Here is a 72,089-nt window from a genome sequence, read left to right on the forward strand (position 1 = left end):
CATGATATATCTTTTTTAATTCGATTTTTAATGTATTATTGTCCAAGAGGTTACAATAGTATGAACATTTATGGTGGTTTTTGTTTTGTTTTTTAAATTAATATATTTATTTAAACACCTTGATTACAACATGATTGTAGTGTGTTTCAGTCATGAAAAGTCATGAAAAGAACACCCCCTTCACTAGTGCAACATTCCCATCACCAATGTCCCAAATCTTCCTCTTCCCCACCCAACCCTTTCTTGTACTCTATAACAGGCTTTCTACTTCCTTCATTCATTCACATTGTTAGGATAGCTCTCAATGTAGTTATTTGTCTAACTGCACTCATCACTCTTCGCTGTAGTAGTGATCTGGAAATTCCAGCACTGCTCTGTTTTGTCTCTAAAAAATTTTACATTTTTCTTAAAACCTATAGATGAGTGAGACTAATCTGCGTCTAATTCTCTCTCTCTCTGACTTATTTTACTCAAAACATATATATTTATACACACATACACTCACACACACACAGACACACACAGACACACACAGACACACACACACACACACACACACACATATATATATATATATATATATTTATATATATATAAAGACAGTTAACAGGTAGAGGAAAGAATGTTCACCATTACTGATTACCAGGGCCATGCAAATCAAAATAGCAATGAGATATCAAGCCACTCCAGTGAAAAGGTATATGTCAAAGTTTAGAAACAATAAGTGTAAATGGGGTTATGATGAAAAGGAACTTTCATTCACTTTTGGTAGAGGTGTCACTTCATTCAGTCCCTGGGAAGAGTGGTTGGAGTTTTCTGTAAAATTTTAGATTAGACTTTCCAGATGGCTAAGCAGTTCCATTTCTGAATAGATTCCAAGTACATCCATGTATAGAAAAATTTCATGATTTCATCTCTCCTGAGGGCTTCATAATATTCCATTGTATATATGTACTACCGTTTCTTTAGCCATTCATCTGTTGAAGGGCATCTTGGTTGTTTCTGGCTATTGAAAATAGTCAGAATATGGCTATTGTATATAATGCTGCAATGAATCTAGGTGTAAGGAAGGTATTTTGTATTGTATTTTTGTGTTCCTAGGATATATCCCTAGGAGTGGTATAGCTGAATCGTATGGAAACTCAATTTCCAGTTTTTGGAGGAGTCTCCATATCGCTTTCCATAAAATAGACGGCATTCCCACCTGCAGTGGATAAGAGTCTTTCTCGCCACATCCTCACCAGCACTGCTTGTTCTCATTCTTTGTGATGTGTGCCAATATCTGTGGTGTGAGATGGTACCTCATTGTTGTTTTGATTTGCATCTCCCTGATGATTAGTGATGTGGAGCATTTTTTCATGTGTCTTTTGGTCATTTGTATTTTTTTTTTTGGTCAAATTGTTCATTTCTTCTCCCCATTTTTTGATGGGATTAGATGTTTTTTTCTTGTAAAGTTCTGTCAGTGCCCTGTATATTTTGGATATTAGGCCCTTAACTGACGGGTATTGGGTGAACAGTTTCTCCCACTCAGTGGGTGGCTCTTGTATCCTGGGCACTGTTTCCTTTGAGGTGCACAAGCTTCTAAGATTAATATATTCCCATCTGTTAATCTCTGATTTCACTTGCTTGGAGAGTGCTGTTTTCTCCTTGAAGATGCCTTTAGTCTCAATGCCATGGAGTATTTTATCTACACATTGTTCTATATATCTAATGATATCTGATCTGATATCAAGGTCTTTAATCCATTTGAATTTTACCTTCATACATGATGTTAGCTGGGGGTCTAAATTCACTTGTTTTTTGCAAGTGGCTAGCCAGTTCTGTCAACACCACTTGTTGATGAGGCTGTCCTTGTTTCATTTAGGATTTCTTGCTCCTTTATCAAAAATTAGGTGCTTATATGTCTGGGGAACATTATCTGAGTACTCAAGTCTATTCCACTGATCTGAGGGTCTGTCCTTATTACAAAGCCATACTGTTTTAATAAGTATTGCTTTGAAATACAGTTTAAAGTTGGGGAAAGTAATGCTTCTCATATTCCTTTTCCCAAAAAATTTCTTTAGCTATTCTAGGGTGTATATTGTTCCAAATAAATTTCAAAAGTGTTTGATCCACTTCTTTGAAGAATGTCATGGGTATCTTTAGAGGAATCACAGTAAATCTGTATAATTCTTTGGCAAGTATTGCCGTTTTAATGAACAGGGTATGTATTTCCATTTCCGCGTGTCCTCTCTTATTTCTTGGAGCAGGGTTTTATAATTTTCTTTACATAGATCCTTCACTTCTTTGGTCAAGTTGATTCCAAGGTATTTGAGTTTTTGTGGCACTAATGTGAATGGGGTTGTTTTCTTAATGTCCATTTATTCCCTATCATTATTGGTGTATAAAAAGGCTGATGATTTCTGTGTGTTAATTTTGTAGCCTGCCACATTGCTATATGAACCTATTGTTTCTAGAAGCTTTTTGGTAGAGTCTTTAGGGTTTTCTAGGTAGAGTATTATGTCATCTGCAAACAGTGAGAGCTTGACTTCTTCCTTTCCTATCTGGATGCCCTTGATAAAAAGAAACAATTATTTAAAGTTAAAGTTATAGCAAGAGTCCTCTGATATTTAGTGGCCTAATTAAATGAATCACACAGCTTGTAAACAAACAAAACAAAAAAAGTGAAAATAAAATTAGCCAAATGTCTGTTGTCTACAAATAGACATAAATATTTATATATTTCATCTCATGTTCTTGGTGAAAATTTATCCTACTTATAATATTCTATATAAAAATCATTATGTATAAAACCAATTCTTGTAGCTTTGTGATGTTTTAAGTATAAGTTATTTTAAAATTTACAGCACAGAAAATATTTTACTAAAAATATAAAATCTTGGCTCTATTCTTTGGTATTCTGCCTATATGAATTTAGCTTTGAGGAAGGAAGAAAATTAAGCCCTAAGGTCAACACAAACCAATGCTCAATGAGTGTCTAAAAGCTTTGCTTGGATGAGCCCCAATGTATTCAGCTGTGCAATAGAATATTAACCTGTACTAGCTGAACCTCTGAATTTGATAATTTGAAAACAAATTAGACTGAATTGAAGGGATCACTGTAGGAAGAATCCTTCGATTTGGACAAAAATATTTTGTGGGTTTTTTTCATTTATTTTTATTATTATCACCAAAGTTAGATCAAAGAGCATGTTTAATTAATATATACACTCATATACGAGAATCTATATAAAATATGTTCCATTTGGTCAGATGTTTTCACTTTAAATTACAAAGTAGAAATAACTGCAATATTTGTCATGCTTCTTGGCATAATTATGTATGTAAATTATGAACACATTGCACCAAATTTATATATACATATGTACTGCATCTGATCAAAAATAAAATAAACAGAAGACTAAAGAAACTACATTGCTTTCATATGAGTTCATACATACACAAAATTTTCAAAACCCTTTTAAATATTTCTATCTGTTTTCCTCATTTAAGCATGGCTAAAATAAAAACATCAGTTTATTTTGCTTACTATTAATGTGCATAGCCCATGCAGGTGTTCATTTTTTTGATTATATGTTATAAATACTTTTTCTTTGTCAGTAAAAAGAAATATGTCACCAGGATAAATAGCTAAGTTTTATTGCATGGCTGACCTATACTTTATTTAAAATCTAATGCTATACATTTAGATTCATTAGATAAAATGTGGATTTCTAAAACAAGATAAAAAATTCCCTCAAAAATTATTAGGCAGATTATTTAAGTAACATATAACAAAATTTTGTTCAATATTAGACAGATAGTGGTTAACCACATTTTTAAAGCTAGCAAAATATTTATAGCTTATTATAAAGCATGATATAATTTGAATTATAACCTTATATACTTTCACATTGAACTAACTGCATATGAAATTGTATATTTGTACTGTTTCTGTACCAATGTATATATAATTACAGAAGTAATTATACATGTGTCATACTTAAAAAATTCAAAGGCTGGAGTCAAACTGGAAAGCCAACAGAGTGGGTCAAAGCACATGTCTTAAATGTAGGGCGTACAGGTGTAAATTGATAGCTCATGATCTTCCAAGCAATTCTAAGAGCAAATGTTTTCAACTCCATACTCTGGGGCCACTTAAAGGGATGCTTGTTATTGGAGCTTAAACTCACACCAATACAAAATGTCTGTCACTGATTTACATATAAACATATATATATTTTAAATTTAAAAAATTACCAAAAAGAAGGAAAATTAGATCCTGAGTAAAAGAAATGGGTAAAAATATGGTCGATTGATCTGGTTGTTACACAGAGAAACATAATACTTTTGATATTTTGTGTTTAGGGACCACACCTAGAGGTGTTCAGAGCCTATTTCTGGCTCTGTGTTCAGTAATAATACCAGGGACAGAAATGAGTCAGCCAATATTTGGCTTTATTCAGTTTTCATAAATGAAGATATCATCCAGTAATTTTCCTCTTCTGACTTAATACTATTTTTACAGACTATTTTTTAAACACAAAATTTCCCTTCTAGATTAGCATTTTGTTTTATATAATGACTTTTGTTATACGATCCTCTACTGTTGGGTATACTTGGATTGTTTCCATTTATTGCCTTTCATTATTTTTATTTTTTTGGGGGGTGGGGATAAACTAGGGGCACTTAGCAGTTACTCATGGCTATGTACTCAGGAATCACTCCTGGCAGGCTAAGGGAACTCTATGGGATGCCTGGAATCAATCCCGGGTTGGCTACATGCAAGGCAAATGTCCTACCCTCTGTGCTATCACTCCAGCCCCAGTCTTGGCATTTTATATAGTGCTTCAGTGAACATAGATATTTTTCTCTTCTTTAGCTTGGTCCCTAGGAATGCAATGCTGGATTTCATATATTTCACTTTGAATATATATGTCATATATGACGTATGAACATATATTATTTATATATTACATTAAAGTACATAATATATAAAGTGTACACAAATATAATATATATAATGTATAACTTATATATAAATATAAATATATAAATATAACTTATATAATGTATATAAATATATATAAATATAACTTATATATAATGTATAAATACATATACATATTTTATATCATTACTGATATTTTTTTGGTTTGGGGGGTTACACCCGGCAGTGCTTAGAGGTTACTCCTGGCTCTGCCGAACCAGGGATCAAACCTAGTCAGACTCATGCAAGGTAAATGCCTTCCCCACTGTGCTATTTCTCCAGCCTCATATATCATTGCTACTATTTTTAATTTTTTGGCCAAAGTGTAAATAGTTTTCTATGTATGTTACGCATTGTTCTCACATGTTAATAAGAACTTCAAAACACAGTTAAATTTATATGTAAAATAATGTATTAGTTTATATCAATAAATATTAGTTAATATATTATATTTGACTCAATAATCCAATATGAGCTCTATTTTTAATAATAATGATAACTTAGAAATGAAAAACTAAGACCAATTCAATCAATGCAGTGAGCATTTTCTAACTCCTTACAACTTTGCATCCCAGCTCAAGTAAAAGTCATTTCACACTACAGCAAGAATTATTAGATGTCCACAGACATTGTACAATCTCCATGGATTTAAATAATGAAAAACACCTAATGTGAGGCTCAAACTGCTTGATTTATGTGACTGTTGATGTGTACTTAGTGTTTGAGACAATATTTTTATTACTATCTAAAACCAGCACTATATTAAACCCACAAATTAGCTGTTGTTCTTTTAAAATCTAGTTATCTTTATATGGAGCAATAGTCCATCAAGCTATGGGCAAAATATTACCTTTGAAATAGAAACTGAAATGTGGTAAATGATAGAAGGCAGAACTAAGTAGTGTTTGCTGCAGGAGATATCTGGGATTATTGGGATGATTTGTGGATCCCATACATGTATGTGCTGAAAACTTATTTGTAGGTAGGAAAGTACCATAACTTTCTCTCTGTTCCCCAGAGTCCCTACATGAGGTACCTTTTTTTCCAGCTCCCCATATGTCTTCTAACCCTTTCTCAAATAACATTTCTACTGAATTTGGGCACCTTAGCTCTGCTTCTCTGTTTTCTCTCTTTCCCTCTAGAGGACAGGAACCTGGCTTGCTATGACATTTTGACAATAAAATTCTTTTTTTTTGTTTTGTTTTGTTTTGTTTTGGGCCACACCCGTTTGATGCTCAGGGGTTACTCCTGGCTATGCACTCAGAAATCGCCCCTGGCTTGGGGGGACCACATGGGACGCCGGGGGATGGAACCGTGGTCTGGTCCGTTCCTTGGCTCTAATGCCACCTCACCAGCCCCGACAATAAAATTCTTAAAGCTCATGAGCTTAATTTTAGTGAATAATTGGGTTTTAATTCAAGTATTTTAATATAGGGAAGAAGTTTCATAAGACATAATGGATGAGGAAGAGGTTTCAGGCTTATATAGTTATGAATTGAAGTTGAAGCCAATAGCCAAATAATTTACCCAGAAATGCATGTAGAAGTCCTGGTGATCACAAGTGCTTCAAGTTCCAAACGTTGGCTTGTCTATCCTCTTGGAAAATAGCAAGAGGGAGGTTGCTGAACATTGTTGAAGTCCTTTACCGAACCCCAAAATAAAATGCAGAATGGATGACTTTTTAGAAAGCCATCTATTGGAATCAAAACAGCATTAGTTTTACTTGTATTCTGTTACAAGAGAAAACTTTATAAAGAAATTATTTTACTTACTCCTAAGAAACAAAGTTTAGTAGAGAATTTTAAAAGATATGGACTCTATCATACTTCTTTTACTTATTTTTATCATGAATCGTACAGTTTAATAAAAGGAAAGTATAAAAAGTATTCTATCAGTATGTTATTGAAGCCTTACATTTTTTAATCTTTTGATCATCTGCCACAATATTAAGCCACAAATGAACTAAAGTTTATTGAAAGGGCTTTTAAAAATTCGTCTTTTATAAAATATGCCCTATGAATCCAATTAACATGTAATTTATTAGCTCCATCTACATCACAGTAAATAGCATGATTGTGTTTCTTTTTAGGCTACATATTATGCTATTGAGTACATATTTTACCTCCTGATCTCTTTATATATTGTTGGGCACTTGAAGTGTTCCATGGTTTGACTATTGGACTAAGAACTGCAATAAAACTGTTTGAATATATCCTTTCAAAAGAATATTTTTGTATTTTGGAGATAAATGCCAAGAAGTAGCATCACAGGGTATATGAGAGTTCTTTTTCTATTTTTTAAAGATATTTATATTGTTTTCTATGATGACATTTCCACCTACAGTATATGTAGCTTCCTTTCTCATTCCAACTCTGCCAACACTGTCTTTTTTCACTTTTTTTGCTATAAATCATTCTCATTGAAATGCCATGAGTGTAGGGGTAACCTGGCAGTTTTCTACATGGGTTAAAACAAAGAATTAAGTACCAAGTTAAGTCCCATGTGGAGTGGCTCAATGCTCCCTGAGTACTTTTGGGTTACTCTTTCAAAAAGAAAAGGGAAACAGACAAAAGGACAAAACTCCAAACATAGAGAGAAAAAACCTCTAGACAACCTCATGCTTGTCTTTCCCTCATTATCTAAATACAAATCTATATCTTTAAAGAAAGTATCTAAATTACAAATGTGGAAAATCCAACAGAGCTTGTATTCTTGTTTTTGTGTGTGTAGAAATAAACTCCTTTAAAATTCTACCATTGTAGGACAAAACCATTTCACTACATATAATCTTACTACTATAGTTAACGTTTATGGGAGTCAAAATATCTGCCAACCACTGCTCTAAGTGCTTTAAACACATTTTTTACAGTAAGCAGTCACAACCCATACAAGGGCAATAATATGCCTTCTTGTTAGATGAGAAAACAGACATGAATATTAAGAGAATTATAAAGCAGAGATTCTAGAAAGTACTAAATGAAGGAATGACCCAGAAAACCAAAGAGTCACATAAATCAATTCACTTAATATAAAATAGATTCTCCTGAATTTTATAATTCTGCATTTTTAATATAACTACTTTGCTAACACATATTAATTTGATAAAAACTAATACATTTTTAACTTTTTATAATTTTAAAAAGATATTTTCTCATATAATATAAATACATTGTAGAGAGTAAATACATTTGCACAAAAACAAATTTCTATCTATGTATAAGAATAACTGTGTACTTCCCTATGACAATAAAATATATCAGGTTTACTAACTCATCTCATAATTTTAAACTACCACTAAGTAAAATTTTCTATGAGAAAGAAGACTAGCTAAATAAAGCAAGCCAATTATTTATATAATTTATTATTATAATAAATCATGAATGTAAAATTAGTCTAATATAAAGCAGAATATGCAAATTGAATAGATGAAAATTAGACGATTGACTTCTAAATGATACAGCATTATTCTGATTTCATATTATTTTTGAAATTGAATTTATTATGTAATGCAGAATAATATCTCTGCAATGTTGCAATCTTTATTTTTAACACAAGATCTGTGATTAGCATCTGATTTTATTTAGACAGCTATATGTGGTCCCAAGGATCAAAACCCGGTTGGCCACTTGTGATATAAGTTCCTTACCACCTACAATATATGTCTGGTTCTGACAGTTCAGTATTTTACCACATTATTGTATAGGTTATATATCAAGTTACATAATTTAATCTTTTTTAAAAAATTTGTTTGAGACCAATGTAAATTACAAGTCTTTTTCAGTTGTATTTCAGGCACATAGTGACAGTGAATTAGGGCCATCCCCACCGTCATAGTTGACATCCCTCCTCCAGGATGTTCCCATACCCTTCATACGTAGCCCCTTTGACAACTATTGTAACTGGTCCATTGTGTGTACGTTGTTATAATTTGGGTATGATTTTAATATTGTTGTCTTTGGTTTGGGTAATTAGATATGACCATTTTTTAATTTCCACTCAATGTTCCTAAGATCATTGGCCCCTGGGTCCTATCCATTTTTTTTCTTTTTTGCAATTTGTAGGAAGACATAGAAATATTCAGCTTAGCGAGATGATTCATGTTCTATGGTTCTGTAAAAATTGTGGGAGCCCCTATCTGGAATTCATAAATAAAATTAAAATAAGAGAAAAAGGAAAAAAAAAGAGGAGTAAATGTAGCAATTTTTTTCATAATTGTAGTAAACAGGAAAATTAGGGAAGAAAATTCCCTTGGCCTAAGAGTTACAAGTGTCTCTACCCTTGGAGCATGCTGTCCTAAGAGCAACTACATGCTCTCTAGAACATACTTCAAAGTACTTGATTAACAGAATAGACTAAGAAAATAGAAATATGGCAAGATAGTGACTTTATCTAAATAATGACTTTAAGCTAAACTTTCCTCTTTATTTATTGAGCAAAGATTAAGAAATTTGATTTAAATATTCCTCTTTTACCTCTATACTTTTTAATAAAATTGTAATCAAGGAGAATGAGGGATTAAAAGATTTTAAGTAATTTTTTAATCATAGGATATAATCAAATCCCAAGGTCTTTCTTCATGGTCCCAGGAAAAGTTCTGTTTAGTCGCAGTTATCAAAGTCTTCTGTAATTAGAGATCTTGGATTTTTGCACAGTTCCTAGAAAAGTGCAACTTCTGATTTCATCTCATTGCTCGGTTGTAAGGAAGGGCAACCTGCCTAACATCAAGTTATTGTTGTTTCCTTGTCATTAAGGTGTCATATGAAGCTACCTTGGAGCAATTTGGTGCCAGAGTGTTATTAGGGCTTCCCCAGGACAAAATCTTATCTTATGTATACTGCTGTTACTAGATTAGTAGTTCGGTTGAATATGTTTAATTTAATATAGATATAAGTATCTTGATTTTGATGTAAATTTCACTTCTTTGGTTTTTAATCTTTCAATAAATGTAACTTTTATTTTTAAACTTTAGATATAATCAAAATTTTTGATTTTTGTTTGTTATAATATTCCTTATCATTTCAATATTTACATTAAAATGCTGAATCTATTTTAAAATAATCTTGGGGGACTTACTTGAAATCTAATGTTCCACCAAATATATAATCAAAAGTGCAAATTTGTTAAACGGTTCAGTTGATTAGAATACTACTCTTTTCATATTTAAGTTCTCATATGCATAGGATTAATTTCTTATTCTCATCTTGTTGCGACAATGTGGCTGTCTTTTCCTGTTATAAAATATACCAAATAGACTAAGATCATCTTGGTGTTAGGTGATCAATGTCCCTTTCTTCAATATTTAGGGTAAGAGAAGTCTGTAATATAGATATGATCTAAATCAAGAAATGGACCATGGAAAATATTGGAGACAATTATTGGCCTCCATATACATAAATAATAATTTCTAATTTATAAATTTCTAAGCTATTCTTTTTTTTTTTTTTTTTTTTTGGTTTTTGTGCCACATCCAATGGCGCCCAGGGGTTACTTCTGCACTCAGAAATTGCCCTGACTTGGGGGACCATATGGGATGCTGGGGATAAAATCCGTGACTGTTCTGGGTCACCTACATGCAAGGCAAATAAGCTACCACTGTGTTACCGCTCTGGCCCCTCAGATATTCTTATGTTGATTTTCATTTTACAATAAAGTAGTAATGATATTCTCAAATATATAAAGCAAGTTATACTAGAATTTCCCATTCTTCCTATGAAATGATATGTCAGAATATATATTAATTTTTTCTGATAAAATTAAAAATCATTTGAAAAATTTATATTTTAGAGTATATGGACTCTATACATAATTCAAATATACTGAAAGTATGCCATAAAAAGTAAGCCATGTTCAGGAAGATATATGCCCTTCAAACAACATACTTCAAAGAACTTGATTAACAGAATAGACTAAGAAAATAGAAGTATGGCAAGATAATGACTTTAAGCTAAACTTTCCTCTTTATCCATTGAGCAAAGATTAAGAAATTTGATTTAAATATTTCTCTTTTACCTCTATACTTTTTAATAAAGTTGTAATCAAGGAGAATGAGGGATTAAAAGATTTCAAGTAATTTTTTAATCATAGGATATATTCAAATTTATATTCAAAGAAGAACATCATTTACTATCTACTCTGATAGGCCATAATAAAGAGGAGAGGATAATGAAATTTAAGTAGCACAGCATAATGAAAATGAAGTTAATTGACAGCAGGTAATATGTATGTGTATAATATGCAGTGACTTATAATGCATCATCACCACTCAGAAATCCTTAGCTTTTATGCATATTTCTGATATATATATACATATATATTTGTATTTCTCAGTGGGATTAAATGAAAGGGTAGATACATGGCACAGATATTTGGAAATAAAACTTAAGTGTAAGGAAATAAAAAATGAATGATGTTGGCCACTCACATTGGACATTCTTATTCATACCTGCAATTAGTTCCTTATTTGATCCTTATAACTGTTACTTTGTGCAATAGGTCATAGCACATCTTATTTTGTAAACCAAGAAACTGAATCAGAGACAAGTTTAGGGACCTGTGTATGATGAGTTCTTACATATCTGGTGAAATGTAATGGAAAATAAAAACCTGCATAGCCTAAATGTTAAAAGGTATAAGAAGAATACCCACTTATCAACAAGTGGTGTTGGCAAACTGGTTATCCACTTGCAGAAAAGCGAACTCAGACCCCCAACTAGCACCATGTATGAAGGTAAAATCCGAATGGATTATAGACCTTGATATCAGACCTGAAATCATAAGGTATATAGAACAACACGTAGTAAAACACTCCATTACATTGAGACTAAAGGCAACTTCAAGGAGGAAGCTGCACTTTCCAAACAAGTGAAAGCAGAGATCAACAGATGGGACTATATTAAGCTGAGAAGCTTCTGCAGCTCAAAGGAAATAGTGCCCAGGATACAAGAGCCACCCACTGAGTGGGAGAAACTATTCACCCAATACCCATCAGATAAGGGACTAATATCCAAAATATGCAAAGCACTGATATAACTTTACAAGGAAAAATCATCTAAGCCTATCAAAAAATGGGGAGAAAAAAATGAACAGACAATTTATCAAATACAAATGACCAAAAGCCACATGAAAAAATGGCTCCACATCACTAATCAGGGAGATGCAAATCAAAACAACAATGAGATACCATCTCACACCACAGAGATTGGCACACATCACAAAGGATGAGAACAAGTGCTGGCAGGAATGTGGAGAGAAAGGAACTCTCATTCACTGCTGGTGGGAATGCCTTCTAATCCAACCTTTATGGAAAGTGAGATGGAGATTCCTCCAAAAGCTGTAAATTGAGCTCCCATATGATCCAGCTATACCACTCTTAGGGATATACCCTAGGAACACAAAAATACAATACAAAAATCCCTTCCTCACACCTATATTCATTGCAGCACTCTTTACAATAACCAGACTCTGGAAACAAACAAGATGCCCTTCAACAGATGAATGTCTAAAGAAACTGGTACATAAACACAATGGAATATTATGCAGTCGCCAGAACAGATGAATTCATAAAATTTTCCTATACATGAATATATATGGAATCTATTATGATGAGTGAAATAAGTCAGAGAGAGAGAGAAAGATGCAGAATGAAATTTTTCTGTACATGATGGGCATGGAATCTATTATGCTAGTGAAATAAGCCAGAGGGAGAGAGATAGACACAGAATAGTCTCACTCATATATAGGTTTTAAAAAGATTAAAAGACATTTTTGCAATAATTTGCAGAGACAAAAGATAGGAATGCTGGAAGGTCCAGCTCACGGCATGAAGCTCACCACAAAGAATGATGAGTGCAGTTAGAGAAATAACTACTTTGCAAACCATCATAACCAAAATGAATGAGGAAAATAGAATGCCTGTCTAGAGTACAGATGGGGATGGAGTGGGGAGGAGGGAGATTTGGGACATTGGTAATGGGAATGTTGCACTGGTGAAGGGGGGTGTTTTTTACATGTCTAAAACCCAACTACAATCATATTTGTAATAAAGGTGTTTAAATAAAGATATTAATAAGAAAAAATAGAATAATAGCCAAAGACAATAGAAATAGTGTGGGCACAGTGAGTCAGAAGAGTGAAGGGATCACTATGATAATTGTTGGAAATGATGACTTTGTACAAGAATTGGGAATGAAAGGAAGTAGAGTGAGATTCATATAACCCTTCAACAACAACATTATAGCAAACAAAATGGTATAATTAAAAATATTCATTTAATATTTTATTAAAAATAAAAACATTTAAATTTATTAAATTAAAAAATTAAAATAAAATTGATTTAAAATAAAGTGCCTAAAAGGGAAAAATAAAAATAAAGAATGAGAGAGAAGAAAAGTGTTTCCTATAGAGGCAGACTAGGAAGTAGGATTGGTGGACAAGAAGGTAACTGGGGAAATTGGTGGCAAGAAAGGAGCATTGGTGAAGGAATGGTCATTGGAATATTGCATGATCAAAATTAAACTATCAACAAATTTTTTTTTTAATTTTTTTATTTATTTTGGTTTTGGGGCCACACCCGGCAGTGCTCAGGGTTTACTCCTGGCTATCTGCTCAGAAATAGCTCCTGGCAGGCACCGGGGACCATATGGGACACTGGGATTGAACCAACCACCTTAGGTCCTGGATTGGCTGCTTGCAAGGCAAACACCACTGTGCTATCTCTTCAGCTCCTATCAACAACTTTTTAATTCTGTATCTTAAAGTGATTAAAAAATAATTTAAGGAGGCCGGCTCTTCCCAGGTATGGGGTTAGGGAACACCCCAGATCGCAGGCATTTTCCCTAGCTTGGGGGGTGCTGGGAGGCTTGGCAGGCCTCCAGCCGTTACCCTATTTCTCCCTGGACTCTAGGTTCGGCCTGAGTGCCACCTCGGGTGGCCTGCTGTGGGTTCCAGATGGACTTTATTAGGGGGCTCCAGGCTTCCCCCTTCCCTACTCTAGGGAGGAGGAGCAGAGGGAGGGTCCAGGCAGATAGTTGGCTTCCGGTGCCTTGATCCTGGAGGCCAGCTCTTCCCAGGTATGGGGTTAGGAGACACCCCAGACCTCAGGCATTTTCCCTAGCTTGGGGGGTGCTGGGAGGCTTGGCAGGCCCCCAGCCGTTCCCCTATTTTCCCCCCTACTCCAGGTGTTCCCTGGTTGCCAGCCCAGGTGGACTCTATCATGGTCCTCAGGTTTTCCCCCTTTCTCTCCCGACATTAAGTGGGGGACACATGGGGTGGATGGCGGGCCGATGCAGCACTGGTGTATGTCGGGACATTACGCTGTGACATTGACTGGTATATTTTTTCTCATTGTTCTCCATTTCAAAACTGCACCATATATATTTAAAATAAAATGGGAGGATGGACTTTTAGTTTGGAAAGAGACCATTTTAAGTGGGGATACCATATATTTTCAAAATAAAAACGAGAGGATGGACTCTCAGACTGGGAAGAAGCCAATACTCTTTACCTACTTGTTTACTCTCAACGACCTCTTGGCCTCTTCTTTTATTGTGTAACTGTGGTTGCTTCCATACTAGGTTTCTGATTAGTTCCTATAAACAGTGACAATTGTGTCCACTGTCTTAAGCTAGATTGTTTATTTTCCCCACTTTTTATCTTTTCTCCTCTTTGTGAACTGTTCAATAAAGTATTTTGGGGAAAGAGTCCCTCTCCATCTTTCCTTCCCTTTGTTATTTGTTAAATAAGGAAGTTTGTAGAAGTGTCCCTCCATTTAACGTTTATATAAGAACTAAGTCAATTGGATTGTTGGACTTGTTCTAGCATCCCCATAGGCACCAATCTTGCCATGTAATACTGTTCTTCCTTTGCATAGGCATATTAAAATGGAAAATTATATACAAACACGTTCTTATCTTATAGAGATGGAACACACAAATTTTCTTAAATGGTGACAATTGTGTCCACTGTCTTAAGTTAGATTGTTTATTTTCCCCACTTTTTATCTTTTATATCTCTTTGTGAACTGTTCAATAAGGAATGTTGGTGAAAGAGTCCCTCAGTTTAATAATGCTTATGTTTGAACCAGGTCACAGGGATTGTTGGACTTGTTCTTGAGGCCCCCTTATGCGCTGATAACGCCAGGTGGCATTATTCCTTGTTTGCATGGGCACATTAAAATGGACAACACTATACATACAAATAAGTTCTTATCTAATAGAGATAGGAACACACGAATCTAATGGTGCAATGGAACCTTAAACCCTGAACATTGACATGATGACCTGGCACAGGCCTCAGATGTTTGGTCATTTTCCAGTCACCCCCGAAACAAGGAAGCATCTATGAAACGTCCAAAGTTGTCTATGACATCACCTGGAAGCAATTCTCTACCAGGGAAGACCCTACTGCTGCTCTAACATCAATTTACTCAAAAGAGTCTTCCCTTAACATTGAGAAGATTTAAACAACAACAATGACCTGCGTACTAGATAGGGCTTTCTGCATTGCCCTTTAATTCTGAGTTGAAATTAGACGCCGCTCCACACCATCCTGACTTCAATGTAAGATATACAGATTCCAAGACCTTCAATACAGAAATAGGATACCAATAGAGACTGTGAAAAATATAACTGTATGGGCACTACAGACATTGACCAGGATTGGACAAACTAGTTTACCTGAGCCTAGAAATGGTCTTATGACAGAAAACTTCAGGGATAAGGTCTCCTTGTACTTAGGCCAAAAATTTTTCCTTTCCATGACCCCCATACTTTGGTGAGCCCATGCAAATAATAATCGCCACTCTAACATTGTTTATACAGTGCTCCTTTGACTCTAAACCTTTAAGAAACCACTAGTAAAAATATGTGGAACTGCAAAAAAAAATTGTTTACATTAGTGTTAACATATATGCTTTTAATTACACTAGCATTCTGGGGGATAAAGGAGGGAGAAAAGGATATATGCTTGGAAACAGGGATGAAGGGAGGACAACATTGCTGGTGATGGATATTCCTGATTCAATGTTAATATGTACCTAATATACTACTGTGAAAGATAGGTAAGTCATTATGATCAAAAAATTGTGTTTTATTCAGAAATGTTCTTTGACTTACATATATTATTATATTATATTAATTATATGTTATGTTATGTTACTATGTTATGTCAGTTTACTTCAATATGTTAATCAATTTTGTCTCTTGAATAAATTCTTATAATAAAAAAAGAAAAAATAATAATTTAAAATGATTTAGTAAACACTCTATTTCTCTACATCCTCAAAAATGCCAATTCTGGGGGAGGATTTAAGCCATCATATAGTTATTTTTTATTATTTTATGTTAGATTTAATGAAATGACAGAGAGAACTGACAATTTTTACAAAATTTTTTATTATCTAAAATCATGAGATGGGCAATTTCTCATTTGATTGGTCTTTGGACTCTCTGTTTGGGTGGGGTTGGCCATACCTAGCAGTTCTCATGGGTTACTCCTGGTTCTGAACTCAGAAATCGCTCCTGAACAGGCTCAGGGATCATATGAGATGCTGGAAGAGATCAAACTTGGGTCTGTCCTGTGTTGGCCCCGTGCAAGACAAATGCCCTGCCACTGTGCTATGCCTCTGGCCCAAGATTTGCCTATCAACTCTTGATTGGATGTACAATCAGAAGAAGAGATATTCCAGGTATTTTCAGCATGCAACTCTAATTATATGGTTATTTTTATTGAGTCTCCCTTAATTTGAGAAGGGTCAGCAGCATTTTAAATATAGATGTGGGTGATATTTACATCAAAAAGAAAATTTACATTAATCTAATTATAATTATACTATTGACACTTCAAATCTGAAAAAATATTGATTCTGAGTATTTAGTAATTGGTAGTCCTTAGAACTTAGAATCTAAGAGAATCAAAAAGAGATCATAGATTTTAGAGCCATCAATATTTTCTATCTCTTTACAGTCTTTAGATTTATTTATTGAGTACTTGTGTAATAAAAAGCAGTAACAACATTGTATATGTGTAAGTTGTACATGTATATTGTGTGTATGTATTAAAAATATAGCATTTCAGTTGAAGGTAAGTAGTTTTTTAGAAAGAGACTCAGTAAAGGGAAAGTTTAGTTTCAATATTGACTATGTCAGTAAATAGAGTTTTATAGGTGAAAAGAGTTTAGTACATTGATAGGAAATATAAATATTTTTAAGACTAGAGATCTTGGAGAATTTTTAAGGTATTCAATATGATGTAGAATATGGCATTAAAATATTTACTATGTAATATTAACACATTGCTTTTATTTAGTACCTATGCAACTACCTTTTTTCTGTGCGTGTTGAGAAATTATTTATTTTTTAATTTTAAAATTTTTTATATTTTAAATAAAATGCTATCTAGTCCAACCTTTATGGAACACAACTACCATTTATGAAGCAGCAGGTCTAAGCTTGTACAGAAAGTCAGATTAGGCTAGAAATAGTTGTGCTAAAGTTAAGTGCTAATGAAAGATTGCACATTGGTAACTTCTATTGGATTTTCTTTTTTATTGGTTTAACAAAGAGGTTTCTTATGGTTATATCTTTTCTCAAATGGTTGAGTAAAATTATTTTGTTGTTTGTTTTATTGTTTGGGGGCCACATCAGCAGAGCTCAGCAGTTACTCCTGGATTTTTCCTCAGAAATCACTCCTACCAGGCTGGTGAGACCATATGGAATGCCGGGAATCAAACCTGGGTGGGCCACATGCAAGGCAACTCCCTACTCCCTGCTGTCTCTCTGGTTTCTTTGTTTTTCTTTTGTTTTTAAGAATGATAATAGAAACACATGACATGTTTACCTATCCTTTAAACTCTAGAATACATTCTGCACTAAAGCAGTTGAAAATAAAATTTAAAGAATGTATTATTTTAATGAGTCATACAAAAAAGGAACATGAAGTCATTCAATCACGGTGAACCCAAATACACATTTATCAAAATTGTCTTGCATTTACTCTGCTTTGATGTCTTTTTCTTTTGGGATTATCAAATTAATGAAAATATAGGGCAAGTATAAAAAAGATCCTAATGGTCTTTATGTTTCTAAAACCAGGACAGAATTACAAATCCTTAGGGTACCTGATGGCCTCAGTGGGTCTTATTGTACTGTTGTGGAAGAAACGATTAACTTACAGGGTATGATAATTTGTGTGTCTAATGTAGTTACATTAATTCAGCACCAAAATGAAAATCCTCTTGGGATTCATGTAATAGTTCTAATTAATCCCACCATGCTTTGGTAGATAATTTATGCCACAGTAATAGAGTCCAACAAGATTCCAATTATACAAACACAAAATAGTCCTTTTGTTTTTCTATTATTGATATAATATAGTTTCTTACAGGTGAGAAATGTTTAGAATGAATTGATTTTAAATTAATATAACGGATGGAACCAAAAAGTATCTTTGGGGAAAACTAAGAGGGAAAAAAATAGGAAGTATGCAGTGAAACTGACAAAGCTGCTCTATTCACATTCAGAAGTAGTTAAAAATATATCAATGAAAGATTTTGTAGTTTTCCCCTTTGACGAAGTGACAAATCACCATTAAAAGTGTTTTTTCTTTGTTATTGTTTGTTATTGCTGTCTGTATGGGGGCAGTTCGAAACTTGGCAGGGAATTTTTCAGAGGGGGTTGCAGATCCCTGCAGCCCATGGAGGAGTCCTTGGAGATGTTCTGATCATTTCCCTGAGCAACTGGTCTAGTTCCTGCCACTGAGTGGTGCAGGGAGCCTGTTTCAACGGCTTCTTCTTAAACACTTGCTCAAACAAATGCAATGCGCCTGCTGCTTGCTGCTTTGTCTGCACTGTGGACCAGCTTCAGGTACTCAGCCACGTTCTGTAGCTTATTTCTGAGTTGAATATTTTTACAAAATAAAAAATTATTATTTACTATTGAATTAATTTTATTATAATTTACAAATTATAATAAATTACACATTTATTAATTTTATTGTGATTTGTTTAAATTAGATAATAGTGTAAAATTATTGTTTATTTATTTTTATGGTTTTTTATTTTTTTTGAGTCTAATTTCTTTTTTTAATAATTTTTATTGTTATCAAAATGAATAACATCTTTCACATTAATATTTAAGGTACAATTAAGTAACAATGAACCAGGGTCATTCCCACGACCAGGGTTGTCCTCTCTCCATCCCTTTTCCCAGCATGTGTCTCATATCTCCCTCCTATGCCCCCCGGAATGCTAGGAGTGTTGGTGTAATTGTTCTGTAGATAGCTTGTGTATTGTTGTAGATAGGGTATCAATTCTGTTATTGTTGACTTTGGGTTTGATGTTTAAGTCTGATCATGTTTTATTTCTACTCAAGGTTCATATGGCTGTTTTTTTCCTGGTACCATTCATTTTTATTTTCCCCTTCAATTCATGAGGCAAAACAAGATGATTCAAAAAGCACACAGCAACAAGCAAACAAATGAATGAACAAAAGTAACCAAATAATAACCACAAGAGTGAAAAAGAAAGAAAAAAGGGGAAAAAAGAGAAAAGAAAAAATTAATAAAAAGAAAAAAACGGAAAGGAGTGCTGGTATGGCAAGATTTGTGCTTGCTTTTTTTTTTTTTTTTTTTTGCATAGGCACAGTATAAGTATTGGGAAAATTAGAGAATGAATTCCCTTGGTCTAAGAAAATCAGGTTTTCTTTGTCCTTGAAGCATACTGCCATGGGAACAACTACTGTTTCCGTACATGCTCATTGTCACACCCAAGGTCTTTTTATGATGCCAGGAAACTTTCCATTTAGTTGTGGATGATAGCATCAGACCTCTGTAGCTAGAGATCTTGGTATTTTCACAGAAGTTCTGTTCCATCATTTTTGCTGAGTAATAATTCTGTCACAGGAGGTCAACTCAATTTCTTTTTTATTATTTCCTTTATTTAAACACCATTGAATACAAAGTTGTTATTGCTTGAGTTTGAGTCTTCCAATATATATCACCCTTCACAAGTTGCAAATTTCCCACCACCAATGTCTTAATTTCCCTCCACTCTCCCCACTGCCAGCCTAGGGCAGGCGTTTTACTTACTCTCTCTCTCTCTCTCTCTCTCTCTCTCTCTCTCTCTCTCTCTCTCTCTCTCTCTCTCTGTCTCTCTCTCTGTCTCTCTCTCTGTCTCTCTCTCTGTCTCTCTCTCTCCCTCTCTCTCCTCTCTCTCTCTCTCCCTCTCTCTCCTCTCTCTCTCTCTCTCTCCCTCTCTCTCCTCTCTCTCTCCCCCCCTCTGCCTTTTTAGTCACTGTGGTTTGCACTATTGTTAATGAAGGGGTACTGCTTTATCATCATTCAACACCCACTTTCTGTCCAGAGTAGTGATCACTTCCAATTGTCACTTCTCATTGTCATAGGTCTGCTCAGTTTTTCAGTACTCAGTGACCTTCTGCTTCAGGCTGTTTGTGCTGATTCAGACTGTGGAAGTCCAGAATGCCATTGGAAGTGGTCAAAGTTCAGGTTTGTGTGGAAACTCCCTAGGCAATGTTCAGGGGAAGTCTAAGGAAATTCATGTTAGTTGTTCTGTAAAGAGACAATTTTTTGGGAGTTGGGTTGAGGTTTGTTATCCCACAGTTCTCAGAACTGAAAGGGGTATCCCATACTCCCTATCCAGGGAGGACAGGAAAAGCTGATTCGTTAACAATTCTTTGCAACAAGTAATTCACACAGATATGGAGGATTTAGCAGGAAGAAAACTCACACTGCAAGCTGTTCACCAGCAAGCCAGTTGCTCCAACACAAGGAACCACAAGCCTAGATGATAGCACAAGCTAAGCTCTCCTGCCTTCCATGTATTGAAATCCAATTCAAGCCCCTCCCCAAAGGGAGGGGGAAAACATGATGAAAGGCAATGGGCAAACAAGATCAACAGAAAATAATTGAGACACAAATGAGAAATATTTGACACAAATGGGAGCTATTTCAAAGGCTTTATTTTACTTCAATGTTTTAGGTTTGTGTGGGAACCCCATGAGCGAATGTTCAGGGGCAGTCTAAGAATATTCGTGTCAGGTGTTCCACCTAGTTCTTGCAGTGGTGGTGAGTGCCCAGACTCAAGTAGGTCCTGTCCATGGTGACCACCAGGAATTTTGGTGTCTTGGATAACAGTAACCAAATAACCCATAACCAAGCCCTAGAGGAAAATGTGGGAGGGAATAATGATTGGAATAAAGGTGACATTTGAACACTAGTCGAGTAGACTATTGATGAAGATAGGGTGGGAGACTTTGTACATTAAAGCCAGGTACTTGGCATTCATGGGGCTCATCCAAACCATAATAAATATTTTTAATAAAAATAAAATAGGAAAAGGATAGTTTACACATTTCAAAAAAGGAAAAACATGTATTTCTCACCTTTGCATTTCTCAAATTGTGTCCCACAGGGAAAAAATGATCACATATCAAGAGTTGAAGAGAAATAATAACAAGTTTGCAGGAGTGAGGGAGACATGTTGTTTTCACCTGAATTCTGACTCAAATAGATTCCAACTTGAGCACTGGTATTAACTTCTATTCACTCTCTACACACTAGGATACAGGATCAGATGATATTTGTGTTTTGGTGAACTTTTTAAATCCAAGGAACATCTTTAAGGTTTATTTGATTCTGAGTTAATGGAGACTCATTAGAACTCTTTAAAGAAAACTGCTAGAAACGAAAAATAAATCTCATCCACAGATAACCCATGTGATTTGAAGATATAATTTAAGATATGTTCTTGAGAGTTACTGTTTGAAATTTTCTTTATCGATAATGCAATTTGCCACTAATGTTATGACTTTCAGATATGTCTGTTAATTTTCAAAATGATTTTATTCATTGAAAAATCTCTTTGGGGACCGGAGAGATAGCAGCGTGGTAGAGTGTTTGCCTTGCAAGCAAACAACCAACTAAAGTTGGTTGGAGTCTGGATATCCCAGATGGTCCTCTGAGACTGGCCGTAGCGATCTCTGAGCACAGAGCTAGTAGTACCCCCTGAGTATCACCGGGTGTGGCCCAACCCAACCCCCTCCCCCAAAAACTCAAAATAAAAATCTTAATTATTATTTCTAAAATTATAAAATACAGACTAAGTATTATGGTATACAATAATAGGACTTTTTTATGAGTGAGAATTTGATTTAATAATGCATGTACTCCTACATACCTGTTATTCAGAATCTGAAGTAAGCTAAGGTGATTCAAGAGTCAACCCACTTTCACATTAAAGATACCTCACCCTTATCCATTCATATTCTAACATTCATGTGTCACAATGCTTTGACAGGTCTCATCTCTACCTAGAAAGATGACTTCAGAGTCCCTTGACATAATATCATCTAGACTTACATAAACAATCACTTTTCACAAAAGAAAAAGAAAAGAAAAATTGAGTTTATTGAAGACTTTTTCTAATTATGCTTGATTTAGCATGTGAGCTGTGGGTGAGATTAGCTGTCTGATTTTTGAATACCTGGGAAAACTACAAGGCTAAAGACCTTTCATGCTTTGGGAAAATACCTGGCAGTTAACAATAGATTCTTACTGATCCGGAATTGCATATATGTAATTTATTATAGAGCAAAGAATCTACATCGTTGTGTTTAATTTATATAATTATTTTATAAATAATTTGATATTATAAAATGTATATAATTATGTTCTATTTTATAGAATTGGTTTTTAAAATAGAATTAATGTTTACATCATTAACTTTTTTTATTGTATATAATTAATTTTGGGGGTTTCCACAGGTGATCTTCAAGAGATCTAGAGTGGAGGGAGCCCCCATTGATTCTCAGCTTACAGGTCAGAGGTTCAATTCTAGGGTGCTGAAGATGGTCCATTGGATTACTGATGCTTGGTGTGTTTGGGCCGGAATTTAATGCTATGGATCTTCTGGGTTTGCAATAGTGATGCTCAGGGATCAAGTGGTGCTGGACTGGTTATGTGCAAAGCCCTGCACATATCTCAAGCCCTGCAGCAAATGGGGCATGTTTGCGTGTCCACCACAACCATGTGTTCATCTTCAACAAGTCTAGCACTCAGGCCTTCAGGTGACCAAGCCCAAGGAGAGCAAAAATGACCCGTGCTCCAGTGGCACATCAGGCAAGTTCAACATAACTGTGGAAGAGCACTTGGAGGTCCAGGAGACCATGGTTCAGTTGATTGATGATGAGGCTTTAAGGTGCTGTTTAAAAGAGAGTAAGGCTACACCTTGCAGATCCTACAAGAGAGATGCAGGTCAGAGTACCTGGAAGATCCATTGCACTATCTGTTGAGTCTATATAAGCATGTGATGACCCACCTGAGGCAGCAGCTGATTGAGAGGAAGAACATCCAGGAAGGAATCCTTGGAAACCTGTCATCAGAATTGCATCTGTAAACTGGAGTTGCCAGTTCTCAGAAGGCCACAGTGAAGGGTGTGTGTGTGTGTGTGTGTGTGTGTGTGTGTGTGTGTGTGTGTGTGTGTGTGTGTGTGTGTACACGATCCAGTTCTCTAGGGCCCATTCACATCTTCAAGTCCCTTCACAGATTTTCTGTTAGCAACACACTGAAGGTACCAGATTGCTGAAGAAATGGTTTGTGCCAAGTGATTTCCACCAGAGGAACTGGGTTTGCAAGTTGTAAATAATTCATCCATCTCTTCATCCAGTTCCTGCACTTGGTTAATGTGAGTATGTTTCAAAGGGTTCCCTCACAACACCCCACATTCCTTTCACTAACTTAATCAGACCAGATTTCTTGCTCCTCTCACACAGACCTCAAGGCAGACTTCTGTTTCTTGAGCACTTGGCATAATACATGATTCAGGAAGGAAGATTCTCAATTCTCTAAATCTTTCTCCCCCTTGAGAGCAGTTAGAGCATTTTCCGTGAGGTCCAGAAGCTGATTGGAATGAACATGGCTCTGACACATGCTGGCCACTAAAACACTAGTGGTCTGTGAAAGGAGCAAGTACCCCTGTGGAACACATCTCACTAGTCCCAGGTGATTAAGGGTCCTTCTGGCAGCTCAGGGTCCTCAGTGGGCACTTTTGTCAGACTCTAACCTAAAAATATCTTGTAACACCTGTTAATCTGTGAGGACACTAAAGGGGTGGTTCATCCTAAAATGGTGTTCAAGACCTACTTTAGTGCTTGCATATCTGCTTTCCAATTTCTCCTCAAAGCTTGGACTGGGGTCCCTTCAGCAGTTCAGGCTGTATTTCAGCAGCTCCTTTAGGTGCCTATATCCGGATTCCCTTTCTTTCCAGGCCTGCCAGGGTGGTCCAGTATCCTAAGTGAATGGAAACCAATGATGCTCAAGGCAGGCTGTGTTTCTTTCTTTCCTCAAGAAGATGAATCCGGTTCTTCATTCTGAGCCCTTGTGTCCTGGGTAGGAAAGAAGGTGGGCACCTGAAGTAACCACAGGAATGCCCATGAACTTTCTACAGTGTCTGAACAACAGGACATCTATCTCCTCAGATCTCACTGAAACTAGGCTCTAGGGTAATAAAGAGGTCACCCCCTTTCACACTATGGAAGAAGCAAAAACTTATCAGCTGGTAACTTCACAAATGAGCATCTGTAGTGTATTTAGGGAAAGTGCCCTTTGCTGTCTTCAGCCCAGAGGAGATTGTTCTTGAGTATTTTTTCTCTGTGCAAAGAAGGAAAATAGGGAAGATGCTGATCGTAGCCATGTAATCCATTTTTCCAGCCTGGCTTTACTTTGTGTAGGTGGGAAGGCACTTCTAGGACTCATTTTCTTCTAGAATACATCAGAAGAACCTGGATGGTTCTGGTCATAGTGTAAATAAACTTGCACGTGTAAGTAAATCAACTGGCTACGGTGGATCAGCAGCTGCTCTTGAAAATCTACTGAACCCATAGTATTGGGAAACCATCAGTGGTGTATCAGGTTCATGTTCTGTGTGTCTAAGATCTACTCCCTGTGCATGACTCAATGCTGTCTTTCTTTTTTTTTTCTTCCGGTTTACAATTGTTTTTAAAACATTTCCCAAACAAACTCAACTCTTACCAACAATTTTGGGACAAAGCTTTATTAATCAATATTTTTTCATAATTAAAATAAATAAGTAAAAATAAAAGTGAATACATTACACATGAAAAACAACTCCACCAAATACTACAATATTTTTCCTTTGTTTGTTTTACTATATTCTACATATGAAGAACTCCAAATAACCAATTGATGGTTTTTCTCAATGTTGGTGCCCTAATACAAATATGCTTTTGATATAATTAGATAACTTTGGAATTCCATATTTTAAAATATCCTATATTATTGCAAATTTTCATATTTTACTGTAAATTTTCATTTAAATATTATTTTGAATGGGATACATTTTAATATTTATCATCAATATAATATGTACATTATGAAAATAATTATTTGATAATCAATATTTCCATGTTGATTTACTAATTTTCAAAGAGTTCATATATATGTACTTGTTATAAAAGCTAATGTCCTACTGCTTAATTTTTAGTATTTGTCATTTTTTTTAATTTTTATTTTGATCATATTGGCTTGCATATCTTTCACAGTAGTTTTTTAGGTACATATTAACATTGAATCAGGGGAATACCCATCATGAAATTTGTCCTCCTCCCATCCCCATTCCCTTCTTTCAACCCATATCCCCCACCATCACCCCCCGGGCTGCTAGAGTAGGTGGTCCCCTATTTGTCTAGCTTACTATTAGTGATCATATATCTGTTTGGTCCTGGTACCCTCCCTTGTTTCCCCCTCTATTTGAGAGGTGGAGCTAGATAATTCGAGTTATGTGGTTTTGTTTGAAGGAAAGAAAAGCAATAGAATGGAGTCATTTAATGTAAATGTATTTCCTTTATCAAGTATGCATACACAGAAATTACATTTTGGCATATAGAAATAGTAAAATATCACATTAAAATATTGAAATGGAAGAACAAGTGTTACATAGATAATGTGGTACATTGATCATTAATGTATTCTATTTAGTTAGGGTACAATAATCATTCCACAATATTTTTTTATTTAGTCATGGTAAATTACTAACTTATTCATTACTTACCACTACTTTTGAGATTCCCTAATCTTACAAATCCAAAACAAAAGAATATATATAATCAAGAGAATATATATATATGTACATATATAATATATATATATCAAAACAAGAGAATATATATCTACTCTCAAATCCAAAACAAGAGATCACATTATTGAGGGATTTTTTTATACCTATCTCCATAGTTAGGTAAACCAAATAAAGCTTACACAAGAAAATTGGAGACTACAAGCAATGTTCAGAAAGTTTAATCTAAAGATAGCTAACACATGTTTTTTCCTTATTTAAATGCAAAATTTTATCTTGCTGAAACATTCACTTTCCATTTCAGTGGCTGTTGCTGTGCACAGATAGCTGTGCCCCACCCTCCAACTGTAAATAATGTACTACTTTCACTATAAGAGAAAAAATATTCTTGAATTGTTGTAACCAGACTATTTTGGGAAGGACCAATATCATCCTCTTCCATGTTACAGCTTCACTACATGCCAATTTCTGTTGGGCTTTTGACTGCATTGGATGATTCTACTTTGGGTCTTGTATCACAAATAGGTTTTCAAGTCAAGAATTTTAGTTATCTACATTGTCTATTTCAAATTTTTCCCCTATCTGTTCTCAATTTAAGCTATTTATCATCATCTTTCTTTAAGTTCTGTCAATGCCTTGGTTAGTGTTTTCATAAAATTGCATGCTTCAAAGAGCACAGATAGCATTTTTCTGGAGATACATTTATTTCATTTTTTTTCTTTATTTAAGCACCATGATTACATACATGATTGTGATTGGGTTTCAGTGATAAAAAGAACACCCCCTTCACCAATACAACCTTCCCACCACCAATGCCCCTCTCTCCCTCCTTCCCCACCCCTGCCTGTACTTGAGACAGGCATTCTACTTCTCTCACTCATTAACATTGTCATGATAGTATAGTCATATCTCTAAATAAGCTCACCACTCTATGTACATACATACAGATAGCATTTTTATTTAGTATATGATTTTCTTTGTGACACATCACTAAGGTGTAATAATTTTACTTGTCCTCCCAATTGTGCTATCAATCTAGCCTATTATATTCTATTTTTAAAGTTAATTTTTCTTGATAGTGATGAGGGAAGAGCATTTGCTTGTGTGCCGCAGACCTGTATTAGATCCCAGGCAATTGATATAATCCCCCCAAGTACCACAAGGCATAACTTCTGAGCACTATCAGTTATGTCCCCTAAATAAACCAAAACAAAAATTTAAACGAAGTGCTATTAATTTTAGTTAAATAGGGAATTTATGGCATAATATCTGCACTTATAATAAAAGTAATATGATTTCAGAAAATAAACTATTCCCAGAAAAGCAAATAGGATTTTATTAGGTGAAGATGATAAAGAATAAAGAGGAGAACACAACTACTGTGAGATGGAATTCAAAGTTTATGCACGACATGAGATTTTGAGTGCTGTATTTCACCTTCCTGAATTTTTGTTTTGCCAAATAAAGTAGTACTGACCTAGTTTCCAGAGCCATATGTTTGAGGTTTGATTTCTTAGTCCTATTCTCAATTGAGTGATCTATGTATGTTTATTTGGATTGTTCAGAAATCAAGCATTGGAGATTAGAGAGATATTACACTGGGTAGGACACTTCACTTACTTTGCAAGCAGCCAACCCAAGTTAGATTCCTAACTCCCATATGATCTTCTGAATTTCACCAAAATCAATCCTGAGTGCAGTAAAGATAAAATAACAAGCCCTGATCTCTATAGGCTGACCCCTAAACTAAACAAAAGCTTGTAAATTACTTTTAAATGTTCAATATCATTAATTTTGACATGACATTTTATAAATTTGCAAAATTAGCTGTTTTATTATTAATTCAATTTTGTTTATTAATAATTCAACTTTGCCGATATGAAAAATATTCCATATGGGACTATTGAGAGAAAAGGTAAGGCAAACGACCTGTAAGTAGATGGCTTTGGTTCAGGTTCTTGCACTTAATGTGGTCCTCACAAGGGAGTACTTTTCAGTACACAGCCACCAGTAAGCCTTGAGCATAGGTAGGTATTATCCGTAACAATATATAGGTATATATTTATTTAGTTCTCTTTATTTTAACCTTTATTTGTGATATGTTTTGTAATAACATCTGTATGACCTTCAGTTACAAGATGCTAAATTAGTTTTAAAGTTATTATAATGCTATCTTGAACAGAACAATTTATAGCTATATGTTACCATAGCTGCTGAATTGTTGACTATCTTAAATTGAAATATACAAATATAAAAATAGAACTACTAAGGACTGTATTTACTTGTCCTGAAAGGCAGCACATATTTTTTGTAATAATACTGAAAGTCAGGGCCAGAGCAGTGGAGCAGTGGTAGGGTGTTTGTCTGGCATTCTGCTGACATAGGACGGAACGCGGTTCGATCCCCTGGCATCCCATGTGGTCCCCCAAGCCAGAGACGATTTCTGAGCACATAGCCAGGAGTAACCCCTGAATGTCATGGGTGTCCCCCCCCAAAAAAAATACATAAAGTCCTGTATTTATAGCAGAACTTAATTCTGTTCTGCTATAGATGAATCAACTCATCCAATATCATTTTAAACTACAACTATTAGTAGGCATAGATTGGAATGGCAATTCCCTAAAACTAATGCAACTCTATGTTCCTAGAAATATTTGACTATACTTAACCCAGGAAGTTCAAATAAAATATTTGCTAGCCTTTCAATTATTTGTATTAATGTCTGCATAACATGTCAGTCTTAGCATATATCCTGAGAATTTGCAGTGCATGTAATATTATATGTAATATTATAATATAATTATAATGTAATATTATAAAAGAAGATTTGATGATCCCTGAAGATGATCCCTTAACCCTCAACACAAACCACACCTTACTTGTACCTTTAAATCTTGGTACTGGAAATGTATTGTCTTTCTAGTTTGTTTTCCCTAGCCTTGGAAAGTTTTCTACAAATACCCTTAATCACAGAAGTACCTAGACTTGTGGATAAACACTGCATACTTTTGCTATATATGTGAATAGACAAAACTTTCTGAGATTGAGAAAACTCATGTTTGGATGAGAATATATTATTGTTGGCAGTCCCATGTCTAGTGTAAGTATCTGGTTTCAGATCTGGGTTTCTGACCCACAATATAGTGCCAAGAGCCAGGCCAGATCTTAAAGACTGCAACTTAGAATATCATTCAAACAACTCTGTTATTTTAAAGACCTAGTAAAAATTTTAATTTTTCTCTTTTTTTTCAGCTTTTTATTGATTCATCATTTAATTACTCTATAAATTTAAAGATATTGTCTAATATTTTACAAAGTGTATAGTATTCACTTCATTTACAACAAAAGTTCAAATGCCCATGCACCAGCAAAAGGGACTCCTCTATCGCTTCTTCCTCCTTTCTCCTCAGATAAGCACCATAACTTTTATAAAGTCTGTGATATGACTGCTAATTTTTGGATAGTGTTCTTGATATAGTATTTAACATTGCACATGAGATCAAAATGTAATTGTCTTTGACTTATTTCACATAACATAATATACTCAATTCTCATCTTTGTGTTCTAAAACACTACTTTATATTTATGACAGCAAAGTGGAATCTGTTGAGTATATATACATAAGTATCTTATTCAGTCATTTGTATAAATTTTAAATTTTATGCTACATAGTCATAGCTAAGCATTTTGGTTGTTTCAGTACTTTCTATTTTAAAGTAAACTATGTGTTATATTTAATAGAGAATACAAAAATTATATTTTTCCACCAGTATATTAATATTCTCTTTCCTTCATATCTTTGTCAAAATTTATTTTCCCAGAATTGACTTTTTGGTTTTTGGGAGCAAAACCTAGTGGTGCTCAGGGGTTACTCCTGGCTCTGCATTTAGAAATTGCTCCTGGCTTGGGGGACCATATGGGATTCTGGGGATCAAACCCGTGTTCATCTTGGGTTAGTTGTGTGCTAGACAAATATCCTACCACTGTGCTACCACTCCAGCCCCATATATTGACCTCTTTTACCAGTATGATGTCATAACATGTTATGGTTTTCAATTATATTTTATTAACAGCAATTGATTTGAACATTTTTGTATCTGTTACCTTTGAAAAAGCAGCTACTCAGTATTTTGGCACATTTTTTGACTAGGTATTTTGTTTTTGTTGTTGTTATGATGTTGTGTGAGTTCTCTAGATTTTAGACACTAAACACTGTCAGATGTATGATATACAAATATTGCCTTACAATTTCTATGTTGTCTTTTGATTTCTATAGCTTCTTTTTATGTGAAAAAATGTTTTAAAGTGATGTTATCCCATTTGTTTATTTTTGCTTTTGTTACACTTGCCATGAAAATTAAACCCAAAAGAAATATCCGATGTTGAAGTGTTATAGTCCTGTTTCAGGCACACAATCCAATTATTTGAACTATGTTGAGTGATATTTTGTATATGATTCTATTTCTTTAAAATCAACTTTCAAAATTAAACTTCTTTAAAATTATTTTGCATGTTGCTATCTATTACTAATTGAGGATCATCCCATGACAAGGAATGGTTTTAACATATATAAGATGATTAACATAATATAGTGCATCATCCCAAAGATAAAAATCACTTGACTTACAAAATGATTCTAACCTATCATATGACAAGACCCAGCATCCATTTATGACATAACTTGAAATAACTTTAAAATAGGAAATATATTATATGTGCTATATATAACAAAGTAATGATTACGTGCTCAGAGATTGAAAATTGAATGTTGTCCTCATCATGTGCAGAAAATTAAGGCTTTCATCTTTCATCACTATTTTTGGGGGGTTTTGGGCCACACCTGGTGACACTCAGGGGTTACTCCTGACTATGCACTAAGAAGTCATTCGAGGATTGGGGGATCATATGGAACTCCAGGGATCGAAGCACAGTCTGTCCTGGGCTAGAGCAGGCAAGACAGATGCCTTATCGCTTGTGCCACCGCTCCAGCCCCATCTTTCATCACTTTTTAGTGATAGAAATTAGTCATAGAACTAAGTCATCAAAACAATGAAAGAATAAAAACTGAAAAACAGGTAAAATTATTACTGTTTCTAGGTGACATGATAAACTATATAGAAACCAAAAACAAACACAATGACTAGATATAATAATGATCTTCATTTAAGTTTCAGGGGTTTTTTTTTGGGGGGAGGATTGGGTCACACCCAGCAGTGCTCAGGGGTTACTCCTGGCTCTACGCTCAGAAATCACTCCTGGCAGGCTCTGGGGACCATATGGGATTCCAGGATTCAAACCAATGACCTTCTGCATGAAAGGCAATCACCTTACCTCCATGCTATCTCTCCGGCCCCTAAGTTTCATATTGAATTGTTTAAGGAACGTTTAAAAACAAAATGTAATATCAGTAATGAAACTATTCACATTTGAAAATTAAGATGCATTAATATAAATGTGTCAAAATTTTGTATAGTCCCTATAAAAGCATGATTAAATTTTAATAGTGATCTATGAAATTTATATATACATGTATAAAATACTTTTATATACATAATATATATCATTTATCTTACAATCACATATAATCTACCTAAAATAGAACTACACTACCTAAAACTTCAATTTCATTAGCTTCACGTGACCCATGACATTTCAAAAGTTTATAATTATAGGATACAATAGTAATATAACAAAAGTAATTTAATATTAATATCAAATGTGATAAGTTTTGCAGGTTTAAGTTTATAAGTCTATTGGGGATCCTTTTAAATCTATCATCATAATTTCATGGAAATGAAAACACCAGATTTAACTTGAATGCTAAAAAATGAAATGATATTTTAAATGCATCTCAACAAGCTCTGATTCTTATAAAAATAACTGTCACAGAAATGAGCATGCCAGCTATTTGTTCAGACTCATTTGCTTTTAATTGTTTTATGCTGAATGATGAAATGCAAAAAAGAGAAATGCCATCTGCTAGTTCATATTTTCAAGAAATGATAAAGAGCTGTCCGTTACCCTGTTTTCATTATGCTGCCTCAGCACCAAAATTGCATGACACTAGCTTTTCATAGTAAGGAAAAAGTGGATACAATGAAAGACATAATTAAGTAGCTTTTTTTAAAATTCTATGTGTCACAGTAGAGAGACCTTTAAGAATACATCTAAGACAAAGAAAAGATAACATTTGAAATATACCAGTACATATAAAAATAAAACAATCATCTAGTTTCTGCTTTTTTTTTTTAAGAATGTCTTTATATAAGCACCGTGATTACAAACATGATTGTAGTTGGGTTTCAGTCATACAAAGAACAGCCCCCACTACCAATGCCCCCATCTCCCTTCTCCCTCACCCCCTGCTTCTCTTCCTCATTAACATTGTCATGGTAGTTGTTAGTGTAGCTATTTTTCTAACTTTACTCACCACTCTTAGGGGTGAGCTTAATAATTTCTCATAGCTTCATAGTTTCTCCTTTAGTTTTTAAAACTACTACAATTTTTTTCGTTATCTTATCACAGAAGAGACATAAAAGGAACAATTCTTTCTAAGTTAACTATGAAATTGGTAACTTATTAACAGGGTACCTTCCACCTCAAACATAGCAGATGAGGAAAATTCAGAGAATCACAATTACTGGGCTTACATGCTAATGGTAGGAATGCTAAATTGGAAACTCATGAGTTCCTGTGTGCTGTGTATAGACTAAATTGATACTGAATTGATAAATAGGGGCTGAAGCGATAGCACAGCAGTAGGGCATTTCTCTGCATGCGGCTGACCCAGGACGAACTTAGGTTATATCCCTGGAGTCCCATATTGTCTCCCAAGTTAAGAGCGATTTCTGAGCGGATAGCCAGGAGTAACCCCTGAGCATCACTGGGTGTGGCCCCAAAATCAAAAAATAATACAAATAATAATAATTGATAAGTAAAGCTAAGTGGTTACTTGCCACTTCGATCTGCCCAATAAATTCTTTCACTTTCCAGGAGTTCTGAAGATTTTGATGGTAAGAGTCAGAATGCTATTTATAATAATTTTTCTGGTCTACAATATCCACCCCAAATCTGTTGTCAGTGTATACACATAGCATCTCTAGGTACCCTTCTACCCCTCAACATAAACCCTAAGAAAATTCAGGAGTTTCCCTTCTGACAATATTCCTATCAAAATTTGTTTATATATTCTATTGTTGTCTATTTTTTAATTCTTTCACTCTGAACTTTAAATTTCCTATGTTTATGGCAGGGACAGAAAATATTAGCGTTAGCCCAATAATTTTCTCATTTACAGTGCTTTGCCTATTTGTTCTAACTCCTCGGTGTCAGGAAAGATTCTCTGTTTATATTAGTCTATATTTTAGTCCTTGTAACTTAGATTATAACTGATATCCTAGTCTTCGTACTATTTTGACCAATTTAGCTAATGTAAGTTTTATATTAATTACAACTTCTGTATCCCACATTGCTGGGATCAGATTGCTAATTATTATTTTTTGGTGCTGTTATTTCTCCACCTTCAATTTTCACAGCAAAGAAATTATTTACTATTACAATAAGACAAGCCTGAGAGATGGCATGGAGGTAAAGCGTTTGCTTTGCATGCAGAAAGTCAATGGTTCAAACACGGTATCCCATATGGTCCCCTGAACTTGCCAGAAGGAACTTCTGAGTGCAGAGCCAGGAGTAACCCCTGAGCACTACCTGGTGTGACCTTAAAAAAAAAAAATACAAATAGCACAGCGGCGTTTGCCTTGCAAGCAGCTGATCCAGGATCAAAGTTGGTTGGTTCGAATCTCGGTGTCCCATATGGTCCCCCGTGCCTGCCAGGAGCTATTTCTGAGCAGACAGCCAGGAGTAACCCCTGAGCATCGCCGGGTGTGGCCAAAAAACCAAAAAAAAAAAAAAAAAAAAAAGACTGTAATGCCAGGGCATACCTAAGCTTTTAGGGGGGCTCAGCCCACCAGATGTATCCTCAGATTTTCCTGGTGGGTAGAACTAATTTAACCCCATGGGGTTCCTCAAAAGGCCCGCTGTGGATGCCTTTTTCCCTTGAGTGGATGGTTGAGGAATTTCCAAAGAGACTCCTGGCATTACATTTTCAGCCAGTATTTGACTATCTCTCCTTTGTATATATCAGGCAAAATAATAGCCTCTATCAAATAATTTGGCTCAGAAATTCCAGCACCAAAGTTTATTTGTGTACCCCTTTTTCTGGATATAGCCAGTCCTAAAAGCAAAGACAATTTTTCTCTTTGCTACTGCAGTTTCTGGTAATCAAGGGTGTAACCAGAATGCAGATCTTGACCCTCCTTTAGAAATAGGAAAGCTCATTCTTGGGGATTTGGTTCCTCCCTTCACTTAACCTCTATAACTATAGAGTCTAGCCTAGAAAGATCAAGTTTCTAGATATTTACTACTTCCTCCTAATCCTGATTTTGCATTTAAAGTAAGCTTGCATTTAAAGAAAGCTTACAAGCTTTCTTGTAACTTAGAATTTTTAGTCACACCCATAGTTTAGGTATTGTTATTGTTATACTAGGCTTTGTGATTACAATTATTCTTCACCTGTGGCTAATTATACCCTATAAATTTCCCTACTTCAAAAAATTAAACTTGTCACACTCCTACCAGAAACGTGTTGACCCCACAAAAAAAAAAAGAAAAAGAAAATTCAGTTCTATAGAATGGCTCTCAACCATTTTTTTATTCTCTTTCTAAGTCTCTTTATATTCATATATGAGAGATCATTCAATATTAGTCCCCACCCTTGATAACCCTTAGCTTCATCTATGTGGCAGTGCATGTCTGAATTTTATCACTTATCACTTTTTTTTTTGGTATTCAAATAGATTTTATTTTATCTCATCACAAATAGGTCTGCAGAATCCTCTTGTATATCCTGATGTTTCTGTAACTGGAAAACTTAGATCTTATTCATTAGCCTGCTGTACAGTTCCTTTCTCAGATACATAGATACCATCCAAAAATTTCCAGATATCTTTGTTTTTAACTGTTATGTAGTATCCCATTATCAATCTATACCTATTTTTATTAAATAAGTTCTTTACTTGGATACGGATTATTTCCAGGTTTTGGCTATTCTGAACATTACTGATAAGAGCATAGAAGTGGAAATTTCTGAATTAATATTTCTGGGAGTAATATTTCTTGGAGTAAATGCGATGAAGTAGAATCACCATGCCATATGGAATCTCAATATTTTGTTCAGTTACTAATGTTTTGAGAACTTTACATTCTATTTCTACATAGTCTGAAGAAGACAATGGAGGAAGGTTCCTATTTATCCACAACCCTGCCAGAGCTATATTCACATCATTGTTGTGAGATGCCAGGCCTTCTTGTTCTTTCTCTTTATAATTCCCTTATGAGAAGGAATGAAGAGCTATTCATCGTATATAACTTAGCCAACTGTCGGTCATTTTCCTCTCCTTTAACCATTATTTTATAATTTAATTAGCACAAATTCAATTTCTGTAGACTCTAAATTTGGATTCTGTAAGGCTGAGCCATCCACATACCTATCAAGAGTTGTTGAGAGGCCTTTTCTCCCCATATTTATGCCTGCTATGGTTGCATCTGTTTTGGATATGAGCCAGCCTCACCGCATTGAAGACCAGTCTCTGATGTTTGCTGTGCATTTTTCTGATGCAAAATCATTAGCACTTTTTAACATGCCTATTGGCCATTGTTTATCTTCTTTGCGAAAGCATCTATTTAGCTCTTTCCCCAAATATTGATGAGTTTTTTTTTCTCTTTTTTGTAGTTGGTAATTCTTGAAACAGCAGCATGAGTCAGCACTAGTTCATGTAGACAAAGTTCTTAGAACTCAAAGACACTCCAGTCCTGTGGCTTCCATCCCTTGGCTTTTGCAGTGGACCCACTGAAAACAGCTTTCCTGTTTTCTTGAATGAAATTATTTTGAAACTAGGTGCATGCCCCAAAATGCAAATATAAGCAAGTTTGTGTCTGTTTTCACCCAGTGCTACTTATGGCTTTTTTTTTTTCTTTCTTTTGGTCCTCCATGCTCAATTTCAATGCTGGTGAGTATCTCTATAGAGTTTTCATTTTCTGTCTGAAAATTTACTCTGGAAAAGCCATCTGCTTTGTGCAGGTGAAGAAACAAAAGGCTATAGGTGAGTGTGGGTCCACACATTTCACTGTTATCACAGTGATGCTGTGGTCCTCTGATATATCCATAGCAACTGTCTACATGATCTAACAGGATGATTTTTTTTTCAACCTCTCTCCAACATGTAACTGTTTGTTACACAGGGATTCTCTAATATCTTCTGTTGGTTAATACTGCACATGTCTGATGAGGAATTATTTGCATAAACCTTGGTGGCTTCTGTTTTGCTGCATTTTCAAGCTGGTGCAAGCCACAAAGCAAGTTTTTCCACCACCTTGAGTCGATCTCTACTGTCTGTTTTTGGAGAAGTGACAGTTCAGTGTGTCACTCCATTTTGTAAATTGAACTTGTTTATTTACTTGTCAAGCTTTGTGAGTTCTTGGAATTATATAGATCTTATTTAATTGCCCTTTGTCAGCTACATTGGCTGTTCATATTTTCTCCTATTCACTAGGATGTTTGGATTTCAATTATTTTCTTTAACGTACTAAGTATTTTATTTTCATGTTATCGAATTTATCTATTTTTTTGTTTGTTTCCTGTGCGCTCAGAATTAAAGGTACAAAGAGAATATAGAATCAATGGCATAGTTTGTGTGCTTCTTGAGATTTTTTTGTTGTTGTTGTTAATTAAGGTCTAATACCTTATTTCCTTTTGAGTTAATGTCAGTACATGGTGTGAACTAATTGGATTTCTTTCTTTTTATCCCCTTTTTCTTTTTTTCATTTACATAGCTAAGTGGTATTCTCAACATCATTTAATAGAGAAATGTTCCTTTCTCTGTTTATGCTTTTGACTCCTTTGTCACACATTTACTTTATATGTGATTGCTTATTTGGGGGTTCTTGATTCTATTTCATGGATATGTCTGACTTTCTTTATTCAAATCTATTTGTGCATTTTTATTTTGCTTACTATAACTTTTAGTAAATATTGAAATGGGAAATATGCCTCATACACTTTATTTAGTTTTAGAATTCAATTGGATATTGCGGTACTTTGTGATTTTATAAAAAATAATTAATTTTAGGGCCGTAGCAGTGGCGCAGAGGAGTAAGGCTTTAGCCTTACTGGTGCTAGCCTTGGATGGACTGCAAGCCAGGAGCGATTTCTGAATGCATAGCCAGGAGTAACCCCTGAGCATCACCAGGTGTTGCAGAAAAAAATATATCAATTTTAAATGTTGTTATAAGTAGATTTTAATGGAAACTATATTGTCTTTGTAAAAAAATATTTTAAATAATGTTAGTTATTCAAATCTATGAAAACACTATTTCCCATCTTTTGTATAATATTCTACTTCCAAACAGTGATTTACAAGTTTTTTTATTTCTAAGTATTTCATTAATGTTTATATAAAAAGGTAAACAAAATGGAAAACTATTAACTAGACTCTAAAGGAAAAAAGGAAAATTTTAGCAAATAAAACCATAATAAAAGGGCAGAAGTTTAGTAATAAAGATGTAATGTATAGGGCCACAAAAATGATAAATAATTTTGTAGTAGTAAATTTTAGAGAACTAAGAAGACATAGACAAGTTCTTAGAAACTTAAAAAATTCCAAAATTGCATTAGAAAAAAATGAGAAACCTAAATACTACCTGGCATGGCATCAAAAACAAACAAAAATTATCTTATAATGGAAGTTAAACACCTCAATGCATTCATGATAAAAATTGGGCACAGGGAAGGAAAGGATTAGTGATTTTAACAATTTATTAATAGAAGCTAAATAATCTTAAATAAAAAAGATAAAACATGTGCCAATATTATGATTACAATTACTTCCACTACTACTGAAAAGAACAGATGTGAAGTGTAGGGTAACTGAAAATAGTGTGAAACTTGAGGAATATCATTAATTGAATAAGAAAAATTAAAAAAAAATAACAAGGATATTAGAAGTTATAATCTTTTGCTTTTGGGGGCAGTACTCAAGAGTTAATTCCTGTTTTGCACTCAGAAATCACTCCTGGCAAGCTCAGAAGGAGACTATATGGAGTAATGGAGATCGAACTTAGTTATGCTGTGTGTAAACACTCTACCTGTTGTACTATCACTCCAGCCTCAGAAGGTATAACTTTTATCTCTACTAATATATTGGATTTTATATAAATAAATTAAATAAATAAATAAATAAATAAAAATTGTTTTTAAAATGTCAAAGCACAGATGCAAAATATATAAAAATCCAAGCAGGCTACAAAATTAAAAATATATCTGCACAGAGCTATCATATTAAAAATGCTGAACACAACACAGAAAATCTTGACAAAAGCTAAACTTTAAACATAAAGATATTTTTTCCATCAAAATCAATGCAAAAGGAAAGGGAAATATTTATAAGCTGAAATAAACAAAATTATACCAACTAAAATTCTGTTTCCAACAAATTATATAACAAAAATAAAACATACATACTTTCTAAAAATGTAAGCAAATACATTCGAATCCCATATTCTTTTGATTTTTGGTCTTATAGATTTGAAATCTATGAACATAAGGACTATGTTATTTTACCTTAGGATTTTATTAGCGAATGTGTGTGTTTTATCTGTCACTTGTGTGATTTTCTATTTTCTTTAAAATTTAAATTTCAAGAGACTTCATAAATCTACACAATGTCGAACAAAATGAGTTTTTTGCATTATGAGTGTAATTATGATAATCTCAAAATAGAAATAAAAGAAATTAGAAATAAAATACCAATGAATGTAGATCACCACATAAAAGACATATCATGGCATAAGGAGAAAAAAATGATATATTCACCCTTCCAAGCCATATTCATGGCCCTAGTTATAGTCAATTAGAATAACTCTTAAATATTTATACATTCATTTTAAATTGAATTAAATATTGCATTTCTCATTTTTGGAAAAATCACATATTACAAAATTATTCATAATTATCAGTCTCTAAATAAGTTTTTTTTACTGGATTAATAGTCTTTAATTCATAAAACAAAACAAAAAAGACCTATATGTATACAAGCAAAATCAAATGATTTGACAGCCTCCAAATTTTTCAGTATCTAATTCCAAAACACAGGACTAAGCAAAATGGGATAAACAAAGACTCCAAACAACATGGAATAACTTAAAAATATTGTTAATATTTTAAATATTTTTTTCAAAATTCTCAATGAGGAATATTTGGGGATTTACATTTGAATACAGAAAAATGTTTACTAATAAGACTTAGAATAATTCTCTAACAATTAGAAGTTTACTAGCAAATGTTGAAATCCAGGATCTGAAATTTAAATTTAACTGAAATGTAAAGCCAGTTTTATGCCAGGAGTACCACTCTTGTGATTTCCATTTATATGTCATTTTTTTTCCCAAGAACTGGCTTATTCTTTCCATGCTTCTTTCTAATAAATACAGGTCATACTGTAATTATTAGCACAGCACTCAGTAACCACATGAAATGAACTTTCACGGTACATTATTATGGTCAAACACAATGAGATTATGGTGTTCCAAATCCGTGATTACTTTATTACTGCTATTTAGACATTTTTAAAGCAGTATCAGAGAGAATGTAATCTAATCTTGTATTTAAAAGTTCTCGCTGGAAGGCATCTAACAGAGAAAGGATGGACCATTTTCTTAGAATTAGCAGCAATCTGCAATTTCTTAAACATTATTTGCCTTTCTCTCAGTATTACCTTGCAATTTACTTCAGTTGTAATATAGGAGATCTGTATGAAAATATTACTTCTCAACAAAATATATTGATAAATAACATTCTTTATATATTGATAAAAACCTACGAAATATATTGACATAATTTTTCTCAAAATATTTTATTTAACTTTAAGTGATGTATTGACTATTTTCCTGTGAAAAACTTAGCTATTGCCTCAAGCAATCTCCAACATAAATTTAGCAAATGCATATTAAATATGCATGTTACATATATAACATCAGTGGCACAGAAAACCATACTAAATTAAAGAGAAATATGAAGTCGTTTTATTTTATTTCATTTCTTTTCCTTGTAAATAAAATTGATCTCAGTTGAAATGGACTTAATCTATGGTCATACCTAGTTCTCTGAAGTTATACTTAAATAAGACTCCATATTTTTATGATACAACAGTTTAATATCACAAGCATTTTCTATATTTATACCAAATCTTATAAGGTTAGGAGTTTTTTTTTTTTTTGGTTTTGTTTTTTGTTTTGGTTTTTTTTTTTTTGTTTTTTGGGCCACACCCGGCGGTGCTCAGGGTCACTCCTGGCTGTCTGCTCAGAAATAGCTCCTGGCAGGCACGGGGGACCGTATGGGACACCGGGATTCGAACCAACCACCTTTGGTCCTGGATCAGCTGCTTGCAAGGCAAACGCCGCTGTGCTTTTTTTTTTTTTTTTTTTTTTTGTTTTTGTTTTTGAAGGTTAGGAGTTTTTGCAAGCTTTTTTTTTTTCTGTTTGTTTTTGATTTCTCATCCAGTGATACTCAGGGCTTATTACTCCTGTTGTACACCCAGGTATCACTTCTATTGGGTACATAGGCTTATAAAGGGTACTAAGGATTGAACCCAGGTGGGCCACATGCAAGACAAACACCATACCCACTGTAAAATCACTCTAATCCATTAGTAGTTTGAAATAAGTTATTCAATAAATAAGCCACTCAAAACTTTTGAAATAAAATTTATTTTTAAAATAAAGATTATGATGTTATATTCAATTAAAAAGTATGTGCTCAATTATACTAATGTAATATTAATTGTCTTAAATATCTATAGTGTGTCATTAAAGAATTTCACAAAGAATAGCAATATCTTGGGATGAGAAGCTTGAAATAGAGAGCTTGAAATGGCTTAATTTGGCTACAAATTCCTTTGATTCCCCAGCACCACATATTTTCCAAAACAGTGCCGGGAGTGACAATACCAGAAGATGCTCCCATGTACCACTAGCCCATTAGGTGTTATATCCTCCATCATATTGGGTGTTGCTTCTTTTCTTTCCTATGTAAAGATAATCTTCCAAATCCTGGAGTCTTTGCTTTCCGGATGACAAAATCACCTACCACACTGGTATGACCTATATTCTTTTTTTTTTTTTTTTTTTTTTTGGTTTTTGGGTCACACCCGGCAGTGCTCAGGGGTTTTTCCTGGCTCCGTGCTCAGAAATCGCTCCTGGCAGGCACGGGGGACCATATGGGACACCGGGATTCGAACCAATGACCTTCTGCATGAAAGGTAAACGCCTTACCTCCATGCTATCTCTCCGGCCCCATGACCTATATTCTTTTCTTTAAAATTTATTGTCAGGGGTTGGAAAGGTAGCACAGCAGTAGGGCATTTGCCTTGCATGTGGCCAACCCAGGACAGATGGTGGTTCGATTTTTCTGTGGTTCGATTCTTGCATTACCATATGGTCTCTCTAGCCTGCCAGAGCAATTTTTGAGTTCAGAATCAGGAATAAACCCTGAGCGTCTCAGGGTATGATCCCCCCCAAATTGTATTGTCAGTCATTATTTGATAAGCTACTTCAAATTATTTTGAAGTAATAATTTTCAGACAGCTGACTCAAAGGGGTACATTTTATAAATAATGTAATATACATTAATATATATTTAATATTTGTATATATTTATATATACACTTAATATTTTTATTTATTGAAGAAAATGCATCACATAGTTGACATAACTGATAATAATACAATTGTTTCAGGTAGACCAAAAACAACATGGTTAAAAAAAATAAGAAATGGAAAGAAAAACTAAAGAGATGGGAAAGAAAGGAAAGAAAATGTTCAGTGGCAAGTATATTTTTGAAAATTATTGAATCACCAATAAACTCATTAAAGCACTAGCAAAAAGTTTAGTAAGCTCTTTTTTTTTAAGGATGAGAGTTAAAAAAAATACAGTAAACTGGCAGAACTGGTTAGCCACTTGCAAAAAAACGAACATAGGACCCCCCGCCCCAGTTAACATCATATACGAAGGTAAAATCCAAATGGATTAAAGACCTTGATATCAGACCTGATACACAATGGTCCTCAAACTACGGCTTGCGGGCCACATATTGTATTTATTCCCATTTTGTTTTTTCACTTCTAAATAAGATATATGCAGTATGCATAGAAATTTGTTCATAATTTTTGTTTTTACTATAATCTGGCCCTCCAACAGTCTGAAGGACAGTGAACTGACCCCCTGTTTAAAAAGTTTGAAGATATATAGAACAACATGTCGGTAAAACACTCCATGACATTGAGACTAAAGGCATCTTCAAGGAGGAAAGAGCACTTTCCAAACAAGTGGAAGCAGAGATCAACAGATGGGAATTCATTAAGCTAAGAAGCTTCTGCACCTCAAAAGAAATAGTCCCCAGGATACAAGAGTCACCCACCGAGTGGTAGAAACAATTCACCCAACACCCTTCAGATAAGGGGCTAATATCCAAAATATGCAGGGCACTGACAGAACTTTACAAGAAAAAAACATCTAATCCCATAAAAATATGGGGAGCAGAAATGAACAGACACTTGGATAAAAAAGAAATACAAATGGCTGAAAGGCACATGAAAAAATGCTCCTCATCACTAATCATCAGGGAGATGCAAATCAAAACAATGAGATACCACCTCACACCACAGAGATTGGCTCACATCACAGATAATGAGAACAATCAGTGCTGGCGGGGATGTGGAGAGAAAGGAACTGTTATCCACTGCTGGTGGGAATGCCTTCTAATCCAACCTTTATGGAAAGCAATATGGAGATTCCTCCAAAATCTGGAAATTGAGTTCCCATTCGACCCAGCTATTCCACTCCTAGGGATATACCCTAAGAACACAAGAATACAATACAAAAACCCCTTCCTCACACCTATATTTATTGCAGCATTATTCACAATAGCCAGGCTCTGGAAACAACCAAGATGCCCTTCAACAGAAGAATGGCTAAAGAAACTATGGTACATATACACAATGGAATATTATGCAGCCGTCAGGAGAGATGAAGTCATGAAATTTTCCTATACATGGATGTACATGGAATCCATCATGCTGAGTGAAATAAGTCAGAGGGAGAGAGACGCAGAATAGTCTCACTCATCTATGAGTTTTAAGAAAAATAAAAGTTATTTTTTCAACAATCCTCAGAGACAATGAGAGGAGGGCTGGAACACCAGCTCACTTCATGAAGTTCAGTACAAAGAGTTGTGAGTGAAGCTATATAAATAACCACACAGAGAACTACCATAATCATGTGAATGAATGAGGGAACTGGAAAGCCTGTCTGAAGTATAGATGGGAGTGGGGTGGGATGGAGGGAGATTTGGGGCATTGGTGGAGAAAATGTTGCACTGGTGAAGGGGGTGTTCTTTACATGACTGAAACCTAATCACAATCATTTATGTAATCAAGATGTATGAGGGAAATGGAAAGCCTGTCTAGAGTACAGGCGGGGGTCGGGTGGGGAGGAGGGAGATTTGGGACATTGGTGATGGGAACGTTGCACTGGTGATGGGTGGTGTTCTCTACATGACTGAAATCCAAACACAATCATGTATGTAATAAAGTTGTTTAAATAAAATATATAAAAATAAAAAAATTTTAAAAAAAGAAAAAAATGGGAAAAAATACAGTAAAAACGGTGTGGATGGCAATTGTTGTTTGCATAGGACCAGGAAAATATGGGGAAAATGGAAGGAAAAAGCCTTGGCCTAAATACAAGGAGAATTTACCTCAGAATTTTTTGGCATAAGACCATCTCTGGGCTCCAGGCATACTAGGTTGTCCAACCCCTGAGTCATTCTCTGTGGTCCTGGTAAAAATTTGTTTGTAGATTCGCTGTTGTTGGTGTCATGTTTCTGTAGTTGAAGATTCTGGTTTCTGAGTATCTTCTTCATCAAAGTCAGGATGATGTTGCGTGTCCTCTAGTTTCACCTCACGATTAGCTGTCAATGCGAAGAGCCCTGCCCTGAAAGCAGGTTGTTGCTGTTGCTAAGTCATCTGGTTGTTAAGAGAACCCTCTTTGGAGTAAGTTGATGCCAGGGCAGTGGTAGAATCTTCCCTGGTAAAGGTTTGCTTCCTGGTGATGTTATAGACACTTATGGCTGTTTTTGTAGATGCTATCTATGGTTTAGGGGTGTATGGGCAGTGCCCATTCTCATGAGGCCTGAGCCAAGTCATCATGACCATATTCAGGGTGTAAGGCCCCATTGCATTACAAAATTTGTGTTCCTATCTCTATTAGATAAGAACTTGTTTGCGTTTGTAATGTTTTCCCATTTTAATGTGCCTAAGCAAAAGGGGGACAATGCCACAAGGTATTATTGGTGCATATGGGGCCTAGGGAACAAGTCCAATAATCCCGGTATCTTGGCTCTAACATGAACTCTAAACAGAGAGGCTCTTCTCATAGAATTCCCTATTGAACAGATAAAAAAAATGGATTAAATTGTCACTTTATTAAAGGATATTCAATAAGAGTCATAGCTATTAAGGGAATACATCTAAGATACTCAAAGGAGATATACATGTCCCTTTTATGTCTTTAGAAATAGTCAGGGGAGTGTTAAGTCCAGGACACCACTTTGGTCTGTGATTTGGCCTTCTGGAGTCTTCAAATTGCTCCCAGAAATCCCATATGAGAAAATGTATTTGAGTGGGAATTTCTCAGAAAACAAGGTAGCAAGCACATGTACGCAATCAAGGGAAGTGGAGGAAAGGAGGCCACTGAAAGTAGATCAATAGCAAAAGAGTATTGGTTTCTTCTCAGTCTGAGAGTCTATTTTTTTTACTTTGGGAGCTGGTTGGCAGCTGGCTTGAGTGGGGATTGTGGTCTGCTTGTGAGAAGCCAAGAACTGAAGGTAAAAAAGGGTTAAATGTGGGATAATAGGCAGTGGGATGAGCAGATAAAGGATTAGAAATGAGCCGTAAGGTGGTGAGCCAAAGGGGGAAGGACAGTCTGTTATATTCAATATAATGCAAACGTGGATTAAACTCTATGATTTCCTATTGCCCCCACACGGTTAGATAATGGGGGGGGGGGCTAGTGGGAGGGAAAGTTGCCAGCAACTTCCTCAAGTCCACCTCTCTTTGGAGGGAGGGTAGTTGGGGAAGGCCTGGGGTCCCCTTTAAACTACTCCCCGGCACCCACCTCGCAGGTGCCCAGGGATAGCTAGAGTCAGGGAGGAAGGAGAGAGAAGGCTGTTGGGGCAGACGGAATCCACATTTCCCCTACGTTTGGCCAAAAGGCCTTTGTTTGGCATGGAACTGTGCCTCTCCCCATGATGGCTGAAGCTTCTCTTTATATATTTTAATTACACAGCAAATGAATGCTAAAATAGTAACTACAGATAAGAATTAAGGTTTTTTGTAACTATCTTTTTTTACTATCAACTCAAATATTCAAATCTTTTTTAGAGATAGTCACCAGTATTAGCTTGGTGTATAAACATCCCATATCTTTACACATATACTGATGAGGTATCCCGGCCTGCGGGATATGTAATTCGTGGGTGAAGCGTGGATTCTGCCTGAAAAAGAACGGGTGAGGAAAAAGAGGAGACTAAGTCAAGGATTTCTGATCAAAGTCTCGAACTTTTTTTTCAGCGAGGGTTTTTAAGCAGTTGCAGCAAGGTGGGGGTTGTGGGAGGAGCAGGATGCAAACAAGTTTCTGCTGGTACATATTTGTGTAAGAGCTACAATTCTACAAGGCTTTACTTAAAAACAATATGTCAAAACATTTCCTGGTACAATTTAAAAGCTGTTTTGTTTTAACTTCCTGGACTCTTAACTTAAAACACTATTATGGTCCTTTCTCAAGCCTAGGACCTTCAAAGGGCCTCATGTTTCAGGTCACATACTCATAACCCCAAGGCAGAACTTATGCTAATAGCCATCTTAGTCCTGTCTTCTGACAATGAGATCTCTTGATTGATATGACTATTTTCCCCTTAGGAAAGTGTGATTGCTTTGAAATTTAGTTTTTGTTTCATTATTAATTGGTTATAAACACTATTAACTGAGAATTATGATTCAAGTATATCTAGGTTTATTTTATTTAGTAAACTTTATTGGAAAAGTCTAATTATAAAATACAATTGAACACGACTGCTATAGAAATGCATCTCTGCATACAGAATACTATTTATTTATTTTTTTATAATGCAATGTATTGTATATAATAATATATTGTATATACATTGTATTCCATTATTGAATAACAATATTTTTTTTCTTAACACCACCCATCACCAGTGCAACATTCCCATCACCAATGTCCCAAGTCTCCCTCCTCCCCACCCGACCCCCGCCTGTACTCTAAACAGGTTCTCAATTTCCCTCATACATTCTAATTATTAGGACAGTTCAAAATGTAGTTATTTATCCAACTAAACTCATCACTCTTTGTGATGAGCTTCCTGAGGTGAGCTGGAACTTCCAGCTCTTTTCTCTTTTGTGTCTGAAAGTTATTATTGCAAGAATGTCTTTCATTTTTCTTAAAACCCATAGATGAGTGAGACAATTCTGTGTTTTTCTCTCTCTCTCTGACTTATTTCACTCAGCATAATAGATTCCGTGTACATCCATGTATAGGAAAATTTCATGACTTCATCTCTCCTGACAGCTGCATAATATTCCATTGTGTATATGTACCACTGTTTCTTTAGCCATTCGTCTGTTGAAGGGCATCTTGGTTGTTTCCAGAGTCTTGCTATGGTAAATAGAGCTGCAATGAATATAGGTGTAAGGAAGGGGTTTTTGTATTGTATTTTTGTGTTCCTAGGGTATATTCCTAGGAGTGGTATAGCTGGATCGTATGGGAGCTCGATTTCCAGTTTTTGGAGGAATCTCCATATCGCTTTCCATAAAGGTTGAACTAGACGTCATTCCCACCAGCAGTGGATAAGAGTTCCTTTCTCCCCACATCCCCGCCAACACTGTTTATTCTCATTCTTTGTGATGTGTGCCATTCTCTGTGGTGTGAGGTGGTATCTCATCGTTGTTTTGATTTGCATCTCCCTGATGATTAGTGATGTGGAGCACTTTTTCATGTGTCTTTTGGCCATCTGTATTTCTTCTTTGTCAAAGTGTCTGTTCATTTCTTCTCCCCATTTTTTGATGGGATTAGATGTTTTTTTCTTGTAAAGTTCTGTCAGTGCCTTGTATATTTTGGAGATTAGTCCCTTATCTGATGGGTATTGGGTGAATAGTTTCTCCCACTCAGTGGGTGGCTCTTGTATCTTGGGCACTATTTCCTTTGAGGTGCAGAAGCTTCTCAGCTTAATATATTCCCATCTGTTAATTTCTGCTTTCACTTGCTTGGAGAGTGCAGTTTCTTCCTTGAAGATGCCTTTAACCTCAATGTCCTGGAGTGTTTTACATACGTATTGTTCTATATATCTTATGGTTTTGGGGCTGATATCGAGGTCTTTAATCCATTTGGATTTTACCTTCGTACATGATGTTAGCTGGGGGTCTAAGTTCAATTTTTTGCAAGTGGCTACCCAGTTGTGCCAACACCACTTGTAGAAGAGGCTTTCTTTGTTCCATTTAGGATTTTTTGCTCCTTTATCAAAAATTAGGTGATTGTATGTCTGGGGAACATTCTCTGAGTATTCAAGCTTATTCCACTGATCTGAGGGCCTGTCCTTATTCTAATACCATGCTGTTTTGATAACTATTGCTTTGTAGTAAAGTTTAAAATTGGGGAAAGTAATTCCTCCCATATTCTTTTTCCCAATGATTGCTTTAGCTATTCGAGGGTGTTTATTGTTCCAAATAAATTTCAAAAGTGCCTGGTCCACTTCTTTGAAGAATGTCATGGGTATCTTTAGGGGGATCGCATTAAATCTGTACAGTGCTTTGGGGAGTATTGCCATTTTAATGATGTTAATCCTGCCAATCCATGAGCAGGGTATGTGCTTCCATTTCCGCGTGTCCTCTCTTATTTCTTGGAGCAGAGTTTTATAGTTTTCCTTGTATAGGTCCTTCACATTTTTAGTCAAGTTGATTCCAAGATATTTGAGTTTGTGTGACACTATAGTGAATGGAGTTGTTTTCTTAATGTCCATTTCTTCCTTATTAGTATTGGTGTATAGAAAGGCCATTGATTTTTGTGTGTTAATTTTGTAGCCTGCCACCTTGCTATATGAGTCTATTGTTTCTAGAAGCTTTTTGGTAGAGTCTTTGGGGTTTTCTAAGTAGAGTATCATGTCATCTGCAAACAGCGAGAGCTTGACTTCTTCCTTTCCTATCTGGATTCCCTTGATATCCTTTTCTTGCCTAATCGCTATAGCGAGTACTTCCAGTGCTATGTTGAATAGGAGTGGTGAGAGAGGACAGCCTTGTCTTGTGCCAGAATTTAGAGGAAAGGCTTTCAGTTTTTCTCCATTGAGGACAATATTTGCCTCTGGCTTGTGGTAGATGGCCTTAACTATATTGAGAAAGGTTCCTTCCATTCCCATCTTGCTGAGAGTTTTGATCAAGAATGGGTGTTGGACCTTGTCAAATGCTTTCTCTGCGTCGATTGATATGATCATGTGATTTTTATTTTTCTTGCTGTTGATGTTGTGTATTATGTTGATAGATTTACGGATGTTAAACCAGCCTTGCATTCCTGGAATGAAACCTACTTGATCATAGTGGATGATCTTCTTAATGAGGCATTGAATCCTATTTGCCAGAATTTTGTTGAAGATCTTTGCATCTGCATTCATCAGCGATATTGGTCTGTAATTTTCTTTTTTCGTAGCATCTCTGTCTGGTTTAGGTATCAAGGTGATGTTGGCTTCATAAAAGCTATTTGGAAGTTTTTCTGTTTTTTCAATTTCATGAAAGAGTCTTGCCAGGATTGGTAGTAGTTCCTCTTGAAAGGTTTGAAAGAATTCATTAGAAAATCTATCTGGGCCTGGGCTTTTGTTTTTGGGCAGACATTTGATTACTTTCTTAATTTCCTCAATAGTAATGGGTGTGTTTAGATATGCTACATCCTCTTCATTCAATCGTGGAAGATTATAAGATTCCAAAAATTTATCCATTTCTTCCAGGTTTTCATTTTTAGTGGCATAGAGTTTCTCAAAGTAGTTTCTGATTACCCTTTGAATCTCTACCATATCAGTAGTGATCTCTCCTTTTTCATTCCTAATACGAGTTATCAAGTTTCTCTCTCTTTCTTTCTTTGTTAGTTTTGCCAGTGGTCTATCAATCTTGTTTATTTTTTCAAAGAACCAACTTCTGCTTTCGTTGATCTTTTGGATGGTTTTTCTGGTTACCACTTCATTGATTTCTGCTCTCAGCTTTGTTATTTCCTTCTGCCTCCCTATTTTTGGATCCTTTTGTTGAGCACTTTCTAATTCTATGAGCTGCGTCATTAAGCTATTCAGGTATGCCCCTTCTTTCCTGAAGTGTGCTTGCAAACTATAAATTTTCCTCTCAGTACTGCTTTTGCTGTGTCCCATAGGTTCTGATAATTTGTGTCTCCATTGTCATTTGTTTTCAGGAAGGTTTTGATTTCCTCTTTGATTTCATCTCGGACCCACTGATTATTCAGTATGAGGCTATTTAACTTCCAGGTGTTAAAATTTTTCTTCTGTGTCCCTTTGTAGTTTATATATAATTTCAGGGCTTTGTGGTCAGCAAAGGCAGCCTGCAAAATTTCTATCCTCTTGATATTATGGAGGTATGTTTTGTGTGCTAACATGTAGTCTATCCTAGAGAATGTCCCATGTACATTAGAGAAAAATGTGTATCCAGGCTTCTGGGGGTGGAGTGTCCTGTATATATCTACTAGGCCTCTTTCTTCCATTTCTCTCCTCAGGTCTAGTATATTCTTGTTGGGTTTCAGTCTGGTTGACCTATCCAGTGTTGACAAAGCCGTGTTGAGGTCTCCCACAATTATTGTGTTGTTATTGATATTATTTTTCAGATTTGTCAACAGTTGTATTAAATATTTTGCTGGCCCCTCATTCGGTGCATATATGTTTAGGAGGGTGATTTCTTCCTGCTGTACATATCCCTTGATTAATACAAAATGTCCATCTTTGTCCCTTACAACTTTCCTAAGTATAAAGTTTGCATCATCTGATATTAATATGGCCACTCCTGCTTTTTTTTGGGTGTTGTTTGCTTGGATGATTTTCCTCCAGCCTTTTATTTTGAGTCTATGTTTGTTCTGACTATTCAGGTGCGTTTCTTGTAGGCAGCAGAAGGTTGGATTGAGTTTTTTGATCCATTTAGCCACTCTGTGTCTCTTAACTGGTGCATTTAGTCCATTGACATTGAGAGAAAGAATTGTCCTGGGAGTTAGTGCCATCTTTATATTAAAGTTTGGTGTGTCTGTTGGTAAGCCTTGTCTTAAACTATGCCGTTCAGTTTTTCTTTTAAGAATGGTTTTGAGTCTGTGAAGTTTTTGAGCTGTTGTTTGTCTGTGAAACTATGTATTGTTCCTTCAAACCTGAAAGTGAGTTTTGCTGGGTGCAGTATTCTAGGCAAAGCATTTATTTCATTGAGTTTTGTCACTATGTCCCACCGCTGCCTTCTGGCCTTGAGTGTTTCTGGTGACAGGTCTGCAGTAAATCTCAAGGATGTTCCCTTGAATGTAATTTCTCTTTTCGATCTTGCTGCTTTCAGAATTCTGTCTCTATCTATGGGATTCGTCATTGTGACTAGGATGTGTCTTGGGGTGTTTTTTCTGGGGTCTCTTTTAGTTGGCACTCTTCGGGCATGCAGGATTTGATCACATGTATTCATTATCTCTGGTAGTTTCTCTTTAATGATGTTCTTGACTGTTGATTCTTCCTGGAGAATTTCTTCCTGAGTCTCTGGGACTCCAATGATTCTTAAGTTGTTTCTGTTGAGCTTATCATAGACTTCTATTTTCATCTGTTCCCATTCTTTGAGTAATTTTTCCATTGTTTGATCATTTGCTTTGAGGCTTTTTTCCAATTTCTTCTGCTGTATGTAATTGTTATGTATCTCATCTTCCAGTGTACTGATTCTATCCTCAGCTGCTCTTAACCTGTGGGAAATCTCAAACATGTTTTTCTTCAATTCATCTACTGAGTTTCTCAGACCTGTTATTTGATCTGAAATTTCTGTTTGGAGTTTTCTCATTTCTATCTTCATATTCTCCTGATTCTTTTTTTAGTTTTCTCTTCTATACTTTGTTTGAGTTCTTTGAACATGTTCCATATTGCAACTCTAAACTCCTTATCTGAGAGACTGACTAGGTGGTTGGTCATGTTCAAGTCATCAGAGTTGCCATCTTCATTCTCTATGTCTGGCACTGGCCCGTGTTGTTTCCCCATTGTCACACTAGTATTGCGTGTTTTTCTACGTGTTGTGATTGTATTCATCGGCTAAATGCTGTGCACCGTCGCGAAGGGGAGCGGAGCAACCGTGCTCCTCTGGCTTCTCCCTTTCTGGGCGTGTCGACTCACCTCCACGGAAGGCTCACAGGAAGGCAGGCTGGCAGATGGGCCGCACCCAGGATGAAATCAGGCCAAAAATGCAGGACAGCAGAGTAGAGAGGCAGAAGTGTGCTGGCTTCTGAGATCCAGTGAAGTTCAGTGGCTCCTCCCTTTCTGGGCGTGTCACAGGAAGGCAGGCTGGCTGATAAGCCGCACCAAGGGTGAAATCAGGCCGAAAATGCAGGACAGCAGAGTAGAGAGGCAGAAGGGTGCTGGCATCTGAGATCCAGCGAAGTTCAGTGGCTCCTCCCTTTCTGGGCGTGTCGACTCACCTCCATGGAAGGCTCACGGGAAGGCAGACTCCCCGGAAAGTTCACAGGAAGGCAGGCTGGCTGATGAGCCGCACCAAGGGTGAAATCAGGCCGGAAATGCAGGACAGCAGAGTAGAGAGGCAGAAGGGTGCTGGCATCTGAGATCCAGCGAAGTTCAGTGAGAATACTATTTATACATCTATACTAACTGTAGTTTCCCTATAGAAGGAACGATGTTTCAGAGTTTACATTTTTGCTATAGAAGTACTAGATAAATCATGGGAGATCAAGATACATATTATAGGAGCACAAAAACATAAATTGTGACTGACTTTAGTAAAAATTATATTCAGTGAAATCAACCACTCAGCAAAGATGTATTATTTATTGCTTTCTAGTACTTATTAACTTTATATTATAAACCAACTTAATTTTATAGGTGAAGCAACTTAAACCCAAAGAAGCTGAGTTTAATATCCCAAGATTCCACAGCTGGAAAATAATGTTCAGTAACAATATCCACATTCAGAAATGGCAAATTTTTACACACTTCTTATGCTTATAAAAATGTTTATTCTTTACAAACTTAATGCCAACAAAGAAAAGTAAAAGTCATTATGAAACAGTGAGTAAAGCAATAACAATCTGTCCTTCCTCCAAGGAAGAACTTTGTGCAATATTATCCTGCTTGTAAATAGTTTACAATGGGTTTTAAGTCTTTTTTTTTTCATAGTTAATAATGTAAAGGTTTCTTCTTCCTTTCTCTTGACTATGGAACATAGACCGGCAGCTAAAGGGCTTAGAAAAAAGCCTTCATTTTTAAATCTGACTTATAAAAATGCATGATAATCAACATGAAAATAAGCAGGTCTGAATATGGATCGCTCAGGCAAAAGATGGAAGGCATAACTGAAAAGTCCTTTAACGTGGTCTGAATTTAACATTTCACATTCTTATTACCTTCAAAGGGCAAACTGATTTTCCACAGGTATAAGCATTATGCATAATTGATAATAAAAATACTTGGCTGAAATTCAGTTTTGAAACTACAATTATGAGTGATTGATCCATCTATGCATTGAACGATATTATCATTTAAATGATTTTATCATTTCTATTTTATTAATAAAAACTTTGGAGAGCCAATCTAGCATTCTTTTGGGAAAAAGAATAAGTTCTCATTAGTCCATATAAACAGGAATCCTGTAGAGTAATATATCTGTGGTAAATGTGAATAAAATTGGGCTGAACAATGATATTTAAAGTAAAACAGAAAGATCTACAATTTCTTTGCCATTGCTGAGCCCTGAATTCGCAGTTAAATTGCTGTTATTTGGAACACAGGGTCTTTTCAAAAAAAACAATTGTTTAGCATCGAAACAGTTTTCAGACTTGAATTATGTGCATCAAAGATATTGTCTAAGTATATTCTGTGCCAAGAATGAATTCAAGCCACCCTTGTTCAAAGGCAAAAGGGCTTCTAACTGCCAGGTTCAATTTTAAACACGGCGGTAAATAGAACAAAAGAGAGTCCACTAGAATTTCACCTGAGTTTTAAAGACAAACAGAAGACCTCAATAGCTTTGAACACAATGGGATTTTTTTCTTTATCTTTTCCCCACATTATTTCATCAACCCTGACTTCATCAATAAAAAACCGATATGCCAAGATTCAGTAAGAGAAATAAAACTGTGATTATAGTGAATAGATACAAAATCAATCTGGCTTTTATATTATCTTCAAGGGGAGCACTTTACCCTTGTGACAGGGAATTTTGAAAGGAGACATCGCAATTGACTAAGTCAATGATGAAGTGAGATCTCATAATTCCTCTTAGTCCCCTTAAAGCTGCTCTTTTGCAGAAATGATATGATGATGATATTACTGACCTGTCAATTGGGACTAGTTTTCTATTACTGAAAACAGATTAGTATTGTTCCAACTAACTGTGAACCAGAGAAAATAAAGAATGGCCTGGTAAATTCTGTGATGTGAAACAGGAAAAAATCATTGTAAGAGAAGAGATTCAAAGCCATGATCTTTTCTCTCATCTCATTCTCTAAACCACTAATTTATAAATAACTGCTACATATATATGTACATATATGTATATATACATATACATAAATATGCTAAAGTAATATTTATATAAATAATATAGTTGATTTATTACTCCATTTCACTTCTTTGCTTACCTATAAAAATTGTCACATGGTGTTAAATGCTATATAATAGAACAAGTTTATTTATAGCTTCACAAAATATTAATACAGGTGCTTTTTTGTGTACAAAATGTTGTTTTATACTTTCTGCATTATATAAATTAGCAGGCAGTGAGAAAATAAAACAGGATATGGGAACAATAATGTGACATTGGCAGATTATTTTAGATTACTTAAAGGCAATTTTTTTTACGTAAGATTCATGAGTAATAGGACTGTTCAGTAAGAAAATATCCTCTGTATATGTCAATTTAAAATGAGAAGAAGAAATGAACAGACACTAATCTTAGGAAAACCCAGGGAAGACCATTAGATGCATGCTAACGATGTTCTTTATCACATATTATTAGGAAAATCCAAATCAAGGTGACAATGTGCTACTATCGTGCACCAGGAAGGATGCTACATACCAAAAACATATGGAACAGTCTGCATTGGTTGGGATGTGGTGAAGAAGGAACTCTCATCCACTTTTCTGGAGAATGTTGTCTACTATGTTGAAAACAGTATGAGGGTGCTCAGTAAATTAGTATTGAGCTGCCATATAGCCCTGCAACTTCACTTTTGGTATCTATGCCCAGGACATAAAAACATTCATTCCAAATGATTAAGATGATCTTACTAAGAGTGCATGATGATTCTCCTGGCCATGAGGGGGCTCTTAGCAGGTGCCAACTTTGATTTTTATAAAAATTTATTTACGTGAAGACTTCTAAGCTCCTCTCTCACAAAATTAGTCTATATACGGTAGTGATGGTTTCAAGTTGGTGGAAGGAAGGCTTAACACTCTTTTCCTATCTAAAATTAAGTAAAAAATTAAGTTAAAATTAATTAGTTTTTCATGAAAAAATGAAGTTTTATAAGTAAAATCACTACAATTTCTTTTTATTTTTTGGTTTTTGGGTCACACCCATTGACGCTCAGGAGTTACTTCTGGCTATGCGCTCAGAAATCACTCCTGGCTTAGGGGACTATATGGGACGCCAGGGATCTAACCGAGGTTCGATCTGGTTCAGCCTCATGCAACGCAAACACCCTACCCACTGCGCTATCGCTTTAGCCCTAATTACTACAAAATTTTACTCACTAGATTAGAACTTTAAATATAAAAAAATTGTAGAATTTATAAGCCATTTTCATCTCTCTAAAGGGGTCTCAAACTCGCAGCCCGCGAACTGTTGGGGCCCACCTCTGGCCTTAAAATATCACAGTATTCGTGATTATTCGCTTACCAAATAAAAATCGCATATTTGAAGGCCTGCCGAGAGCCACTTCAGAAAACCACTTTGGAAGAGGTTTTCAAGATTCTGGATAAAGAAAACAATGTGTTTAGTCCAAAAGTACCATATTGTCCAGCGTATAAGATGACTTTGAAATGAAAAAAAATAGTCAACTGAAAATCAGGGGTCGTCTTATACGCTGAGTATATCCCAAAAACCGTTTAGATATGCCGCTAAATGAAAATAGTCTGGATATTGCCACGAAACAAATTTTCCAACTCGATTCTACACCAATCACTGCAAGGCTGCTTGGACCGCCTCTATAATTCAGCCAATCCAAGCACACTTTTGATGCATGCAAATTAGACAATGTTCTGTACTTGAATCTACACTGTAAAAAGCCTGCTCAGATTGGCCAGAGCCAGAGAGGAAGTCTAAAATTAGGGGATCATCTTATACGCCTGGTCGTCTTATACACTGGAAAATACGATATGTAAAAAATCAAATGATGGAAAGTTTGCTCACCTAAATGAGTAAGAAATGGAGAGAAATTTTAGTTTGCTTATTTATTCATTTGTTGTTGTTTTAGAATGAACAATGCTTAATTAAACATTTACAATTCCTGATTAAATAAGTATTTAAAATATAAAATTCAGTTTTTTAGAAATAACACAAAACAGTTGATTATATTGATAAATATATTGCTTTTAATAAGGGACCATGTAATCAAACAGCCCATCTTCTTAATTAGTTAATTTCTCTTCATATTTCAGGCCTAATATTAGTTCTGTAAATTTCAGAAAGTTGCTTCATTTATTTGACAAAGCTCACATAGTTTGAGGAAGTTGCTACCATTTATAATAGTATACTATATAGTTTTGAAGCTTTAGAGACCCAATTCTACTTTCAGAAGCCTCACATTTTAATCGAGCAAGACAATATTTTATTTACAGGTTTTTCTTGAACAAGATATTGATTCCATGAGATATAAGATAATAAAATAGAAAATACTCATTAAATGAGAAAGATCACAGGACAGAGTTCATAATAAAGCAATCCTGGGCATGTATTAGAATAGAATTGGTGTAAAACCATCTAGTAATTTAAACTGTTTTGGGATTTATAACATTGTCAGAAGTACTCTTCTTCATTTAAGGAAGATTAGAAAGTGACTTAACTCCTAACAATTAAGCTCTTGTATTTTACCTGAGGCTGCTTTGTTCCATTAACAAGAAAGTCAAAAACTTCTATTTTTAGGCAAGTTTGGTCTGAAGTCTTGTGGAATTCTTCTTAGGCTGTAATACACTTATTGACTCTTTTGTCTTACAATTGGCCTTAATCCTCTCTGATTTTGACCCTTCTAATTCCGACACCACATATCAAGTCTTTACAAAAATTTATCTTTTATAACTTCATAGAAATTTTATTTGGGTATTCTGACAAGTCCTGGAACAAATCTTCATTCCATATAAGTATGTCTGTATTTCCATTTATGCAAAATATATTTTGTATAGCTCAGTGATCTGTCCCCAAAGTTGAAGAATAAGAATATCAAACACAATCTAACAGATGTTCCCTAGGGCTTTTTTAACCAGTATTAATTGCTTTACATGACTGTATCATGTAAATGATTCATTTCTTTCAACAATACTCACTTACGATGTAAATAGTATTGAAAGTTTCTAAATTAATGTTTTACCTTTAGTTGTCCTGTCCAGAAGAAAGCATGATGTATCAATGTACTCTTGTATTTTTTAGCCGCTAAAATTTTTCTACCTTACTTTTATTAGAATTACAGACATTATTAATTTATGTGTACAAGACTTAGGGTTTGATTCTTTTGAAGCTGATCAGCCATATGTGTTCATGGATGCCTCTGCTGCTAGAGCATTGCTTGTACATCTAGACTCAGTCTCTAATCTACAGAAAATTTTCTACACAACATCCTCAGCAATATCTGTCCTGTGAGTGTTTCTACTCCAATTCTAGTTGCTTGAATAATTAAGATATAATTAGAAAGTAAAATAACAAAACTCTTTTGTGTGTTTTATTGTAGTCCTCCATAAGGTAAATATATAATTTAAATATTCTTTTATAACAACTGTAAACAAAATGTTATTCATTTTTAAGTTAAACAGCCAACTTTCAAGGTGATTAATTTCCTTTCCCATGATGTGTATTACTAAGGTAATATATTTTAGAACTTGCCAAGATTAAGGTGGTTTTATTTTGGATAGGTTACTCTATTTGTATGGTTACATGCAACATATTTTTTTTTTGGTTTTTTGGCCACACCCGGTGACGCTCAGGGGCTACTCCTGGCTATGCGCTCAGAAGTCGCTCCTGGCTTGGGGGACCATATGGGACGCCGGGGGATCGAACCGCGGTCCATCCTAGGCTAGCGCAGGCAAGGCAGGCAAGGCAGGCACCTTACCTCGAGCACCACCGCCCGGCCCCATGCAACATATTTTAATCATACAATCCATTGTTAAATTGTGAAAAAGCAGAATATTCCTGCAAATATTCTGAAATAAAAACGATAAAAATAAAATGGTACATAGTAATATCAATGAGAAACACAGGGATATCAACACATATATGACTCATATTCTTGAAGTACAACATATATGAAATTAAAGAAGTTGTAATTCTTCCTTATTTTTCCCAGTTAATTTTTCTCCTTCCTCATTGAACATTGTGTTTCCTATGTGTTGTGACCATCAGGGATTAAAAATAACACTGTATTTTTAACCGCAAAGTGGGTAATATTATCAGAGCAATTTGTGCAAACAATAGTTTAATATAAATTATTTAAACATTGAAACAATAGTGACAAGTTGAAGCAAACATGTAGAAGAGAGTTCAGGCCAAAGATTTGATGAAAAGTGGCACCTGAGAATTGTTTTCCAGGAAAAAGAAAGACTCAATAGTCATACTTGGTATCTTCAATCATTTAAATAGTTGTTATCTAAAAGATAATTTATCTGCTTTTATTAGAACTATATGAAAGTCAAACCAGAAGTATTTGAAGGAAACAAGTCATTGTGAGATTAAAGGATACCAGAAGTAGCATTTGTAAATGATCCCGTTGTAATGGAATATCATGTGTTGTAAGTGTACTGTATGAAAAGTTACTGAACTTCTTTTCACTGGAGCCACACATATTTAGAGTTCAGAAAATGTTATGAAGTAAATTCAAAATTCCTAATGGAGAATTAGCTAAGATGTTTTAAAATGTCTCATATGTCTCTGAGATTTTCTTAATTATAAATGAAGTCATTTAATCTGTTTTGTAATAACCTAATATGGACCCATTTGGAGACATATTAATTTATTGAATACTTATATCATTTGACCTGAAATTGAACAAGTTTATATATATATCTACAGTACACTTATTAATGGTGTTCAGTTCATTTAAATAAAGTCTCTGTCATAGCTTGACTATTTTATTGTCTATTCTTTCAGAATGTTTAAAAGTCAAGAATTGTTAATAGGGCTACAGAGTCTTCTGAATTATTTTGGTCATTCCAAATTAATTTACCTCACAATTCTGCCCAATTTAGAAGAAACTAAAGACTATTTTAATTCCTCATATGGAAAATCTATAGCATATTTTGGGAAAAAGCCAATAAGATATCTTGTTTTTCAAAAGCTACATTAGATGAATATTTTTTTAAAAAAAGTGAACACTCCTTTGTCTAGAATATTAATTTTGTACTGCTGCTTTAGGGCTTAAGATTTATTTAGACTTTGTACCAGATGTGCTTATAAACAGCTGACTAAACAATCTCTACTTCTACTGTAACATCTTCATTCATTTCCCTAGAGTATAATTTTAGCATTAATAATGTAAAAGAAAGTTGAAGTTTGATTTAGAAAGCAGGTAGATAAAAGTATCATTTTCAAAAGTAACTGTGGGATAACCTGATTATATTAAAAGCATATTGAGATTAATTAACTCTTTGAATACAGTTTAAAAAATGTTTTAAGTAAAAATAAAGTGATTAATTCTACGCAGGATTTTGGGCACATAAGTTAAACATTAGAAATTTTATATAGTTGAATTTTGTCATGAATACCCTTTAACAACATATTCTCCTTATGATAAAAATATATTTTTTGTTTTTTTTGTTTTGGTCACACCTGGTGGCACTCAGGAATTACTCCTGGCTCTATGCTCAGAAATCACTCCTGGCAGGCAAGGGGGACCAAATGGGATGTCGGGATTCGAACCACCCTCCTTCTGCATGCAAGGCAAATACCCTGCCTCCATGCTATCTTTCCAGTCCCATCATAAAAATACTTAATTCTATGAATATTTGTTTGGCTATGAGTACATCAAGAACTATGTAAGGGACTTAATTGCACTGTCAATATATTTTATTTTCTAAGAAAGTCCTTACTGGTAGAGACATTCATTGGATATAACGTTCTACAATAGTGAGATAAATTGAATGTGACAAAGAGGAAGATGTCACAAAAGCCTAATTTTAAGAGTAACAGACAGAAAAGGCAAAATATACTTCCTTAATAGCATAAGTAGGCTAAAGAATACAAAAGAATATATAGATAAATTGAAAAAAATATAAAAATACTTATTTTGTTATATTATTATTATTATTATTGTCAAAGCACAATTTTTTGGGGGGGTGTATATAAATTGGTGCTCAGGGATAACTCAGATGGCCAGAGGTGCTGCGCAGATCAAATCTAGGTTGGCGGGGCTGGAGAGATAGCATGGAGGTAAGGTGTTTGCCTTTCATGCAGAAGGTCATTGGTTCGAATCCCAGCATCCCATATGGTCCCCCCCAAAAAAAAATCTAGGTTGGCCACCTACAAAGCAAGTACCCTTTGCCATATTATTGTCCAGGTTTCAGAAAAGTATTTCTCATGGGCTGGAGCAATAGCGCTGTGAAAAATATGCTTGCCTTGCAAGCAGCAGCCCTGAGAAATGAATCCAAACTTTATATGATCCCTTGGTCCCCACCCAAGAGTGATCCTTAATGGTACAGGGCCATTAGTATACCCTGACCATAGCCAGGTATAACCTCAGATCAATGAAACAAAAAGCATGTTTTAAAGAGGATATTGTAAAAAAATTCAAAATCAAAATAAAATAATTCATTTACATTTTAATCAACAGACTTCTTACAGTCTTATTGTGTGTGAGGAATTGTAAAATATCAGGATCTAGTTTTTAACAGCCTTCTCTTTTACTTTTGCTTAGGTAGTCTGCATTGTACATTTATTTTCATAATTTATAATCTAACCATAATAGCAACACATGATAGAATGCAAAAATTGAGGTTGTTAGGAAAAGTTGCAATAGACTATGAAATAATGGAGAGCTATCTAAGATTTCTTCAGATGGGTGACAATTAAACTGAGCTTTGAGGTATAAGAAGAAACTCATTTGAAAAATAAATCAGGAAGAAGAGCTCATTAAAGGAACTGAAAAGAGCCAGTGTGAGCATAATGGAAATAGTGAGAGGGAGAATAGCTTGAGATGAGGTGGCAAGATTTGAAATTCTACCACTTTTCAAAGTAAAAGTCATAAACAAGGAATTGAAGAAATCAATCTATATTTATAAGACTTACTCTGACTGCAGTTTGGGAAATAGTAAGAGTAAGACGTGAGCAGGTGAAAAAAGTGAATGTTCAAAGAACAGCTCAAATGGAATTACATTATTTTAGGTATGGGACTGTGGTCAAGGAAAGTAGCAGTAAAAATGGAGTAAATTCGCCACCATTGAGAAAAACGTAGTGTCTTTACATTGAAAAGAAAAAAAAGAAAGGGTACAGGAAGAAATTATAGTTGCTGAAAAGTGAGGTTGAAAATAAGACTTTTGGGTCAGCAGAGAAACAAATTATAGAAGAGTTTTGTTATACATAGGCCAAAAGAAATGGTTGAGTGGTTGGAGATTTTATAAAAGTATTATTATCTACACTACAAATTGAATTATTTTATACTTTTTCTTTCCTGGATTGTGTTATTTTACTATTAAGAAATTGACAAGGCTTCCCATTATTCTACCTGTGTGACTTAAAGACAAAGTGGAGTATACTACTCTCTCATTCTGTTACTCCTCTGAGTAATCAGACATTTATTTAAAGGGTTTTACAAGATCTATTGAAACTCTAGCACTATTTCTTACAGCACTTCAATTATCACTATAGGATTCCTATTCAAGTGCTAACCTAGAATTGCTCTGGCTTTTTTAGTCCCAACTGGATTTTATCTTAAAATGATATGGTCTTAGAGCAAGTCTTTAGGAAAATAAATTGAATCATATTGAAAGAGGCTTGTGGAAAGGAATATAAGGAATCTGTGTGGGTGGGAAAAAAGGAGAGAGACAGAATAGAATAACAATTAATAATAAGGATAAAAATAAAATTATAGATTTGGAGGATTTTGGTGACTTAGCTTCATAGGAAAAATAGGGAAAGTTATTTCACTTTTAGAAGTTGAAATTGATGATCAGACAGGGACAAAACAGAGACAAATATATAAAGGAAATAGAATTTTTATGACATTCTGAATGATTGATATTGTTGTTATTTTGATCTGGGTATCAGAATTAGGGATAGGTTTAGCACCTGGCAGTGCTCAGGCTTTACTCCTGGTTCAGAGGTCACTAATGGTGAATCCTGGTGATCATATGTGGTGCTGAGTATTGAATTCAAGTTAGCTGCATTCAAAAAACACATGCCTTATCCACTGTGTACTTAGTCTCAGGCCCGGTATTTTACATTATGCATTGAGTTTGGAATAGGAAGATTTTCACGTACCATTAAAGACTAATTGTGAGGGGAAGGGTTGAGTCACAGGCAATGGTGCTCAAGGCTTACTTCTGATTCTGTGCTTAGAGAACCATATAGTATAATTAGGTTCTGACTGAGAGTAGATGCAATCAAGTGCCTTCCTCATTGTACTGTCTCTCTGGCCCCCAAAAGGTTTTATTTTACCATTGTGTTTCAGTTAAGACACATTGGTCTTCAATTAAGACCACAGACACATGAGCACATTCAAATTCAAATTCACTATGTCCACATTCTCTCTTAGCTTATACTAATATATATATACACTAATATATATAATATATACTATATATTATATAATCATTGATGTTAATTGAAATACTGTAGCCTGGTATTTTGTTCTTTTTCCAAACTTATAAATTATACCCTTGTTATGTATTTGAGGTGCTAGAATATTTCATATTGATTGTTTTGTGCTATTTGTAAGACTCTTCTATTTCTAATAGAATAAATGTTTTCTTTTGGGAATTATGTTTGAGTCTATATTACTATTTTAAATTGTTAGTACTAATAACATTTCTTTTCCTGATACCTATAAAAGTTGCAATAAGTATGAGGCTGGAGTGGTAGCATAGTGGTAGAGTGTTTTCCTTGTAAATGGCTGACCTAGATCGGACCTCAGTTTGATCCTTGGCATCTCATAAGGTCCCACAAAACCAGAGGCTATTTCTGAACACATAGCCAGTAGTAATCCCTGAGTGTCACTGGGTGTGCCCGCCCTAAATTTACAAGTATGTTCTAATAAAGGTAAATATAAATTTTAAATTAAGGAAAATACTCATAAAACATTCAAACATAGTTTATTTAAGCACCATAATTAGAAACATAAATAATAATGATAATAATAAAGAGGAAATCAAAATATTCCTAAAAATTTATCAAAATTTGTGGGACACAGCAAAAGCTGTACTAAAAAGAAAATTTATAGCTTTGTAAACACACACCAAGAAGAAATAAGGCTATTACATATAAATAAATTAATGGTACATCTTATACAATTATAACATGATCAACAAAAGGAAAAAAATAGGTAGGCAGAAACAAATAACAAAACTTAGAGCAGAAATCAATAAAGTGAAAATCCAAAAAATAATTCTAAAGATTAATAATAGCAAAAGTTGGTTCTTTGAAAAAAATAAACAAGATTGATAAACCACTATTAAAACTCACAAAGAAAGGGAGAAAGAGAAACTTAATAAACCAGATGAGAAATAAAAAAGGGAGTTTACTACAGACAATATAGAGATTCAAAGGGTAATCAGAGGTAACTTTGAAAAACTCTATGATACAAAACAAGAGAAGCTGGAAGAAATGGATAAATTCTTAGACTCTTTTAATCTTCCATATTTAAATCAGAATGATCTAGAATATCTAAACAGACCCATTAATATTGAGAAAATTAAGATGCTAATCAAAAGTCTCCCCCCCCACCAAAAACAAAACAAAACAAAACAAAAATAACAGGTCCAGATGGATTCATTAATGAATTCTTTCAAAGCTTTCAACAGGAACTACTACAAATCATTTTCATATTCTTTCAGGAAATTGAAGAAGCAGAAACACTCCCAAATAGTTTTTATGAAAATAACAATACCCTGATGTCAAAACAGACAGAGATGCTGCAAAAAAAATAACTGTATCTCTGACTAATACATATGCAAATATCCTTAACAAAATCCTAGCAAACAGTATTCAACACTCATAAAGAAAATCATACACCATAACCAAGTTGGTTTCATTCCAGGAATGTAAGGCTAGTTAAGCATACATAAATCAATCAACATAAACACCATATGATCATATTTCAGAGAAAGCATTTGATAAGGTTCAAAACACATTAATGGTAAAAACACTCAACAAGATGGAAATGGAAGGGACTTTTCTTAATATAGTCAAGGCCATTTACCACTAGCCAATGGCAGATATTATTTTCAGTAGAGATAAACTAAAAGCCTTTCCTCTAAAATCTGGTACAAGAAAAAACTTCACCTCACATTATTCCTATTTAGCATAGTACTGGAAGTATTTGCCATAGCAATTAGGCAAGAAAAAGATACCTAAGTATATCCAGATAGAAAGGAAAAGTCAACTCTCAACATGCTACTATAGTTAGAAAACCCTAAAGACTTTACAAAAAGTTTCTAGAAACTTAGATTCATATAACAAAGTGGCAGGCTCAAAATTTACACTCAAATATCAATGACCTTCTTGTATGCAAATAATAATAGGGAAGAAACATTAGAAAAAGCAGTCCTGTTCACATTAGTGTTACAGAAAATCAAACACCTTGAAGTCAACTAAAGAGGTGAAGGACCTATACAAAGAAAACTACAAAACACTACTTCAAGTAATAAAAGAGGACACAAGGATATGGAGACACATAACCTGTTCATGAATTGGGAGGATTAACATCATTAAAATGGCAATACTCCTGAAAGTGTTGTACAGATTAAATGCAATTCCTCTAAGGATATCTATGACATTCTTCAAAGAAGTTGATCAAATACTCTGAAATTTATTTCAGACAATAAACACCCATAAAGAGCTAAAACAACTCTTAGGAAAAATAATATGGGAGGAATCACTTTTCCCCAATTTTAAATCGTACTACAAAGCAATAGTCATTAAAACAGCATAGTTTGGGACTAATGATAGACCCTCAGATCAGAGGAATAGACTTGAGTATTCAGAGAATGTTCCCCAGACATACAATCAATTAATCTTTGATAAAGAGGCAAGAAATGCAAAATGGAGCAAGGAAAACTTCTTCAACAAGTGCTGTTGGGGCAACAGATCGCCACATGCAAAACAAAGAACTCAGTACTCCATCTTACACCATGCACAAAGGTCAAATCCAAATGAATTAAAGACCTTGATATCAGACCTAAAACCATAGATATATAGAAGAACACATAGGTAAAACACTCCATAGTATTGAGACTAAAGCATCTTCAAGGAGGAAACATCACTCTCCAAACAAGGGACGCAGAGATAGGCAAATTAGACTATATTAGCTGAGAAACTTCCACATCTCAAAGGATATAGTGACTATTTGTAATCTAATAACTAATAACCCAATATTCATCAAATAAGGGGTTAATGTCTAAGATATACAAGGTATGAACAGAACTTAACACCCCCCCAGAAAGAATACTGAATCCTAAGGATATTCATTCAAATGCCTTTGTGTATATATATATTTATATTTTTGATAATTCCTAAAAATAGAATACCTGGGTCGTATTTTATGAAAATTTTAACTGCAACCACACTTATTTCCAATATGGCTGCATGATTTATCCTTTAACAAGTAATCTTGGCTTCTTACAAAGAGTTTTAAATTTGTCCTTTTTACTATTTTTTGGGAAGCATTTTGCTGAATTGATAGTCTAACTTAATTAGAATATCCTAATGAATCATTTCAACTTAGACTTTCAGCGGGGGAGCAATAGGTTAACTACACATTTATTTACTTAGATTTTTATGTATGTGTGGATGTATATGCTAATATATTGATATTTTAATAATATAGATTAACATCTAATAATCTTTTTTTGTTGTTTTTGGGCCATAACCATTTGATGCTCATGGGTTACTCCTGGCAATGCACTCAGAAATCTCCCCTGGCTTGGGGGGAACATATAGAATGCCGGGGGATCGAATCATGGTCCGTTCCTTGGCTAGCACTTGCAAGGCAGACACCTTACCTCTAGTGCCACCTCACCGGCCCCAACATCTAATAATCTTATAAATGAATTATAGCCAAAATTATTAAACTGGATCAAAATATGAGGAGCTTACCAAAATAATTAGGACAATGCCTTTCCAACTTTCTCCACCATCCAGACCCCAACACAATGAATACAAACATTCAAATGAAAAGGGAATGATTAAAGCCATTTCAAATAATGAATTGAAAAATGACAGTTTTAGTAACCAAGGGAATTAGGTTACTAAAGATTGGAATTTGGTGAAGCTATGTCTTGGGTGCAATCAATAAATTATTTGTACCTCCTCCCCTAAAGTCCATATAAAGTCATGACTGTATTCAGTTGAGTATATGATCAATAGAGGATAGACAAGACAAGACACATTCCAACACGTTTTCTATAAACAAACCAACCAAACCAATTAATTCTATGCTTGGTGCTCTGTGGCTGTAGAAGGGAAGCTGTTATCTGCTTCTCTCCAAGGATGGGGTTGGAAATTATCTTTCTCTATGTCTTGACCCCTATGACCATGCAGCCAGTGCTTGGTTCTTCTCCAGCTCTCTATGCATATACTGGTGCTTGAACCACAAGGATTACGTTGGGCCATTAGGAACACCTGCATTGGGAGGTTGGCCCCAGTCATATCTATTTCAGGAGGCAATTTTCATCAACTAAATTATTTCCTGGGGTTTACAGGATATCTTTAATTCCCTATTTAATAATTATGGTAATTAAAAGTTGTGATTTAACTTCAAATTTTCTTTTCTTTTTCCTTTACAATTGTGCTTTATAATTATATATGAATTATTAGAATGCTGTGTCTAGCCACAGCTATGAAGACAAAGTATATGTGGGTTTAGAGATATGTCCATCTTTGTAATTTTGTACAATCTATGTACAATTGTGTGTATGGAATAAGATGACATACATACATACAAACATACATACAGATATATCTGTACAACTTTGTATTTGTATGTACACCTTTGTATTTCTGCATCTAATGTGAGAGGCTGTGTTGTGATAATCAAGAGTTTGGTTACAAAATTGATTGTTGCTATGGTTACCCTTATTGTGCACTACAGGATTCAAGTACCTTTAATAATGACTGGAATTTAAGGTGAGGATTAGATTGTAGTTTTTTATGAAGCAGGTGCTGCTACAGTAAAGAAAATAAAAAAGTGGGGTTATTGTAATGCTAACAAAAAGAACTATAAAGCTGGGTATTAGGACATATTAATATATTTAAAATTTCACAATAAAATATATTAGGAATGGTAACACTGTAATTAGAAAATAAGTGGTATAGGAGATATATTTTATATAAGTGTTGAAACTTACGTTGGTGAAATTAATGTTTTTGAAAGATACAATATATCAATTAATTTTGTCACAAACTGGATGTACTATTACTATTTACTAGTCTTGTATTGTGTGTATGAATATATAATAATATAGTAACAAATTTATACACCAATCTTGCTAGCAAATATAATGAAGGATTCTGGCATTTACTACTATTCCCCTTCAATATCTTATAGCAGGGGTCTCAAATTCAATTTACCTGGGGCCGCAGGAGGCAAAGTCCGGGTGAGGTAGGACCACATAGGGGATTTCACCAAAAAACGTCCTCAAATGTCATTATTAACAGTTTTAATTATTTCTTCTGAACATTAATAGAACATTGAGTGAAGATCATGAACAGTTCTTCTGAACATGGCATCTTTTCTCTATTCCTTGCTGCCAGAGACTTGACAGTGCTTCTTCTCATAAATTTGAACCACCTTTGCTATAGAGAGGAAGCAGTTGAGACCCTCAGTAAGGCTCGAAGATCATCATCATTAAGACTAGACCTGTACTTTGACTTATTGAAGTTCAATGTGCAGAATAACTTTTCACACAAATATGTGCTCCCAAAAAGACACATGCTGCGCTTGAACATTTGGGAAAGCTCAGGGAAGCTGGGGGCAATTCTCTCAAAAATTGCCCATGCATTTCTGCTTTTCCACTAATCTTCCTGAACTTGGCTTTGAGATCAGAGTTGCATTGCAGGTCAATGAGCTAGCTCCATTTGAAGCACAAGGGGGGCATCTTGCACATCAAAGGAAAAGGGGTCCACAAATATTTGGAAAGTGTCTCTGTGCTTTTTGAGGTCTGAAAATCTGTGATCAAATTCCTTCTCTAGCTTAAAAATAGCATCAACATATTTCTCACCACGGAATGGTATGCCTGCATCCACAAGTTCCTTGCATGCTGGGAAATGGCAAAGGTTTGTCTGAGAGAGCTGGGATTTCCATAACACAAATTTTGTGGAGAATATTCTCACTTTGTCATAGGCAGCACTGATAAGCTTCCCCGGGCCTTGTAACATCTTATTTAGTACATTCAGCTTATGTGTGATGTCAAAAAGAAAAGCTAAGTCCATGAGCCATTTGTGATCACTCAACTCAGAAACAGCATTCCCATCCTTCTCCATGAAGGCTTTCACTTCTTCTCTCAACTCAAAAAATCTTTTCAGGATATTTCCCCTACTGAGCCAACATACCTCGGTGAAATAGGGCTCATCTCCATATTCTGACTCCATTTCCTCTAAAAAAAAAAAGCACAGAACTTCCTGTGCTTTAAGATCCTGGATCTGATTTGGTTGATGCATTTCACAACAGACATCACATTGTCACACAGCAGGCATTTACTGCAAAGGGCCTGCTGATGGATAATGCAGTGAAGAGCAATGGCCTTCTCTACTCCCTCCTCTTCAAGTCTTTTTTGAACAAGTGCCACCAGTCCATTTTTTCTTCCCTGTCATCGATGGTACTCCATCAGTTATTATTTCAACAAACCTCTTCCATGGCAAACCTGCATTCTCAATGGCATCACACAGATGCCGAAATACCTCATTAGCAGTGGTTGGCCATGCATTGGAATTATTGTTAGCAGCTCCTCTGTCAATTCAAAATCGCAATCAACACCACAGACATAAATTGTGAGCTGCGCAGTGTCTATTATACCTGTGCCCTCGTCAAGAGCAACTGAGTATGCATCAAAACATTTGGCTTTCTCACACAGTTGATGATAAATGTCACTTGACATGTCAGAAATGTGCTCTGCCACAGTGTTGACAGAAAGGCTGATTTTGCTAAACTGACCTTTCTTTTCCAGACAGATAATACTTGCAGCCTGTAACATGCATTTTTTAACAAACTCTCCTTCTGTGAATGGTTTCCCTGCCTTAGCAATCATCTCACTAACCATGTAACTAGCTTCAACTGATGCAACATTCATGCAACATTCTCTTTGGTTGCTTTCTTGAGAGCTTGTTTGGAGGTTCTAGCAGGGGAGCGCAGCTACTCTTATACCCTCGACAGAAGAACGATCTGTTTCTATTCAGGGAAGGCCACCAGCTTCGGGAGGGACGCACATGGAGTGGTGAGGGAGGAAGGGGACACCCGCCTAGCCAGCCTGATCAGCTGAATCAACCCTGGCAAACAATGGGGTGACAGATGTCGCAGCCAGATCGCCCTCACATCCTTTGATTGCTTTCTTGAAGAAATCTTGTTTCCTCATTAGACATGCTTTAAGACTGGTAACCTGCTTGGCTCTCTCATTTCCTTGATATTTTGCACATTCCTCAGTTAGTTTAGTTGAATAATGGCATTTCAAGTTGTGTTCTTTGTGCACTGCAACTTTCTCTGAGCAAGTAAGACATGTGGGGTTGCCTCTGTGCTCAACAAAGAAATACTGCATCTCCCACTTTTCCTGAAATTGTCTGTGCTCATCATCAATTTTTCTCTTCATGGCAGGCTTTGATGAAGTCATGATGAAGGTATGACAAAATCTAATTCTGTAATAAACTTCTCTCCCTTCTCTCCCTTAGGCCTCTGATAATGCAAGGAACAGAAGGCAGGAGTAGCGGGAAATAATGTCTGCGCTAGGTGCAAAGTACTCGAGATTGTTCGCTTACCATTGAATATTCGCAATAAAAAATCATATTAGTAAGAAAAAAAAATCTCAAAAAAATCGCATTAAACATTCGCATACCCTGAACGGAACTGTTGGGGGTATGCGAATGTTTAATGTGATTTTTTTCTTACTAATGAGATTTTTATTGCGATTATTCTGTAAGCAAATAATCGCAAATACTGCATTATTTGAAGGCCAGCCGTGGGCCACAAAATGTTGTATGGAGGGCCACAAATGGCCATCAGGCCACAGGTTTGAGACCCCTGTCTTACAGTCTCTGATGATTTTTGAATGACTAATTTTAGGAATAAATACTTGATATTTCTTTAATGCATAAACTGAATTTGGCATTATTAATCACTGGCACACTCTTCAAACTACTGTTTCAATCCACCAACCAGAAAAAAAATTGTCTTGCATATTTTTCTTTCTAAATGTTTAAATTCCCCAACTGGTATTACATTTAGCTGCTTGGAAAATTCAGTCCCATAATATTTTTCCATATTAATTATTAAACGTTATATAATGTTATCTTAAAGTATATAGCATTATGTATTATATAACAATGTTATTATATATAATTATATACTATATAATTATTAATACAATCTATGCTTAAGCATAAAACAGTCTGGTATGCTTTTAATGAATAAAATCATATGGACATACACTTAATACTGTCTTTCATATCATACTGCTGTACTTCAGTTGCTTACTCAATATCTTCACTAAGCTGTAGGTAAATGTGTAAGTATATAAAAACACAACATAATCAACCGACCGAAAAAAATGGGTTGTTTTCCTTTGAGTCTATTTCTATTTATCATCTCTAAAAATGAAAACCCTATACTTATATTAAATAAAATTTATCACCCACCTCTTTCCCCTTTATGTATATTTACTGAATTTTCAATATATATGAATTTTACTTTTTATCTACATTGTCAACATAATCTCCTTTCTAAATTAATATAATAATTAATAATCTTAAAAATATTGTTCTAGAGATTACCTCAAGTGGTCTAGGACAGTTTCTGGTTGTGCTGAGGAACTACCCAGCCACATCCAGGAGTCTTTGTAGTGTTGGAATGTCCCTGGTGTCAGAATTGAATCCAGGTCCCCAAACATACAAGGCTTGTATTCTAATGCTGATACACATCTACCTTAAGAACCTTAAAGCACATAAGTACTTTATTTCTAGTCTTGGGTATCTTCCTTTACACAACAATTATTTATACACAGCTGATTATTCAGTAGCCTAAGTAATGTTGGGGCAGTTTTTTTTCAAAAGTGTTTCATTAATAAGCAGTTTACTCCAAATTATAGCCAAGACTTATATTTATTTTATGAAACTTACACGTGAAGTCTTCCTTAGTATCTTCCTATTCTTTTAGATCAGGGGTCTCAAACTCAATTTACCTGGGGGCTGCAGAAGGTACAGTCGGGGCGAGGCAGGGCCGCTTAAGCTTAAGGGATTTCGTTTACTGAATATTCACAATAAAAAATCGCATTAGTGAGAAAAAAATCGCAAAAAAATCGCATTAAATATTTGCATACCCCAAATGGAACTACTTGGGGGTATGTGAATGTTTAATGCAATTTTTTCTTAATAGTGTGACTTTTATTGTGATTATTCAGTAAGCAAATAATCGCGAATACTGTGATATTTGAAGACTGGTCATGGGCCACAAAACGTTGTACGGGGGGCTGCAAACGGCCCATGGGCAAGTAAGGTAATGCTATCCTGGTTCCAATTTTTAAACATGTCAAACGATTAATATTCTGAGTTTTCCACTTGATTTCCCCTCCCAAGTAGAATAAGGATTTCTACTTCTCTTATTAACAACTTTATATATGTATTTATAGATATTTAAAGTAATACCTTCTCTATCACAATTCCTTATATTCTCATTATGCTTTTCCCTAGTTAGCCTACATTTTTTTGGAAATAGTACAGAATTATTTATTTGTTGTCTATATTTTCATTAGGATTTAAGTTCATTAATGAAAACTAAGTAATTCATTATATTTATGGCTGTATTTCACTGTACTAGAAGCATATATGATATAAAAGCATTTATACTGAATGAGTTAATTAATTGATAAATAACTTTTATGGGGCCGGCACGGTGGCGCTAGAGGTAAGGTGTCTGTCTTGCCAGTGCTAGCCTAGGACAGACCGTGGTTCGATCCCCCGGCGTCCCATTGGTCCCCCAAGCAAGGAGCGACT

The sequence above is a fragment of the Suncus etruscus genome, chromosome 12 (assembly GCF_024139225.1).
Source record: "Suncus etruscus isolate mSunEtr1 chromosome 12, mSunEtr1.pri.cur, whole genome shotgun sequence".
In the NCBI taxonomy this organism is placed as follows: domain Eukaryota; kingdom Metazoa; phylum Chordata; class Mammalia; order Eulipotyphla; family Soricidae; genus Suncus; species Suncus etruscus.